The 72089-nt window shown below is 32.0% G+C and overlaps 1 pseudogene; it reads left to right on the top strand.

The window, feature by feature from the left end:
• Nucleotides 1–12101: 12101 nt before the first annotated feature.
• Nucleotides 12102–47949, top strand: LOC142330371 (protein Smaug homolog 1-like; annotated as a pseudogene).
• Nucleotides 47950–72089: the final 24140 nt, after the last annotated feature.

Raw genomic sequence — 72089 nt, 5'->3', positions numbered from 1 at the left:
ACATGAGATATCTTAGAAACTAACAGAGATACAGTTTTTGGACCTATTTTTTCGATTTCCCAACTGCTCAAAAACAATAAGAAACAATTGAATTTGCCCCTTAATTGACCTTCCCAGAATTTCAGAAAACCTTAATTTACCCGGAGGAACTGAAACTCGGGCGAAATATTTCACTCTGTATAACTCGCTAACGAAGCCTTTTTTTCGGACCTATATTTATATGAACTTTTTTCTTATTTTAAACCTCTAGAATGAATTGTAAAATTATTGCCCAGTCCTTCTGAATCACTCTGTATATATATATATATATATATATATATATATATATATTCACGCTATTTTTGGCGTTTTACATGGGATATCATAGAAATTAAGAGAGATGCAGTTCTGGGACCTATTTTTTTCGATGTCCCAGCCCAAAAAGTATAAGAAATAATTGAATTTGTGCCTTAATTGAACTACCCAGAATTTCAGTAAACCTTAATTTACCCGGAAGGAACTGAAACTTTTTTCTTATTTTTACCCTCTACAATGAGTTGTCAAAGTATTGCCCTATCCTTCTGAATCATTCTGTACATATATATATATATATATATATACAAGAGGTGCGTCAATAAAGTAATGAGACTGATGTGAAAAAAAATCTTGCTTACCGTTTTAGTCATGTTTAGTGTTGTCTCCTTCAAAGTAGTTCACCTCTGATTGCACACACTTATTCCAGCGCTTCTCCCATTGATGGTAACATTTCTGGAACTCATCTTCTGTAATATCCTCCAACACCCTCGTCACAGCTTTTTGGATATCTTGTGTTGTTTGAAAATGGTGTCCCTTGACCGCCATTTTGATTCTTGGAATTAGAAATAAGTCGCACGGAGCGATATCTGGTAAATAAGGTGGCTGTGGTAGTACTGAAATTTGTTTCCAAGTTAAAAATTGCTGTACTGACAGAGCAGTATGGGATGGCGCATTATCGAGATGCAGAATCCAATTATCAGCAAAGTTGGCACGGACACGAAGAACTCGTTTTCCAAGTCTTTCTAAAATTTCTTTGTAGAAATATCGGTTAACTGTTTGTCCAGGAGGCACCCGCTCTTTAGGAACAATTCCCTTGGAATCGAAGAAGCACACAAGCGTGCATTTCACTTCTGACTTTGACATGCGAGCATTTTTTGGTCTGACCTTTGAGCACCGTTGCGAACTTTGGCGTTTTGTCTCTGGATCGTATTGAAAAAACCAACTTTCATCACACGGCTCAACAAATCTGGATTGATTTCGTTTGCTCTAACAGATCGGCTGCCACATTTTTCCGTGTTTCTCGCTGTTGTGTGAGATTTTTGGGGACAATTTTTGCACAAATCTTTCTCGTACCAAGATCTTCAGTTAATATTAGACGAACCGTTCTCTATCGATGTTGAGTTCTTCTACAATCATTTTAACGGATAATCTTCGATCAGATCGTACGATTTCACGCACCCTGGTCAAGTTGACATCTGTCCGTGAGGTTGATGGTCGTCCACTTCGGTCTTCATCTTCAACATTGGTTCTGCCTTCACTAAAAATTTTATGCCACCGTAAAACTTGAGCTCTTGACATAACCTCCTCTCCAAAAGCCTTCTGAAGCTTACCGTAAGTTGTCGTCGCGTTTTCACCCAATTTAACGCAAAAAGAAATGGCATACCGTTGCGCAATATTTTGCGGTTTCATTTCTGTGACGAGACACACAAACACGTGTTCACTTTTTTTCTTTTTTTTTTCTACTCTCCCCGACCGGATATCCAATTAAGTATACTCAGTCGGGGAGAGTGTCCTTTTACTCTCAAAGGAGGCGTCCCCCACCCGCCGGCTATACGTCCGGCACGGCAGGTTGGCCTCCCCGGTCTCGGATCTTTTGTTTTACATTGCCTGCCTCTAATCCCCCGCTTTAAAGCCAAGGTCCGTCTATGCCGTCCCCCAGCGCCTCAGCAGGGAACCGGGACTCGGTCTTTACGCCTTTGGCCTCTAATCGACAGCGCCGACCCCACAAAGAGCCTAGGCTCCCGCAGGGACGATCCCGCCGACCGGGACTTGGTCTTTTATTTTAACCCAAACTCAAACTCCCCTGGAGTTCACCCCCTTCTCAGGTACCCGCACACCAAGGCGTACAGGCCCTCCATGGAATGACTGTCCGCCCTACCCTACTGTTTAAAAACAGTTCTTCTACCGTTCTTCTGTCTTCATCCTCTTTGGCCCGCAGGACCTCCCCGGCGAACCTGCGGAACCATTCCCGGTTCTCATTGTTGTACCCCGACCAGTTTATGAGATTTTCTGATGTAAGACCATTAATTACTATTTGACCTCCGTTAACGGCCCATCTTGGACATATGAACAACGTATGTTCGGCATCGTCGTTCTCTGGACAATAGATGCACTGCGGGGTGGCTCTCTTCCCGATCCTATACAGATACTGACCGAAAGAGCCGTGCCCCGACAGTAATTGTGTCATGTAAAAATTGACATCTCCGAGTCTATTGTTATTCCAGGTTTTAATATTAGGGATTAGGCGTCTGGTCCATTCTCGCACTCTGGACCCTGCCCGCTCTTCTTGCCATTCTTGTTCTATAATCCCTTCCATCTCTTCTTTCAACATACCGCTGTGTTTGAGGGTTCTGGCTTTTATCTGAAGGTCTATGGGTAGGACCCCGGTCAGTACGCACAGCGCGTAATACGATACCGTACAGTAACTAGCAGCTACACGCAGCAATGCCAGTCAATGGACACTTCTCAACTTCTTTTTATTTCGCTGTATGTTCATTGCCGCCCCCCATATGGGAGCCGCATACAGTACCGCCGAAGTGATAGCCGCGGTTATCAATCTTCGAATACCCATTTTAGGTGTGCCGTGGTTTTGAAATAATCCTTTGTTCACTTATTAAAGCACAAACTCACGACCGAGCAGTTGCATTAATATGCCGCTTGGACTAGAAGTAGCTTATAGTTTCATTACTTTATTGTCGCACCTGGTGTGTATATATATATATATATATATATATATATATATATATTCACGCTATTTTTGGCGTTTTACATGGGATATCTTAGAAACTAACAGAGATAAAGTTCTGGGACCTATTTTTTTCGTTTTCCCAGCTCAAAAACAATAAGAAACAATTGAATTTGCCCCTTAATTGACCTTCCCAGAATTTCAAAAAGCCTTAATTTACCCGGAGGAACTAAAACTCGGGCGAAATCTTTCACCCTGTATAACTCACTAACGAATCGTTTTTTTCGAACCTATATTTATATGACCTTTTTTCTTATTTTTAGCCTCTAGAATGAGTTGTCAAAGTATTGCGCTATCCTTCTGAATCACTCTGTACATATATATATATATATATATATATATATATTCACGCTATTATTATATAAAATCTAAATTTCAGTGCTTGGTTTTGCGTCCATGAAAACTACTACATATTACGCTACAATTGTAATTATAGAAGGTAAGAAATATTAACCTAAAAGTTAAATGTATAAATCAATATTTTCTATTATTATATACACTAACCTCTAAAAGTTCAAAATCAGATGGATTTGAAGTTTTTCCTTGCCCATTGCCCATATCTTTGACAATTTGACATGCTTTTTCACTGACTTCATGCATTACATTAAAAATATGATTAACAATTGCAGGATTATTAGATTTCAATTTAACGACTTTATTCACCAATTCTGCCGTATTCCTTAAAACACCTGTAATACGAATAAATAAAAATTAGAATGTATTTAAAATTATTGAATGCGTAGTGCGATGTCGCACCGTCATGTTGTAGCCGGCAGTGTCTGTCTTCCTCTTCCAAGACTGCGATGAACCGAAATAAAATATCCTGATATCGTTCTCCATTAATGGTGTACTCGAAAAAAATAGGACCGATTATTTTATTCCGCGATATCGCGCACCACACGCCCGACTTCTGCGGGTGTAATTGTTTTTCATGATAAACGCGGAGATTTTCAGCGCTCCAAATTCTACTGTTTTGGCTGTACGTAGCCGTTCAAATGAAACCGTGCTTCATCTGTGAAAAATAACGAATCCATAACGTTAACTCCCTCGCGCAGAAATCGAGGGAACCGTTGACAATATTGTAGCCGTTTTTCTTTGTCGGGCTCGAGAAGTCGATGAACCGTTTGAATGCGATAAGGTCGTAATTGTAATCGTTTGATCGCCCGATGAACAGTCGATTTAGACAAATTAATTTCAGCAGACAAACGTCTGATCGATTTATTTGGCGAGGCGAGTAATCGATCTTTGATTTCAGCGACTGTATTCAACACCGACGCAGATCTTTTGTGTTCCTTGTTATTAATAGAACCGGTTTCTCTAAATTGTGCGACTAACCTTAATACTGATGTTTTGTTAGGAGCCGGTTTATCTGGGTACTTATGGCGAAACAAATCTTGCACTGCAACCGCTGATTTCGTACTGAAGTACGACTCGACAATGAAAACACGTTCATCTACCGAAAACACCATCTTGTTTCTAGCGATACACTGAACGTTATGATTGCATTGTTGTTACTATCGGTAATGTTCTACTGCGTCACCGCGATGTTCAGATGTTGGACGAGTCCATTTCAGTAACGAGTAAGGGAGTAAGCTTGACTTTTGAATTTCATGGATGAGTGATTGATGGGTTGCGTTTTATATGGGACACCCTGTATGTATAATGGCCTCTTGATTATAGTTACAATACGACTCTACTTAGCGGTAAATATTTTACTCGTGAATCCCTTTCTTTTTCCTGTTTATCCTGTGGGAATTATCGTTCGAATAATACTTCAGAGGATGATATATATGAGTGTAAATGAAGTTTAGTCTTGTACAGTTAATTTAAACAACACCAGGTTAGCCTAGTGGTAAACGCGTCTTCCCAATTCAGCTGATTTGGAAGTCGAGAGTTCTAGCGTTCAAGTCCTAGTAAAGCCAGTTATTTCTACACGGATTTGAATATCAGATCGTGGATACCGGTGTTCATTGGTGGTTGGGTTTTTCAATTAACCACACATTTCAGGAATGGTCGAAATGAGACTGTACAAGACTACACTTCATTTACACTCATATATATCATCCTCTGAATTATTATCTAAACGGTAGTTACCGGAGGCTAAACAGGAAAAAGAAAGTTAATTGAAACAAAAAAAAAAAAAAAAAAAAAAAAAATACTTAAGATTTGAACGCTGGACCACAAGATTTTAAAAATTAACTGAAACGGGAAGACGCGTTCACCCGGTAAGAATTCGTGAAACCCTAATCGAACATAATATGAATACAATACTGACACTAGGTCACAAATGATTTTCGAAGACTGTACATATAATCCAGTTGATTTCATAAATGGGATTTTATTTAAAAAATTCTCAAAGATTAAAGTGCATTTTTTTTGTCTTCAGTCATTTGACTGGTTTGATGCAGTTCTTCCCCCGACGGGGAGTCTTATTCTTTAAGACTTTGGGGGTTGGCGTCCCCACGGGCCTAGCCTCCGCAGCTTTTCTTCCCACTACACAATGAGCTGCGGAACACTTTACATTTTACACATATACTACACCAAGAACACTACATAAATTACAACATACACACATACACAATTACACAACAACAACCTACACTGATATTTCTTACATTTACACTCGGTGGTGTTGCGAGATCTTACGAAACGCAACCGTAACCCAAGGTGGGAACAAATCGTGCCGATGGGTGAATGGCTCTACGTAGTGAGTCTCGAACGATGTCCTCTGGGCACCAGGGCGAACCCAGTTGTATTTAGCTCTAGCTCCAGTACGCGTGCGCTCTGCTGGAGTGGTCCATTTTTCGCCGATACTCGTGGGACCAAAATTTCAGTTCCAATAACAAACACAATGATGGTTGGTGGTCCATCTGAAAAAACCACCAATTCAAGTCTTGCGAAGAGACCTCGATCAGCTGCGTCTGAGAGGATAAAAGTCCTACAAAAGAGAATTTCTTAGAATCAAAATATAAAAATATTAGATTCGTTGTTCTCAGAAATAGTCAGGAAGGTGGCTCCCTTCAATAGGTCTCACCGTTTTTAATAAAGAAAACCTTAACAGGTGCAAGTGGCTCCCCGAAGAATATCAGGAAATTACGCGACGGATCGATTCTGGTTGAAACATTCAACGATGAACAGAGTCGATCTATCTTACGTCTCCGTAATATGGGAGGTATAAATATAAGTGCAGAATGCCACAAAACATTAAATACGAGCCGGGGTGTAATTTTTTGTAGAGACCTTTCAGATATAGATATCTCGGAAATAGTTGATGAGCTTTGCCACCAAGATGTTGTTGAAGTGAAACGTATAATGAAACGGCAGAACGGAACAGAAGAACCGACACCGTCTCTTATATTAACATTCAATCTCCCTGTTCCACCAGAAAAGATTAAAGTGGGTTACCTCTCGGTTCGGGTACGACCATTCATACCCAACCCACGGCGATGTTTCAGATGCCAAGGTTTTGGTCATACTACAACATCTTGTACAAAAACCGAGATCTGTGCTCGATGTTCTAAAGAAGGTCACAATGACACTAACTGCGAAGAAAGTGAAAAATGCGCAAACTGCAGTGGTCCACATACAGCCCGCTCCCGAGATTGCCCAACTTTTAAAGAAGAAAAGGCAATTCTCAAAATCTGTACGGAGCAAAAAATATATTTTCCGGCTGCACGTAGAGAACATAAAAAGATAAACAACTCACGGAACCTGGTTAAACCAGACGTATCTTTTGCCACCGCTACAACTAAACAAATTCCTACAAATGCTAATAATCAGCAGTGCGGATCCTGCAATGAGCTTAAAAAACTTGTTCAGATGCTATCTGATCAAGTAGCTTCACTTACAGCCACTATCTCAGAGCAGACAAAAATGAATAAAAAGTCCTCCGTCGCAGCTAGTGAATCAAACAGTATGATACATACGAAAGTTCCTATTCCCATAATCGTACCGCCACGAAAAGCGACTATCACAGCTGGCAGTAAGCCACCTAATAAGCTCCCCATAAAGGGAACCCACATAACTATCTCTTCTGGGATGTCAACTACAGCATCCCATTCAAATAAATCTCCTCCACCATCACCTCATATACTGGAGGATATGGTTGAAGAACCACCCGACCCTAGGGCATCGGAGTTCTTTAAAATAAAAAATACAAAAAAGAAAAAACGAATCACGTACAACTAATTTTTATATAGTTTCCGACATTTATTTTTTTATTTGTTTTTTACACTTATGAACATTATTCAGTGGAATGTTAGAGGTATTCGGTCCCGCATTGAAGATATTAGAGTACTGGCGCACACACATGATCCACTAATCACGTGTTTCCAGGAAACTCACCTTCTACAACATGACCGAATAACACTTAGAGGATACTTCTGCGAGAGATACGACTGCCTAGTAGACAGAAGGGAGAGTGGTGGAGTAGCGATTTTCATGAAGAATGGGGTGTCAGCTACAAGAATTCAACTAACCACTGTCATTCCTGCTATTGCAGTAAAGGTCACTATTCCCTTCAAATTGCATATCTGCAATCTGTATCTCTCACCGAACACTGTGTTCAGTGCTTTAGATGTCTCAAATCTCCTCACACAAATACCATCTCCATCGTTAATAGTAGGAGACGTCAATGCCCATCATATTTCCTGGGGCTCAACCTTCTGCTCCACTCGAGGAAATATGATAAACAGATTGAGACAAGATTTTGACCTATGCCTACTGAATAATGGATCACACACATTTATGTCCTTATCAACTGGTGCTGCATCTAACCTTGATCTTTCCATATGCTCACCGAATGTACTCCCTCATTTTAATTGGTCGGTTTGTGATGACTTTCACGGCAGTGATCATAGACCAATTATTATTAGTTTCGGTGTAGACTGCGAGATTAAAAGAAGGCCACGGAGATGGATTGTTGAAAAGGCAGATTGGAACGGATACCATAAAGCATTCCAATCTCAATATGACGATGGAGCGAACATCCTCGACCAATATTCTTCTTTTACGTCCATGATACTTAAGAATGCCAACAGATATATCCCACAAACAGCGGGTAATCCTAGACGTCCTTTCGTTCCATGGTGGAACGATGAATGCAAAAATGCTATTAGGAACCGACGGCAGGCACTACGTAAATTTAATCGTAGGCCTACAACAGAACATCTTAATTTATACCGCAGGGCTAGAGCGGTGTGCCGTCGAGTATTCTTGGATGCTAAGAGGAATTCATGGACGAAATACGTGAGCACTATCTCACGCACTACTTCCACGTCTACTGTATGGAAGAAAATTCGTGCAATCTTCGGATCACCGAAACAATCTATTCTTGGTCTTATTGATGAAGGAGAACTCCTTTCATCATCCTCGGAAGTGGCAAATAGTCTAGCAAAATCTTTCCGCTCGGTGTCTCTCACCTCATCATATAATAACGATTTTCAACGGTACAAGATACAAATGGAGGTGTTGTCGTTAAACATTGGTGATTCGGTTGGTGAATTAAACACTCCATTCGTATTTAAAGAATTGTTACATGCACTTAAAAATTCACGGGACACTTCCCCAGGACCGGACAACATTCGCCTTTCCATGCTTTCACACCTTCCTAATTCGGCACTACAACAACTTTTGAATATTTTCAACGGTTTATTCTCCGAACAAGTCTTCCCACCCGGCTGGTCAGAAGCATTTATTATACCAGTACTAAAACCTGGTAAAGACCAGACGAACCCCTCAAGCTATCGCCCTATTTCATTAACAAGCGTTTTGTGTAAAATAATGGAGAGAATGGTAAATCGCAGACTTACATGGTACTTGGAGAAACATGGCTTTCTATCTCCAGAACAGTGTGGTTTTCGACAAGGACGATCTTTCATTGACCATTTAGTGTCACTAGAAACAGCCATACAAAACGCTTTCCTCAATCGGCAACACCTCGTCGCTATCTTCTTTGATATAAAAAAGGCGTATGACACAGCCTGGCGACGTGGTATTCTTAACACTCTCAAAAAATGGGGAATCAAGGGCAATATGCTTGCTTTTATCCGGGGATTCTTAAATCACCGAACGGCTCGTGTTCGTGTGGATGATTCGCTCTCAGATAGTGTCATCTTGGAGAATGAAGTGCCCCAAGGTAGTGTATTAAGTGCCACCTTATTTTCTGTAGCCATAAACGATATTACCAAATGTGTTCAGGCTCCTGTCTCATGCTCTCTATTTGCTGACGACTTTGCTATCTACATTGCAAGCCGTTCGGCACCTACAGCAGAGAGACTACTGCAGAACACTATATATCACCTTGAAGCTTGGTCCAGGATTACTGGTTTCACATTTTCATCCGAAAAAACAAAATGTGTAGTTTTTTCTCGGCTACGAAACCCTTCTATTCCGCAAATTTTTCTGAACGGTGAGACTATTACTATCTCTAATTACGTTAAGTTTTTAGGTTTAATTTTTGATAGTCGTCTTACTTGGGTCAATCATTTAAAAGAATTGAAAACAAAATGTTCCAAAATTTTAGATATGATGCGAGTCCTTACTAACACCAACTGGGGAGCCGATAGATCATGTATGATACGTTTTTACTATTCCTTTGTTCGCTCCCGTTTAGATTACGGTTGTGTGGCCTACTCATCAGCTCGTCAAACCGTGCTTAAAATACTGGATAGTGTACATCATGCTTTCCTTCGGCTTGCCACAGGCGCGTTTAGATCAAGTCCTGTCGCAAGCTTACTTGTAGACTCTGGTGAACCATCACTTTGGGATAGACGAGACCAGCTTTTATTATCGTATTTTGCTCGTCTCAGAGGACAGCCAAATCACCCGGCTCTTGAGTCAGTCTTTAAAAATCCTAATCTAGGAAAGTATGAGGATCATCCACGTCGTACTGCACCTGTAGGTGTCCGTACCTGGCGTCTGCTGCAGCATATAAATGTTGACACACCGTCATTCTTTCCTATGTACCCTTGCTCATATCCTCCATGGAGAATAAACCTCATAAATTTTAATTTTGACCTGACTACATGTAATAAAGAATCAACACCATCTATCGTTTTTCAGCAGATGTTTCAGTGTGTTCTCTCCAAGACGAAACCAGATGCGGTTGTATACACTGATGGATCGAAACAAAACGATACGGTTGGGTGTGCTTTTGTTGTCAATGAGAGAACTTATATGTTTGGTCTCCCCAGTATTACGAGTGTGTTTACCGCTGAACTATATGCTATAAATAAGGCTCTAAACATCATTAACCCTAAATATAGAAAAATTCTTATTTGCAGTGACTCGTGTAGTGCTCTCCAAGCCTTAAAGAACTTTTATTCCAAACATCCTATCGTCATTGAAATTTACAACGCAATCGCTGAGTTGAATAATCGCAACACAGAATTAAGTTTTTGCTGGGTCCCTAGCCACGTAGGGATTCCAGGTAATGAACATGCAGATTCCGCTGCCAAAGAAGCATGTAACCAGCCTCCTTTCACCGCCCGAGTTGCTACTTCTGATTTCATTAACTATGTAAAACAATTATTAAGAACAAGGTGGCAAGGTGATTGGACAGCTACTGTTGATAATAAACTCCGTCAGATTAAAGATTCTGTGTTACCATGGAACTCCTCATACAGAAAACCCCGGCGTGAGGAAGTAGTTCTCTGTCGATTGCGGATAGGACACACGAGAGTCACACACGAGTACCTGTTTACAAGAGGACAACCACCTCTATGCGCAAGATGCAACTGCCGCGTGACTGTGCGCCACATACTCGTGGACTGCATATGTTATGCTGCATTGCGTCGTAAATTTAAAATTCCTAGTAACATCCGAGGTATCTTGCGTGACGATAAGGAGGTTTTAAACCGCATGTTTATATTTTTACGTAGTATAGGGTTAATGCAAAAAATTTAATAAGTATGTATTCTTTCGTAATTGTATGTATTGTCCTATGTATTGTTTTTGTTATCCGAGTAGGGAGCCTTTTACACTCCCTATCGGATTTTTTTGTTTTTTTTGTATGTTTTTTAAATTCGTCTGTGATATTAGTTATAAGATTTTTGTGATATTAGTTTTAAGTTTTTATCTCCTTTTTTAGTTTTAAGTTTTATTTATTTTTAATGTGATAGTTTTTAACATAGTTTTAAGTTTTATTTATTTTTAATGTGATAGTTTTTAACAGAGTTTTAAGTTACATATTAGTGTTTTTGTTATCCGAGAATGGGCTTTTTACACCCACTCCGGATTTTGTTTCTGTGATAGTAGTTTTAAGTTTTAATTTTATCTAAAAACCTAAAATTATTTTTATTTATTTATTTATTTATCTATTTATTTATTTTCCGGGCGATGATAACGTTCAACCGTTTTTCGCCCTTAAAAAAAAAAAAAAAAAAAAAAAAAAGAACCCTCACACGCTCAACGTTTTCGTCAGATTTTGAAATTGAAGGTCTCCCAGAGCGAGGTTGATCTTCAACGTGTTCTCGGCCTTCCAAAAATGATTTGTGCGGCGGAAAACTTGCGCTCTTGATAAGCAATGTTCCCCATAGGTCTGTTTCAACTTTTCGAAGGTCACACTCGTGGACTCCCTAAGTTTAACACAAAACTTAATTGCACAACGTTGTTCTAAATTTCGATGCTCAATTTTCGTAACACACAACTTCACTGATGGCGCTGTCAAAAATAATATTTTGGCTGAACGGAGTTGAAACTCGTATTGAGTATGTGGAAGGGATGAACAAACCGGTCTGGTACAGACCGGTAGACACAGCTTTGCCAGATCGTTCGCAGTGTTACCAATCTCATTACTTTTCTCACATAAGTCGTAAGTGCGACATGCCGCAAGATCCTAAATACAGGGTGTCCCATATAAAACGCAACCCAACCTTATATCGGTAGGTATTGAAATAATAAAAAGGCATATGCAAATGTTAATGTAATTTTTATTATTACCATCCATTATCTTACATTTAGAGTAAATGTTGGAATTCATCTTCTTGAATACAAGCTTCAGTTCTTTTTACAGCGTTTCTGTACCAGTCGGGGAGTAATTTTTTGCCGCCACTTTCTGGAGATGGATACAAATGAAATTGCTGATGAACTTCGTAACCAGGAAGTTGTGGAGGTGAAAAGAATAAAGAAACGGCAGAACGGAGTGGAAGAACCTACATTAACTTCTTTCAATCTTCCGGTACCACCAGTGAAGATTTAAACGGGTTGGTTACGTGTCTGTTCGGATGCGTCCATACATCCCCAACCCACGACGATGTTTTCAATGCCAAAGGTACGTCCAAAACACAACTTCTTGTTCGAAATCTGCAATTTTATTTGTTTGTTTTTTAATATTTTACAAAGTTTTAATTTTGTTTTTAATATTTTAGTTTAGATTTTCACTTTATTCTTAGTATGTTAGTTTGTTTTAAATTTTTAGCTGAATTTTTTTGGTTTTTAATTTTGTTTTTATATTTTGTTTTTAAATTTTATCTTTGTTTTCCGGGCGATGATAATATGTAATGTTTTTCGCCCAGAAAAAAAAAGTATATTCAGTAATAACATCGGATCACTAACATGATTAAAAAGCGAATTTCGCTTTGTGTACAAGCTCGTACATAATACAAGCCAAATTACAAGCTCATAGTTAGTACATGGTCTTCATAGTCTCTTTTTCATTCTTACAGAAATACTTATTGTATTATTCATACATAATACATTGTCTTATTGTCGGGAATTAAGATTAAAATTTTGATTAAACTAAAAAAACTTATCAGTTATGTCATTCATAACGTAACTGATCTGTTAGAACTTTTACCGATCAGTTAGAATATTCGCATTAAAATGGACTTAAAAAAAAACCCTAATTTGTAGAAGAAAAAATTTTGGATATATTTTTGCTTCGTAATTCCTAAATCATGGATTTTATTTCGAAAAAAGCTGTTGTAAATAAATAAGTTAACTTCCTCGTGTTTTTTTTTTATACGTACCATTCATTACGTTTAGTTGAAAAACGTGACAATTTCATTCAGTAATTCATTCATATTTGATAGGTTTGATTTGTGCGTAAATATTAAGATGTCAGTCAATAAGAATGTATAAAAAAATCTCGAGTACTTTTTTATTACTTTCTTGTACGAAGTAAAGGAAGTATTATGATCGCAAAAAAATGTCGCTTATCAGATTTCAACGGAAATATCCATTTTGACCATCCATGAATCCATTTTGACTAGTTTCGATGTGTGACGTCTGTACATATGTGTTCGCATAATTAAAAAAACGATTAGCCGTAGGATGTTGAAATTTTGGATTTAGGACTGTTGTAACATCTGGTTGTGGACCTCCCCTTTTGATTGGAATCGATTGAACCAAAAGCGTTCGAAAAAGCCCAAAATCCAAAACAGTTTGGATTTTGGACTTTTTTTTAACTGTAATAATAAGCCCTCATTGAGAGACATCAACGGTATATCATAAGTGGTACTTATTTTCATCGGTTCCAGAGTTATAGCCAAATTAAATTTTAATTAATAAAATATTTGGATCTTACAAGGAGAAGGCACATCGGTTCGAATCTTTGTTTTTTTAAAATTTAAATTTATTGATTTATTAATAATTATAACGAGTGATTGTAAAAAAAAATTACGATAAACAATAATTCAGTAATAACAATTAAAAAAATATCGGAAGTTATTAATGAAATAAAATTTTTTATGTACTTTTCATTTTAAAAAAAATGTGTATATGTAATTACAAGGAAGGTATACAAGGAAGTCATGTAGTGTTCACATCAGATTTTTTAATTACAAATTTTATAAATTTTTTTTTTGTCTTCAGTCATTTGACTGGTTTGATGCAGCTCTACAAGATTCCCTATCTAGTGCTAGTCGTTTCATTTCAGTATACCCTCTACATCCTACATCCCTAACAATTTGTTTTACATATTCCAAACGTAGCCTGCCTACACAATTTTTTCCTTCTACCTGTCCTTCCAATATTAAAGCGACTATTCCAGGATGCCTTAGTATGTGACCTATAAGTCTGTCTCTTCTTTTAACTATATTTTTCCAAATGTTTTTTTCTTCATTAATCTTCTGCAACACCTCTTCATTTGTCACTTTATCCACCCATCTGATTTTTAACATTCTCCTATAGCACCGCATTTCAAAAGTTTCTAATCTTTTCTTCTCAGATACTCCGATCGTCCAAGTTTCACTTCCATATAAAGCGACGCTCCAAACATACACTTTCAAAAATCTTTTCCTGACATTTAAATTAATTTTTGATGTAAACAAATTATATTTCTTACTGAAGGCTCGTTTCGCTTGTGTTATTCGGCATTTTATATCGCTCCTGCTTCATCCATCCTTAGTATAAATAAATATTATAAATAATATTTATAAATAAATATTGTAAAATTAACATTTTGTATTACCATTTATATTAAAGCCCGTATTTTTAGTTTTATTTTGAGCTTCTTTGTCTTGGATTAACTTCAACGTAAATGCTAAGTCTTTTTCAAAGTCAGTTTTTTCTCGTAGTTTTCCTTTTTTTCTATTATTCTTTTCCTTTAACATTGTAGTCGTATACTCGTTTTAAAACATTCATAATATTTTCTCAAACATTATATTTATTTTATCTTTTTTTTTTTTTAAGAAAGGTTTTATTTATTGTCAAGTAATGGTTTTTAGTTTTCGGCTAAAAGTACCTGTTTTTATGACATATACCCGAGTCCTATATCGGGTCGAACTGGGGAATTATTTTTTCTCATGTTCCCACGGTATTTAATAAAGTTGAAAAATATTTATAGAAAGTCGATCGGTAACTGGATGTTACGATAGAAGGGATTTTTCTTGTTGGTGCGTATCTAGTCTCCTACACTATTGATGACCGGCAAGGGGTATTTATGAATGTTAGTCGTACAAAGGTGTGTCCTTTCGTATTGTTAGTTATTGAGATTACAGCAAAACGTTAAAATTATAATAATAGAAATAAAATGTTGACAGACAACTGATTTATCCATAACGGGTATTTTGTTATTTTCATAACCTATCTGTATAGTTTAACTGAATATTATTTAAAACTTTTGTCGGCATCGGACTCCCCTGTTTTCGTTATAATGGAACAATATTCAATTTCAAATTGTTCATTTCTTAGAATAATAAGTGTTTTGTTGAAAGTTCCTAGCTTCGTAGAAGTATTGAGCTGCTTCCTCGTACCGTAAAATTGCATATATCTTTATAAAAAAAAAAAATATTTTTTTTCCTGTTTTTCTACCTATATATTAAATAAATCTTCTCCAAGTTTTGAAAGAAAGACAACGTTTTTTCCTGTACTCGATTAAATATTGAACTGAAAACTATTTTTATGAGAACGTTCCTTAGTAACCATCCCAACCCCACTTTCCTACTGACCGGGATAGCTCTGGGACACAACGTCCTAGAACAATCCAGCCAAACTCATTATCTTTAATTTTTAAAAAAATTCAAAATTAAATTAAATGTAACAAATACAGGCCTTGAAATCGATTCCGGCGCCCTTTCCTTAAGAGAGGACGATCCCTTAAACAAAAGATTTCAGCCCACTCTAGGCTGAAAGGGAGCGCGTTACGGAAGATAGGCTTATTAGCTCATCGTTCCGCCGGGTCCCTGCAGCTAACACTTTCCATCGGATAGGAACGCAATCCAAACTGCACCAAACAAATCAACGCCCATCTCCTATTAATAATCCGTCAGTGTAGTCCGTATACTGCGAAAAGTAGGAGGGTATTGAACTCTCCGACATCCTTGCGTTCCGTTCCATTATGAAAACGGTCGAATTAAATTTTAAAATGTTCAGATAAACGCGTGAATCACAAGAATGAGTATTACATTTTACGTTAGAGTTTTTAATCTGTTTTTATGTTTAGGGCTTGTTGATGTAAAATTTCCTACCGGTTTTATCGGTTTTGACTGAAAGTTAATTAAATATTAGAATAACATCCTTAAGATCCTTATAATTCCTTGTAACAATAATCTATTTAATAACGTCGATAAAGAAAAAAAAAAGAAAAGAATCTTCAGATCTTCTAGGTAGATCGTATAGTATTTATTTAAAAAAAATTCTTTGAGTTATATTTGAAAGAAAATTATCAGAAAAAATTAATTATACCGGTATACAAAAGGAATCCTCAAAATCGGTCCGGTGAATCTGACCAAAAATTCATTTTTCAATTGAAAATTTCGATCGTTTGAAGTCTGTCAAATTAAAAATAAAATAAAAAACTGTTGACAACTTGCTGACATTTATTTTGGTGCAGAATTACAAATCGAATTTAAAGAAGGATTTTTGGACGATGAGAATATGTTAAACAATGAGTTTTTTAAAATATCATTTAATCTAACATTATCTAAAAATTCCTTATTAATTTATTCGAGTTTTCAGTGGAAATACTTTGAATACCTAAAGAAAAAATAAGTAAACAGGGCCCGGGCGTGTTTGTCATAATTAGGGACTGATTTACGGCACAAAAATAAAAAAAAATTACGTAGTTAAATATTACTTATTTCGCTTTATTTACCTTCGGTCCGCATTTTGTGTTTTACTTCCTTGTACGAAGTGAAGGAAAATGTTTTGTGTGGTCGCGAAAAATTTCGGTTTCCAGATTTTAACTAGTCTCGGCCTGAAGTCTGTACGTACGTATGTATGTGTGTATGTATACATACGTACTCGCGTAACTGAAAAACGATTAGCCGTAGAACGTTGAAATTTTGGATTTAGGACTGTTGTAACATCTACTTGTGCACCTCCCCTTTTGATTGCGATCGACTAAACCGAAAAAGCCCAAAATCCAAAACGATTTGAATTTTGAACTTTTTCTTAACCGCAGTAATAAGCCTTCATCGAGAGCTTTTCAATGATATATCGTAAGCGGTAAAAATTTTCATCGGTACCAGAGTTATAGCCAAATAAAATTTTAATTAATGAATTATTTGGATCTTACATCGGTTCGAATCGGACTTCATCTCCTTTTTTTCTTAACTTTTTTTTCTTTTAAGTTAAATATATTGATTTATTAATTTATTAACCTCTCATTGTAAAAAAACATTTACGATGAATAAATAAAAAAAATAATAAAAAAATATCAGAAGTTATTAACGAACTTTTCATTTTTTTAAAAATGGGTATATGTCATTTAAAAGGCGTACAAGGAAGTTATGCGGTGTCTACATCAGATTTTTTTAAGCGTTTAAATCGTATTCACTGGTATTTATATCCACGGAGGATGATTTGTTATCAGAATTTTTGTTATCTTTCCCTAAATGATTGGTTTATCCGTTTACAGATGACTTTTCACAATAAAGTATTTCATTTTCCTGAATTTGTAACAAAATTATTTAAAAGTTTTAGTTAACCAGTGAGCGGCATTGTTTCATTTCTTATTTTTTGGTCGATTGTTGGAAAAATATTATTTTCCCTTTAATTGAAAAATTGCGATTTTCTATAATTTTAAATTTAACTAATATTCATTTATCGATAATGTTGTTGAATTAACTTTTTTTTCATACTTAACTTTTGTTAACGAAAATGTTATTCTGATAAAAATAAGGTTTAAACCGTCCAGACAGTTTTAAAAAGATACTTTTTTTTGCTATATTATGTGAAATTATATTTTTTTTAAATCTAAAATATCGTCCCTAGATAAGTCGGTGTGGTCACATTCTTTCTTATAGTTTTTGACCTGCCAGGGTAAAATCATTGTGTTTGTTGTCTACTTTCCTTAACATATATATATATATATATATATATATATATATATGAGAATAACTGTTTATACGTACACAGATGGCGAGCTACATACTAGTCTATTAATTTAAAGATAATAAATAACTCTGTATATAGCTACATTAAAAATCTATTGGCCCTGTTTTACTTCTCGGTTATTTTTTTATTAACAAATGCAGTTTTATTTCATTACTGAAATTTGCCTTCGAAATTATGAAGAAAAAGTAAAGAAAATTAAATAATCGATGGTTGAAGCCTTTGCTTGTTGGAAATTCATAATAACAATTAGAAAGTAAAAACAGATATCTTTTTGATTTTCAAAAAACGTATTTAAAAATGAAAGCTGTTTCGATACGCAGTACCTTCTTCAAATTTTAAGAAATCTTAAAATGAATTAATTATAAAAAAAACTTACTTGCTTTTTACGGTTACTTTTTGACTTAACGTCTTACGCCCTTGTTGAATGCGGGTAAGAAGAATTCTAAAAATTTATTTATACCAAAATCGGGGGGGATTTGAACCTACGGTTTTTCCAGTTGTATTACATTTAAAAAAAATTGTTGTTTCGTCAAGAACGGCTACCTTTTACAAATAAAATAAATATGGTATTTTCATTTTAAAAGTACCATCGGGGAATTCTTTTATCGAATACCGGCACCGCTGATTATTCGCTTAAATATCCGATTTATCTCTTTTTAACGATATAAGAATACTATTTGATTAAATGTCTCCGACGAAAAAGATTAGATAAGAATAAATTTCCTTATCTCAGTAAAGTAGATTCAGCTCGATATCCGTTTCAAATGTATTGTAGCAGGTTATTTGGATCGGTTCTGTGCGTTTATATTGAGAGCAGTTTAATTTCGGTATCGAGGTTTAACATGAATATTTGGAATTTGCCTACTAACGAACACGAAACCGATCGGTTCCTCCAACCGCGTGGCATTCTAACTGGAACCAGGACATGTCGCGATGGACACGCAGCGCGATTTTACGAAACCGATGGTATTGTACGGCTTAGCGACAAACGTATTTGCCGGTCGAAAGTAAATGTGCATGTCGGTGCTCGACTGAAAAATTTGAACCTCATCTTCGTGATCGACATAGGTTTTCTATATAACTGGGCGTTTCAATTATCAAGCGATGCTTGATGTCATCTTGGATCGGCTGTCGGCCCGAATACAGTAGTCGATCGGAATAATTTCATTACAGAAGTTATTTCAATACAGTCAAACGATATTGAATAACACAGACGACCTGAAATCGGAGGAAATTGTATGTTCCTCAGAATCCATTAGGCGCAAAAATCATACCGGTCGCGTCTACCCGCAACAGTGGGTTTTCAGCGGCATTTGTCATGAAAACTGCGTGTGTTTCTCGTGAAAGTTGCTTATAAATCGCTTCAAACCCTGTTGAATGGTATTAAAGTTAACATCGGGAGCATATTTTACTCGGATTCCTGGCGTGCGTACCAAACTGACGTACTGGAAACGGAACGGTTCCGCCATTACACTGAATCATCGGTACTATTTCGTTAATACTACCGATGATATTCAAACCGTTGAACGTATGTGGGGATCTCTGAAATGGCGGAATAAAAAGGCGTCACGTTGAACTGTACTTCGCCGAATTCTTATGGCGATCGTAGCTTTCGGCAAGTAAAATTTCCGTGACTTTTAAGTTGAAATAATTCAGTAGCTTGTAAATTAACAACGAATAAAGAAATTAGTTAGAAAAAGCCACTGATATGAAGCGAACAAGCGTTGGCGCCGGCATTCGATAAAAGTACCTCTTTCTTTAGTATTTTTTTGAAGATAAATTTCAGTAATGAAATGAAATTATGTAAGTTAAACAAAAAGCGAACCGGATGTTAAATTAGATTTTATGAAACTAGTTATTAAATTTTTTCTAAGATCAGTAAAAGTAGCTTAAACTCACTTGTCCGTCTACGTGCGTCCGCCCCTTTACTATCTGTTACTTTCTTATGAAAGCAAGCGATTGGATGTAGGCGTATATTTTTTTTGTTTAGTTAAATATAATATTATCAGAGTCGATGACTATTAATAATGCCGTTGTAAAATAATAAAAAAACGTGTGGTAATTTATTATAATTCCGTATTTATACTGATTATTCATTTTTACTTCCTTTTACATTGTAATCGCGAAAAAAATCGGTTTTTTAGATTTCAACTGAAATATCCATTTTGACCATCCCTGAATCCATTTTAACTAGTTTCGGCGTGACGTCTGTACAGTATGAATCTCGGATAACTTAAAAAACTATTAGCCGTAGAATGCTGTAATTTTGGATTTAGGACTGTTGTAACATCTAGTTGTACACCTCCCCTTTTGATTACAATCGACTGGACCAAAAGTATCCCGAAAAGACCAAAATCCAAAAAATTGGATTTTTGAGTTATTCTTAACTGCAGTAATAAGCTCTCATTAAGGCCTTTTTAACGATACATCATAAGCGGTACTTATTTTCATCGGGTCCAGAGTTTTAGCCAAATAAAATTTTAATTAAATAATATTTGGATCTTACAAGGGGAAGGCCCATTGTTCGAATTCGACTTCATTTCTTTTTTTTTAATTTAAATAAATCGATTTAATTACCAATTTTTTTTTATAATTATTAACCTGTGATTGTAAAAAGATTTTTTTTAAATAAATGATAATTCAATAACAATGAAAATTAAAAAAATATGAAAAAAAATCAGAAGTTATTAATAAAATAACATTTTTTCTACTTTTAAAAATGCGTATATGTAATTTAATAGGCATACAAGGAAGTCATGCGGTGTCCAAATCATTTTTTTTTTACTCGAGGTGTTGCTGATAATGTCGTCAGTACGCTATTACATCAACAATTTCATTAACTTTTTATTAACTCGTTTAAAATTTTTGTAATTATTCACATAAACTCATTGTTTTTCATAAATGAAAAATACCAATCCTGCAACGGAATTCGAATGTAGAATTCCTGAAGAAAAACACAAGACACTACAACCCCGTTATGTTATTTTGTTAAGTATTTTTGCGTTAATATTATATGTTTAATAACCGTTTCGTTTGATCTTGACGATCAAAATTATTTTTAATTAAATTTGTGTAGTTTTTACTGTAAAATTACAACGCGTAGAATTGTAAGGTGTTAAGTTCTAATTAATCAAAAGAGTGTTTCAACTTTTTTTTACATTAAGGATACCCCTCACCAACGGTAATAGATATTCCGTAAATATTTTGTAAAGATATTTGGTGCAGATTTTATCGCCTTCAATATTTTTATTTTAACATTTTCATCTCAATATTTTCGTATGAAATTGAGTTTCTTAGTTTTGGTATTTTTTTTTAAATTTAATTTTGTTCATTTAGTTACTCGAATCGATGCAAATTATAACGATCTTAAATGTTTAATCGTGTATGGAATTCGTCAAATTTTACAGAGCACTATCACATATTTGCCGCAATCTATTTATCTCTGTTTATTCAATCAAAACAATGCTCTCGCCACTCGCAGTGCCCGTACCGTGACGTTGATAATTTAGTCGACTATTCGTATTTATCAATATATTTGCGATGAAGTATTAAATCAGATTGTTCTGAGACTGCCCAATTTTCTGATGAAATACAATCGTAACTGTAATTCTTGATGAAGAAGAGGATAAAAGCAGTAAGAAAAGAAAAAAGGGTACATGATGTACGGTTTAAAAGAAAAACCAAAGAAGAGTATGCTACGACTTATAAAGAACTTACTGTTAACGAAGATAAATTTTACGAATACTTAAAACGCCACATACATTAAATTTATTTTTAATTAAAATAGAAACGTTTGAAAAAAAGAACATACCCTCTGGAAACGAATGTTTTAAAAAAATAATTATGCTACCAGGTCTGCATTACGGAATTGAAAACCGAAAGATATCGTTGCCAACTAATTTTATTTTTACGTCTAAATAGCTGTGTACGATTTTGTCACGGGCCAATTTGAACATGTCGATAACAAAACAGGATAACGATATTTTTTAATGACTGTCACCGGTGGAATTTCATTGTACTATAACACTGAGATGCTGTACTCTAATTTTGATGTTTGGACTATTTTTAGTACCGCGGCAAGACATCGTAGGTAACAGTAAACCAGTCGCTGATCCAACAATAATTTTTTCTCCTGTTTAGCCTCCGGGAATCACCGTCATGTATTACTACAGAGGATGAATGAGGATGATATGTATGTGTGTAAGTGAAGTGTAGTCTTGTACAGTATCTGGTTGACCGTTTCTGAGATGTGTGGTTAATTGAAACCCGACCACCAAAGAACACCGGTATCCACGATCTAGTATTCAAATCCATATAAAAGTGACTGCTTTTACTAGGATTTGAAAGTTGAAACTATCGACTTCGAAATCAGCTGATTTACGAAGACGCGTTCATCACTAGACCAACCCGGTAGGTTTGATCTAACAATCTGTCCTCATCCTGCGTTTCAAGTGAGCTTTCTAAACTTTGATTACTAATTTAATACGTAAATCTGTATGTACGTATATATATATAAAAGAACATGTCGCGAGTGATTCGTAATCAACGCCCAGATAAAACTACTAAAGATAAATTGAAAATTTTGATTCACGTTCCTTTTACGGTGTAAGCGTACACCTTAAGAAAGGATTTTTTGAAATTCCGAGTCTGAGGGAATAAAATGGAGTTACAATGAAATTACTGTTTTTTGAGTTTCTCTGTAACAATGAGTTTATGTAATTAATTACAAAAAAATAGTCCTGACCGTGACGGGAAAGGCAAGTAATCATATAGTGCGGGCATAGCCGCGACGGGATGCTAAAATATATATATATTTATTTTTTAAAAATAAATCCCCCGCATAATATTTTATAAAGAAGTGTGTTTGTATATATATATTTATACAAGAAACCGTACTACATTAAGAAAGAAATTGTTTGTTTTTAAATAGTTAATCAGTATCATGACACTAGTCTGATAATATTAAAATCAGTTCTATTGAAACTTCCTGTAGGATTACTTCATTTACATTTCTCCATACCTAAACTTATCGAGGTTCAGGCTGAAAAGCTTAAAGTTGATAAATCTACTTTACCGATTAAGGTAGACACCTAAGTAGAAAATAATTGTGAAAAGCTTTAAGCGTACATAAAGGAACAGTATCTAAAAAAGAGTTGTATAAGAAAAAAGTTGTTGAATAACACCCGGAACAGGAAAAAATAACTTTAAATAACGTCCAGAGGAAACTACCCTTAAGTAAAAAATGAGAAAGAACTCTTAAGAAGTGTAATATCAAGAAGTATTTGTAAAATAATTGAAGATAATCTAATAAGCTAGTAAGAGAAAACAGAAATGGTAGAACCATAACAGTATGAGTGGGGTGTGTGGAGGGTTCCCATTCTGGAAATTGTTTTTTCTTTTGGAACTGTATAAAAAATTGACTGCTTCGTTTGATATTTTTAATTTGTATTTAAAACTATTTACCTAAAAAAAACTGGTGTTCTTTGGCGGTTGGGTTTTCAATTAATCACACATTTCAATCTCAGGAACGGTCGAACTGAGACTGTACAAGACTTCACTTCATTTACACTCGTACATATCATCTTCATTCTTCATCTGAAGTAATACCTGACGGTAATTCCCGGAGGCTAAACAGGAAAAAGAAAGAAAGAGAGAGGAGAACATCATTAGTTGTAGTAGTACTTTTGTGTCGGTGAAACGGATCATTTAAAAAAAATGATGACCGGTTTATTCAAGCATTCATTTTATTCTTTAATATACAAACAGATCTTTACCCAAAAGCATTTAAATTATGTTATAACCATCCAATTTCTTAAAAATAATATCATTCGGGTGACCGTTTTCTGTGTGCAAGTTTATTTCATTACTTAATCATCACTTGACAGCGTTTCTAAAGGAATTCAACTAATTTCTAGCCGGATTCAGTGTTTCAACTTCTGAAAACTAAACTTTACAAACACCTCTATGGAAAGAAATAATTCTGGCTAATGCTAATCTACGTTGGTTTTCGGTAAACTTTTTATCGTTTGCCTTTGGACACCGTATAAGTTAACATATGAGGATGTAGCAAAAATAATTCCTCCACAGTCAATAGTGTGGTCTTGGATGACCACCGAAACTGTATTAAGATATTAAAATAACTAGATTATATTTGCCTCTTGTGCAACCTTTCGCTATCGATTAAAATTGATAATTCAGTTTTTTTTATTTTATTTTAATTGTATCGATTCAATTTAATTGTGGAACATAATTTGTTAAATTCAGTACAAAAGCAAGGTCTCGGATTCTTCTACAAGTAAATAGATGTTGATGATTTTTAATTAGCGTTTTGTTTATTGTTTTTTTTTTCATACAGGCAGTATTTTTTGCAGGTCAAAGTTAATGTTTTTATAAAAATAAAAAAAGGATTATGTTAAAAATTTAAAACGTGTATAAATCAACTTAAAAAATGAAAAACCGCTATAAAAAAATAATATTTATTAAAAAATAATAGTCAAACCTTGTTAAATTTAAATTTCAGAGTTAGCCCCAAGTTTAAAGTTAACAAATTGATATTGATACTCGTTTCTAATTTGATGTAGACTTCAAAATTTAAAAAAATCTGAAAAATATTATTATCTAATTTTTATTATTTCTTAATTTAATTTTCCCTAAAATTCATTTGAAGGCGGTCAATTTTTTTATCAAATGGTTCGTGAAAAAAAAAAAAACTTGTTTTGATTGTCATTTGTAATTGTTCTGAATGATGATACGTGGTTGGTGGTGGATATTTCGGTGTGATTTAGAATACCGGGAAAATTATTTTACATTCATCCCTTCCCTCATTTTACTAGTGGCAGTATGTGCGATTTGATGGAGTGGGGAGAATTTAAGAGAAAAAATTAGTTTACGATATTGCCGAGCATAATTCTTTACGGATCGGGTGACAGTTGCATTTTCTGATTCGCGTAGTTTTAAGAGATTTTTTGCTGACCGTTTCGTGTTAATCATAACTGTATTTGATACTTCTTTCTGTTACCAGTAAGTTATTATTTTTTTTATATTCTGCATGTAGGTGTGCTTTACTTTTTCATGATTTTACTTTGTGGTTGGGGGAGCTTGTTAAAAGCATTACAGTTTTAAATTTAGAAAATTTCTTGTTGATTAAATGGAAAAGTTATTTTTTTCAGATATTTTTATTGAATTTAAAAATATAAATTAAGCCCCGAAAGAATATTACATTAAAAAAAGTTTGCGCTATTGTATTATTTATTCTTTTATTTCTAGTTTTAACTTATCCTACAAATTAAACTTTTTGTTATGAAGAGCAGTTAGTCGTAATGTTGAAACTGCGGAGAATTTTTTTTTAAAGAAAAGCTTTTCTCTGCAATTTTCAGTGAACAGAATATTGTTAAATTTAATAGAAATTTAACACTGGTTTGGGTTGTACAGTATATAAATACTAGAAAATTGAAAAACTTAATTGTTTGTAGAAATTTAATTAATTTATCTCTGACGTATCGGAGCATAACTATATAAACAGACTATTCAGGAAAAATCAAGGACTTACTTTTCTTGCATAATTTTTATTAATTTTTTTTTGACATGCCAAGCAATAATATAAATTAAATCAGTCTTGTTAATATGGTTGTTAGGTTATGTTAATTATAAAATATCTGGTTCTGTTAAATTCTGTTTTTACATATACATATAAATTTAATAAGGTACAGTAAGTAGTATTTTAAATAAAACATCTAATTTCAGTGAACAACAAATGAACTTTGTTGGTTAATCAAGTGGAGGATTAATTTGGAACTATATTCTGGTTTTTTTTGGGGGGGGCAGGGGCGAAAAACGTTTCTTCGTTATCATTCCCCGAAAAAAAATAAAATAAACAAAATACAAAACATACACTAAAAATTTAAAAACAAAATTAAAACTTAAATTAAAATATGAAATACAAAAACAAAATAAAAAACTTAAACTAAAACATTAAATACAGATAACAGAAAAAATAAAAATTTTAAATGAAATTGATAACGGTATAAAAATAAAATAAAACAACACTACTAAAACGTACCTAAAATACAAACACTTCAAAGAAATAAAAACACCCAGCCCAAAATTTCTTTGTCATTGCCCAGGATTTGATGAATGTCCTGGGCAATTTAAATTTGCATGTAAGGCCGCGTAACACACACAATCCACAAGGATGTGGCACACAGTCAAGTGGCAGTTGCATCGTACGCATATTGGTGCATTTACTGCTGACAACAGTTACCTGTGTGTAGCTCTTTTATGACCTATCCGCAATCGGCAGAGGACCAGTTCCTCATGACAAATTTTCCTGTGCGTGGAATCCCATGGCAACACAGAACCTTTAATGTGTCCGATTTTATCTATTGTAGCTGTTCAGTCATCCTGCCACTTTGCACAAAGAGCGAGTTTTACATAACTAATAAAGTCTGATGCAGTAACATGGGTAGTGAAGAATGGTTGACTACATGCGTCTTTAGTAGCGGAATCTGCATGTTCATTACCCGAAATCCCTACACGGCTAGGGATCCAGTAGAAACTCGCTTTTGCATTGCGATGGTTCAACTTGTCAATTGCATTGTAAATTTCGGTGGCGGATATCTGGAGTAAAAATTTTGTAAGGCTTGGAGAGGACTACATGAGTTGCTACAAATAAGGATATGACCGTACTTATGGTAATGATATTCAAAGCTTTATTTATAGCATAAAATCAGTAAAAATCAATAATATCAGTAAAAATGCAACATACATGACAGATTGGCACCCAAATTGGTATTACTAAGGACTCGCAGCATATCTAAAAGTCTGAAACATCTCATTCTTAATTCTTTGATGTGTTTGACCCACATAAGGTGGCTATCAAAAAATAAACCTAAAAATGTGACATCAGAAGAGATAGCTCTCTACCAAGAAAGACTTGAGGAAAAAAGGGGTCCTGCAAGCGAGAAAAGACTACATATTTTGTTTTCTGTGGCTGTTGATCGACAAGCAAAATCGATCTGTATCAAAATCAATTCATATTCTGTATATTTAACATTTTATGCAAACTTGCTATTTTAAAATATAATTTTCATAATGTGTGTCAACTTTCTTTATCTTACTTGATTTTTTTTTCTTCAGTGTCCATAAAAGAGACCAACACACAGTACTTGTGTCCTACTGACGCAGTACTGAACTACGCTGAAGGCACTATGTTTCAGGCACAGCTAAACACTACGGTCACACGGTTAGACCAGTGGAATAAGATCGGTCAGACTGTTGCACTGTTTAAATTGTTGACTAAGCGTGCCCCAATACAAGCTAGGTTTGCCTCTATCGCTATTGATTACAGTCTCGCTGATAGTACGGAATTAGCTTTACAAGAACAAGAAGCTAATAATCCAGGTAATTATTTCGTCACATATTTTCTTAAAAAAATTTTTAATTTTTATTCTGTTTTTACAATATTTGTTATTATTTTGTGTCATGGGTTTTCTGTAGCTTCTCTAAAACTTGTATACAAGTTTGAAAATGTGATAAGTTAAATCTGAAAATCTGTACGGTTGTAAGTATTTAGAGAACTAAATATAAAGTTCGCTATAAAATGTGTAATTATATGTAACTATAAAATGAGTAATTATATTATAGAGAGTTTAAATCTCCAAAAAATTATTTTTCTAAGCTGATTAATTGTAATTTGATGAGCTATGATTTGAAACAGTTAAGTTTCAAATTTGGAATAATGTACCTTATTGGAACCAATTCATAAAAGAATATGATACTTGGCTTCGCTAGAAAGATATTTTTAGTCATAAAAAATCTTTCATGTAAAAATTATTTTGGGAGCTTTATAGCTGTTTATAAACATTTCTTTATCTTAATCCATTTTCCCCCAACAAAAGACTGACCATAAAATGTGATGTTCTTGGATATTTTTAATATTTTGCAAGGTTTTATAATCTTATCATGAGGAATTAAGTTGTTGTGCTTTTCTATTCTTGAAACATTTTGTTTTCAAATCCTGTTAAATGTTTCTAAAGTAATTGAGTGTAATATTAGAGTGTAGTAATTGAGTGTAGTATTGTAATGTAGAGATTAACATCTCTACGGTAAGTTCATAAGGTTGGCAACCTTATGTTAAAACTTCCTTTTGGTACGATTGTTTGCCATATTGTATAACTTCTATTCATTCAGTTTGTTATATTTTATGTAGTGGTAGTGTAATCAAAATCAGCACTCTGCAGTGTTCACGAGTGGTTCTCATGCTTTACATCACTAGCTGTTATTCACTGATAGAGCTATGGTATTTCTTTTGGTTTTTAAAATTAACTGGAAGAGCTGCTGAGAATGGTTAAATGTGGATAAGTTTAAGAATAGGTTAAATGTGAATACTGTTAACTGCATTCTGTACTTAGGAACAGAATGCTACTGTAAGCTGTCACATTTTTTAATTGAAATGTTTTATCTATTCGTGCTACAAAAGGGCAAGATTTTGCATAATATTATAGAATTTAATTTTATTGTACGGTCCTAATTTACATTTGCTTTTTTTAGATTATAGCTTTATAAAAATCTGATTGAATATCTCTATATTTTTGTAAGTTGCTGTGTTAATAATATTAAATGTTAACAATAAACTGCATTGTTATATGCATTATATGTTAACCATATATTATAAAATCATTTATAATATTAATTTAATAGGTTTTGTGAGTGGATTGTTGTCTGATAGTAAAGAAGTGGCAATGACACAGTTGTTACTTCATCTGCCGCTTTTGTGACCTGGCAACCAAGAAGCAAAACATCGTTATTTGGCTGTTGTACCGATTATGCTAAACTATTAAATGGAAACTGGATGTTTTGTTGAAGAGGCTCGACAGCTATTAGTCTATGTACTGATACATCCTGCTTTAAAGGATAATAGGAGGTAACAATAAAAAAATATTTTATAGGTATTGTTTTTGTATGTTTACTTTGTATTGTTACTATGATTATTGCAGAACTGATTTCAGATAGGCTGATTAAAAAAACATTATCTACATGTTTATTGATATATATATATTATTTTATAGATGTAAAAAACTGATTTTTAATAAAAATGTTTAGAAATTGTGGTCATGCCTTTCACAGAGATGTAATGCCTGTAGTTTAACATCTGACTTTTATGTAGTCTTAATTTTATTAATAATACTTGTCTGATGTCTGGCAAATGTTAATAAAGAAATAAAAAAAATTATTTTTGATTCTGTATATGTGGTGGTTTAGATATTCTTCTCTTATTACATTATATAAGTGTATTGTTTTATGATATTAACAAAGTGTTACTATCTAATTGCCATTTAACAAACAATGTTTTTTTGCTATTGAAAATTCCTTCAACATTCAAAGTAACCGTTATTGGCTCTCTAGACTGCTAAAATTTGACACACTTACCTTAATTCATTCATAATAAAAAAAATTAAGACATTTCTGTTTGAGGAAAGCTCACAAAAAACTGTCATTATGAAAATAGATTCTTTAAAATCAAACTAATCTGCATAACAAAATGTTGAGCGTTTGCTAACAGATGCATTTTTGTTTAATAAAGATTAATGATAAATTGTGAATGTAAAAAATTGTTGAAGGACATGGAAAGTGGGATGGGATTTTAAGTTTTCAGGCTAAATAGTCTTAGGTGCTTGATGGCTAAGTATCGGTTCCCTAATAAAAAAAAAAAAAAAAAAAAAAAAAAAAGATTTATGGTGTAACTTTCATCCAATTTTGCTTTCATTCACTATATCAAAGCCGCAATTTATATTTCTTCAAAATTGGATCTAATTTTGTACTAAAGTTTGAAGTCTGATTCATTAGCTAAATCCTTTTTATTAGTATTGGCAGACTAATTTGTACTTGGAAAATGGTTATCGATTTTTTCCTTTTCTTTTGGTGGTAGCCCTTTTCACATTTTTTTTATTTTATTTTTTCTTGATGACCAATTTTTTTGCTAGAAGCCTCTGTTTTTATAAATTATTCATTTTGTAGGGAATCTCTTTATAACATTTTACTGTATTTTAATTTTCTACATGTACTGCCGCATTCAAATTTGTTTTTTATATCACCACTGTCATTTATTTCAGAATTATGTTATTGATTTTAATTAATTTGAAATATAGCAATGTGCTGTGTGAGCACAATGCTTCATATTTTCATATAATAAATAACTTTTAAATACAAGTAAAGAAATGTTAAATAGTTGAGATAAACTGAAAAAAAATTTTACTTAAAATCTCAAACTAAATGGTCGTAAGTATCAAGTCAGCAGACTACTTGAAGTAATATTTATACAAATAGATAAATAAATGAAAAGATAAAGAAATAATTATTAAAACAAATTGAAAATAAGTTAAAGCTATATATTCTTATGTACTATTCCTTATTACTTCATTTCATGTAATTTAATATTTTTACTTATATGTATGCCAATTCCCTATTGCCCATTGATGACAATTTATAGCAATCAAAATGAACATCTTTTTTATATTTTTTAAAATTTATTTTTTCTATTACTAATGTAAGTAGTAATGTAAGTTGCAGTCTGTTAAACTTGTGAACAATAAGTAACCCTATGGCCCAATGAGATGATGACATGTAAATAAGGTACAGTCTTGTAAAGACTCAGGTCAACAATTCTGAAGATATTTGGTTAGGCTAATTGAACCACAACCACCACAGTACATCTGTACCCACACTCTAGTATTCAAATTCATATAAAAGTTGCATACCTTTACTATAGATTTTAAATAAAAATTTTTAAACTCTTTTTGTTTCTAATTTATTTAAAATAACACTTCTTGATCACCCTATATAATATAAGTAATAGGCAATATAAGTACAGGGTATTTTTTTAGTCCTGTTACCCAATTGTTAATGTCTGGTAATTTTTTTCTAAGAAAGGGAAATTTTGTTTTGAGACACAAAGTTGGTAGCACTACTCAACCGGTATAGATATGGCAGTATGAGTTGATTCTCCTTGAGCTGTGTAAACCTTTATGCCATTTCTGGTCGTGTTACGAACAGAATGTCTTTTACCATAGAACAATGAGTTTTCATTCTTGAATAATATTTTGCTACGAAATCGTATGAGAGTGTAAAAGAATCATTTCAAATTGAATTTGTCAGTGTTCCTCCTCCAGAAAAAATGTCAATTTCTAGGCCAGCAAACAGATTTCGAGAGACAGGTAGTGTTTACGACAGAAAACTTAGCGGTCGACCAACTCGCTTGACAGATGACGTTTTACAGAATGTGAAAACAAGATTGCTCAATTCTCCTTGGAAAAGTTTACGAAAACTTTCCACACAAGTCGGTTTATCATATTCTAGTGTTCAGAAAGCCGCTAAAAAATTGAAATTGTATCCATATCGCGTACGATTAGTCCAAGAGCTTCAGCCTCCAGGTTTAAACAAGCGATTACAATATTGCCGTAGGTTTAGGTCTCTCATAAATGATAACGAAATCAAATTTTTAAACACAGTGTTCTTTAGCGATGAAGCTTGGATCCATCTCGATGGTTATGTGAACAGTCAAAACTGTCGAATTTGAGCGGTTGAAAATCCTAACGCTTTACAAGACAAATCTTTGCATCCTGAAAAAATTGGTGTGTGGTGTGCGATATCACATCATCGTATAGTCGGATCCATATTCTTTGAACAGACAGTAAATGGTGTACGGGAATATTGTGCACCAATTTGTGTCCTGGTGGAACCTCAAGAACGGTATTGCAGCAAGACGGAGCTACATGACACGTCTCAAGAAACCACGTGGATTTTCTGCAAGAGTTCTTTGATGATCGAATAATAAGCAAGGGCTTATGGCCTCCAAGGTCCCCAGACCTCACATCTCCTGACTACTTTTTGTGGGGCTATATTAGTCCGAGGCCTTCAAAAACAATCCTCACACTATTGGTGAATTTTAAGTCAATATTACAGACTTCACGAATATTTCCATTGCAACTCTTAAAAAGGTTTCTGCTAATATGCTGAAAAGAGTCCGTGCGTGTTTAACCGCAAGGGGTGGGCATTTTGAGCATATTCTTTAATAATTATGTAAGTAACAAATACATTTTTTATTCCACCTAAATTTCCCTTTCTTAAATTATATTTAAAATTGGGTAACAGGACTAAAAAATCGCTCTGTAGTAATATTGGTTGGTTTATCAAATCTTTATTGATAGTTCAAAAAGTAGTAGAAAAACAATATAGAGAACAAACTTGCAGAAATTTGTTTATATTAAGTAATTTTGCACGATTTTTTTTATGTTTTGTAGTGTACTTTTTTGCTATTTCTCTTAATTTTACTTTTTCTGCTTTATTTATTAACTTGTTTTTGTATTAATGCTTGGTAAATTAATTTTCTATTCTAATTTATATTTTTGTTGTTTCAGAACTTTTGAGCCATGGTATAATTCTGTAGGTGAAAAAATAATGAATGGTTCAAAACATACAAGTGAGTTTTTTTATAAATTTATTTGTAAAAATAAATTCACAGAAAAAATGACTAGCACTACATTTACATAAATTGTTAGTGTTGTTTAAATGAGACTTTTTTTATTCAGTAATTTAAGCAGAGGAAGAATAAAGAAAAGTTACTCCTGCCTCTCAAACCGTAATATAATCGGAAATGTAGTTTACGTTATTCTTATTATTACTTACTTCCATGAATTATATATGTTAATTTTTATACCAAATATTAATTTATCAACCTTTATATCATTTTTCACTGAATGCAGCAATATCTATTACAACAATTAAACCATTAACTAAAAAGAGACCCATCTGGTGGTTTATTATAATAAATATTGTGATGTAATTTTGTATAATATCTTAATACATTTACGATGTAATTAAAAGAACAAGGGTTAATGGCTTCTTTTGATCTTTGTTTTATGTACTTTATATTATCATTTTATAATTATACATTGGATAAATTCTTCTTCTTTAGCATTTAATATAGGGATTATAACAAAATGTTTATTATAATATTGTAAATAATGTTTAGCTATAATTCCGTTAAGGTTACTTAACCAATATGACCATTCTCTTTATTACATTGTTTATTATTCTCTGTCATATCTCTGTATAATTAATATTAATGAACTCGCTTTACTGCAATTTTTATTAAAAAAACATTCATTACCAAGACACTTGGTCATTGTTTAAACCCACTAGTTTTGTATTTTTATCATTCATTTTAAAATTAATCCAATTCTTTGTTAAATTGTTTATTTAATTGCTAAGAAAGACTATTTAACTACTAAGGAAGAATAGGCTGATGCAAATTAATTTTTTTTAATAAGAAATAAATCCCATTACCGGAAAAATGTTTATGTAAACTTAGGATTTACTTACAGAATTTTCTGGTTAAAAGACAGAGGTGAAATTCTAGAATTTTGGTATGAAATTTGTTCAGTTTGTGCGTTTTGTAATGAGAAAAGATTAGCTTATCTTCCTTTTTAGTATTTACCTAGGAATCTCATTTACTTAAAAATTGTTTAGAAAATATCCTGTAAAGAAAAGAATAGGTCTGTGAATTTGAATGTCTTGAAAACTATTTATTTAATGATCAGGTGTATAGCTTTGAAGATCAGAAAAAAAACAAAAAAATCTTTGTCTGAAGATTAAACACTAACATACTGTAGTATGTTAAATGAAAGGTTTTTTAAGATTAGAATTTAGATGTTCAATCAACCTTTGTAAAATTCAGTAATATTTTTATGAATTTTCAAGAAAGTAAAAACATAGGCAACCATGTATGTATTACACCCTTGCATGTAACTTTGATAACCAAAAAAAAAGTGGTCTTTTATTAATAGTGATACAAAAACTTTTTTATTTCTTTGCCAGGAAACAGTTATGAGAGACATGCATTATAAATGCATGATTGTTCAAGCAAATAATTTTTATCAGTAAAGCTAGTGAAACAGTAATTTTTGTATTAGCATAGAAAATCTCAAAAAAATTTTCTATCTTACTAAAGGTTGAAGAAATTGTACAACTTCATTCACAAAGTAAATACTTTGTTTGACTACTTTAATATGAAATCGATATGTTTATTTATGTTTTCAAAGATTTTCTGAACAATAACAAAAAAGTAAATTAATAATTTAAATTAAGTTAACTTAAATGTATCACAAAATTTAAATTAAATTAAAAAAGAACTAAAATCTATTTATTGTAGTTAACCTTTATTATGCTTTTATTTTAATGTTATGTTTTAATAAACAAGGTAGGCCACAAAGTTCCCAGAATTGTTTATTTTTCAAAAACTGCTTATTTTTAGAGTATACTTTCAAAGTAGTTTCCTTTGGCAGCTATATTCTTTTGTAAATGTACATAATATTTTGAAAACGTTTGTGGAACCCATGTTGAGATATTGTCAGGTTGGCTGTCATATCATCACTGTTCTTGTATCTTTTCCCATTTCAGCTTTTTTCATTGAGTAATACTCAGCTACCAAATCAGTGTGGTCAATGCTCCAGAATTGTTAAATTATGTTGTGTCAGGTACTCTTTGACATAACCCACCAGATTGGTCTAGTGGTGAACGCGTCTTCCCAAATCAGCTGATTTGGAAGTTGAGAGTTCCAGCGTTCAAGTCCTATTAAAGTCAGTTATTTTTACACAGATTTGAATACTAGATCTTGGATACCGATCTTGGTTGGGTTTCAATTAAACACATATCTCAGGAATGGTCGAACTGAGACTATACAAGACTACACTTCATTTACACTCATACATATCATCCTCATTCATCCTCTGAAGTATTATCTGAACGGTAATTACCAGAGGCTAAACAGGAAAAAGAAAGGTACTCTTTGACAAAGCATGGATTGATGTTCTAGTTCATTGTCTTGCAAAACAATCCAATTTTTTGGTTCCTGTTTTTCTGGATGTTTTCTTTGCATTGAATTTCGTAAACGATGAAAGATATAGAAATTTTTTTTGTTCACTCTCTGCCCATCAGAAATTAATTCATAGTGAACAGTAGACAATATTTTTGGAACTATGTATTGACAAACACTATGCATGTTCAGTTTATTATGAAGAATATTGCGATAATTTCCAACTGATATGCTAATATTGACAATATTAGTGACAGTTTTCCTTCTGTCACTCCAAACAATATTTTTAACACTATATTTTCTTCATTTATTGAGATGACTGCCCATTATGAATGTTGTCCTCAAAATGTTATGAATGTTGCCCTGTAAACTGCTGTTTTTTAAATTGTGGATTCTCCATATACTTGTTCAAGCAACTTGTAACTTTAGAAATCAGTCTCTGTAAATTTTAAATTAAAACTAAAATTTTATATTGTATGCTGTTTAATTGCTACGGCATTAATTGCTCTTTACAGCATAAATGATGTGAAATAAACAGTTTTAGTATTGTTTATGAAACAAGAAAATTTGATTTGGCTCTTATTTTGTGACATTAGGAGTATTACACACATAAAAACCAAATTTTTTTTTATATTATGGATTTTAAACCATATTAGGAACTTTTTGAATCTATTTTATGTAATCTACAAATAAAAATTCTAAACAAATATACAAACAAGTATATTTGTTATCAAGTAATAAATATACTTGATATAAATACATAACATAAGCACTTTTTTAATGCATGTGATTAACAAGCATTGAAATGTTAGAATGCTGACAGCCATGCTGTTATTATGGCACCCAATAGTATGAAAAGTTTTTATTTCTGTTGTAGCACATAATCTTAATTGGATTATATGTTTATTTACATATATTCTACACATGAATATGTTTCTTTGTAACAAAAATTAAGATCGTGTTGAAAACTGAAAACTAAATCAAACTTTTTTTTGTAATTTTTCAGATTGTGGTGTAATGGGTAGTAGCAGTAATATTGGTAGTAGTGCTACTGGTGGTGGAAATTGTAATCTTGGTACACCTGGTGGAGGTTCACCTGGTATTTGTAATTTGGGCAATAGTTCATGCAAATTGCAATCCCACCTAAATTCACAAGAAAAAAATAGGCAACATTGTAATAATTTTCTAACTACTCCATTTGGTGTGACACCTTCAAATGAATTGTGTACTTCTCAGGTTAGTTAAATTTAAAAAATTTTTTATGGTTTTCTTTAATTAATTGTGTAATAAACTAATGAAAACCTTTATTTATATAAAATGAAAATATTAATGTTTATTACCTTAAGCTTAAGTAGTATTGATGATAATGTTGTTTTAAGTTGTTATCGATTAGGTGACCAGTTCCTTTCAACTCCACGGCAAATAATGTTGGATTGTGATTTGTTATTGAACAAATTTATGTACAAATAACACTTTCTCAGTGAGTAAAATACAATTTGTATCATTTGTAGGGGCATGAATTAAGAACATATTTCTTTAATCTTAGGATCTCTAATGAAATAAAAGTATATTTTGTAAATTTGATTTATCTTATGAAATGTAAGATTGATTTTTTTTAAACTTATTAGTTTTGTTTCTAAATGAATATTTTTTTTTTTAAACAGTAGCATTAAATACCACCAGGTTGATCTAGCGGTGAACACGTCTTCTCAAATCAGCTGATTTGGAAGTCGAGAGTTACAGCGTTCACGTCCTACTAAAGTCAGTTATTTTTACATGGATTTGAATACTATATTGTGGATACGATACTGGTGTTCTTTGGTGGTTGGGTTTCAATTAACCACACATCTCAGGAATGGTGAAACTGAGACTGTACAAGACTACATTTCATTTACACTTGTACATGTCATCCTCTGAAAGTATTATCTGAAAGGTAATTACCAGAGGCTAAACATGAAAAAGAAAAGTAGAATTAAATAAATGAATAACATTTAAAGTATAAAAAATTGACTCCATCGAGCTGGCTCTCGAACTTGATCCCCAGATTCTGTACCTGGTGTGTTAAGTCTTGCAGCTACACCAGTCTGCCACTGTACAAGTGAAATTTGTTCTACGTAAGTTTTGAAATTACATTAGTTTACTTAGTGCTGACCAACATTGATTAGAATCATTGAATTAAAAATAAATGAAAAAATATATATTTAAATAAAATTATAAATATTTTTAATTAAATTGGGCGTGTAAGTCACGCATCAGAAACAACCCACAGTTATAGGATTTTAACTGCATGATGGGAAAGTCCTGCTACTGTATATTCAGCTTTTTTAATACTGTTATTAAAACAGCTGCTTTTGTTTACGAGCTCTCATCTTCTTATATCTTTCAGTTTGTTGATTGTAAACCTTTCTTGATATATAGAACCTTAATATTAATATAAAATAATCAGCATTGGTAGAAAAATTATTATAGAATATCACACTGTTAATTGGTACATTTTATCATTTTAGTTTATTAAAGTTTGATTGACTAAAATAAATTCATTTTAGGTAGAAGTTAATTCATTTTTAGCAGTACTCTGCTGTAGATTTACTTTATACCTTTCTTTTAAAATTTTAATACATTTTTTTTCTATAGTCTTTTTTTGATGTTTAAAATTTTTGTATGCTTAATAGTATGTCTACAGTTTAACACAAATGTGTGCTTGCATACTTGTATGTATGACTAAGAAGCCTTTTAATTTAAGTGTGATAATTACTTGTGTTTATTTTGTTTGTAAATGAAATAACTTCTATTAATTTGTAGAATCATGCTTATTTAAATTTGATGAATAACATGAAAACACATGATTAGCTACTTAATCACATATGAAGATATTCATTCTAGGTTCAGATTTTTAATATCCTCAGTATAATGCAACTTTTCCAACTCTGTAAAAAAAACTGATAACATTAGCTGTGATCTTCCTCTGAAATGAATTTTTGTCTAGCAAGCAATTTATTGGGAAGAGAAAGTAATTGCTGAGAGCCAAATCTAGTGAATACGGCTCATGTGAATGCACTTCAAAGCATAGGTCATAGAGCTTTGCAACAACAACCAGACACGTATGTGCTGGCGCATCATCGTGGTGAAAGAGCACTTTCTTTTTGGTCACATGTGAATGTTTAGCCTGAATATCACCTTTTAATTGATCCAGTAGAGAAGTGTAATACTTTACATGATCCTGTCTTTTTGGAGGTAGTCTATAAGCACCACACTAAAGAAAGCTAAAATACTGTAGCCATGGTTTTATCTATAGATGGAACTGTTTTCATTCTTGACTTTGATTTATTTAGTATAGAATTGTTTACTGTTACTGTGATTTACGTAGTAGAATATTGTTATTGTTGACTGTTGTTACAGTAGGACATCACTCAGTTGTAAGCAATTAGCATTTTTTTGAGTGGACATCATTACTTATCACAAAATAAAGACTGGTTTTATAAATATATATATATATATGTTTATATATTTTTTTATGAACCTAGTTTTATTGTATAGTTTTGATTAATACCTTTTTAAGTAATTTTGCAGATTGTATAAAGTATCTTGTTTTTATGAAGTATTAAATGGTATATTATTTATTCTATGTTAGATTTACAAATTGTGATACTGCTAAATTAATGTTGTAACAGGTGGGGAAGTAATGGTTTAAGGATCATCCATATTGCTTTTAGTCTGTTACTTACAATAAGAAGCCACACATAGAAACCAGTCTCTTAATAATTTGATCTTAATTTATCTGATCAGAAATAAGTCAGTAAAATTTTCAGAATTTTTATTTGGAAAGTTGCATTAAAAATAAATTCACTTTAAAGGAAATCTATTTTATGAAATCTTTTTTTATGTATGTGTTTTGACACTATACAACAACAAAGAAATATTTATCTCTCCTAAAAGTTAGTGATATTTTTTTCTATTATTGAGTAACAAATGCTTGTTAATTTGTAACAACCAACAAAGTGTTAACTGGATTGATAAAAAAATCTACATATACTGCCAGTGAGATCTCATTTATACCATTTAAAAAACAAAATATGTGTTTAGCATTGACTTGCTGCAGACCAGTTAAAAAATACTGAACATTCCATATATAATTTGTTGTATTAAAAAAATATACTTTTAAAAAGCAATCTATAATTTGCTTTTTGAATGCCTGAGTATGGAGCTGTAGTGAAATTCATGTATCTTTGGAAGGCGAATAATTAATATTAATATTAGCAGCATAGCCTATAGTGCATCCTCTGTGAAAATATTCTGCTATAGGCTGCTCACAGCTTATCTTGGAACTAGTCACCTTTAGAGACCTACTAGAAAAATAGTCTGTGGCCTCAGTTCTGCTGTTAGGTATTTTATCTCTATTTCACACTCTTCAATTACAAAGTTGCTTTGCCTTACACATTTCAGATATTGTGAAAACATCAGGTTATATATAGGATGCTTTATGTAGTTGTATCAAGGACAAAAAGTTTATTTTTCCCTTTCTGGCTTTTCATGATTAAGAGCTGCAAAGTTTTATAGCTTCTATTAGTATTAGAAACATTAAAAAAAATTAATTACAAACAGGTGTTTTTTTTTATGATAGCGCTTTCCTTCTTTTTAGTATTTTGCTTATATCTATTCCATTGTTAATTTTACTATCAGAATATCTAATTTTTTAATTTTTTCTTGTACATAATTATGTTTTATCTATATGATTTACGTACCTTCTTCTTTGAAAAAATTTCTTTGTTTTATTTTTATTAATTATATAAAAGTTAATTTCTTCAATAAGTACTTCTCAGTAAGAGTTTGTCATTTTATATTTCTTACTCATTTTTAGTTTATAACATTGGATTATTAATGTCTGTTTAAATGTATCTTTCAATTCCTTTGTTTTTTTACAAATTGTAAAACAAATTTACGACAACTCACTCCCGTTTGCTATTTGTACTTGCCTTTCTTAATTTATGTTCATCATAGAATGTTTGCTTTATGTTAAATTTATAACACGTTCACTATTATGAATGTGACTTTTATAGTTATTAGTTTATTGTTATAGTTATTTATTTATTGTATTTCAGAATGACATGTCAGTTGTTAGAGACAAAAGTTGCAGGTTTTCCTTATCTAACCAAAGTGGTAGTCCTCAGTTATCACCACAGTCACAGATAACTACTGGTAGTAATTCTGAAGCACAGCTTGATGATCTTAAATTACCCCATGGTTATAATTCACCTGGAATGAAAGGTATAAAAGTTTTTTACATTTACTGTAATATATGTATAAAATACAAATCAATTATATATTACAGAATCTTGTATAATCTAATGGAAGAAATCATACTTTTTCAAAGCTTTACTGAGTACTTCTTTATTTTATTGTAGATGTGAAAGGTATACAGTTAGTTTCTTATAATCTTCAGATTTTTAAAATAATATTATAATTTGGAAGTTTATAAATTGAAGTTTTCAGTACAATTACTGATAATGTCAGTTTCCATTTCTCTCAAATATTAATTAGCATTTTCATTACATCAGGTAAATATTATATATAATAAATTATTAATTTAGTATTGCAGAGGAGATCTGTAAAGCATTTTCTTTAGGAATGAACATTGAACTGAAAAAAACATCAATAATTCATCTTTTGTATATAAGTAATATATTTAATATTAGTAAATATTATAAGTTTCATAAATATATTTGCAGTAAAACAGAAAAAACAGTAATATGTGAATAAAACCCTCCCAATAGAGAGATATTTTTTAATTAATGGGTCATCTTCAGTTTGTTGTTCTATTATTTTGTTATATTTTAAGTTCATAATTATTTTCATAAAAACCATAAAATATAAATTTAACAAGTATCTACCTGATTATAAAAATTATTCACTTTTAAATTAAGAATTTTACTAATAGAATGATTTACTATTAATTATTTTTCTTGCAATTCACTTGTGCACAGTGCATAAAATCAAAATAGTTACAATGAAATTTCAGTAGTCATTTTTGATTTTTATAAAAATAAAAACAAACTAATAGAATAAACTGAAAGTGTCTGATATTCAAGTCTGTACTCCCACAGAAAAATCAGGAATTTGACTATGGAAAAACAAATTCTTGGATAAGATTTTTATTTTCTGAAGGTGTAAAACTGGCCGAAGTTCATTAGTTTATAATTAAAAAAGTATGGTAAAAGTGTATTAACCAATACACTTAAAAGTGTATTAACCAATACACTTAAAAGTGTATTAACCAATGCACTATTATATTATAAATTATACTCGTTATTTAATAGCCACACCTCGTATAATAGAAGACAGGATGAAATAAATATGTGATTATATTCCAATCCATATTTGTATATAAAACCTCCATATAAGACTATAATTAAATACTTTATTTTAGTGTTCACTAAACCCAGACCAATGAACAGGTGCATGTTTGGTAACTACTTGGCTTCAGGTAAATACAAATACATAATATGTATTTGTATTTTTTGTATACATTTATTGAACTGGTAAAAGCCAAAAAAAGAAGAATTTTTACAATACTAAGTAATTAAGGTTTTAAAATTTTTAAATAGATTTATAATAATAAAATGAGCTTGTAAAAATTACCAATGTAATTACTTAATACTACAGATTAGCCAAGTCAAGTATCCTTATGGATATCAATTGCTATGATGATAGCTTGATTAAATAATTAATTACTGCAATATAACAATATCCATTGAAACAAATTGTGAAACGATCATAAACTTACATGTGGTGTGGTGTTTGCTGCATATTTACAGCTAAAAGTGCCGTTTGTACAGTAGGCAAATTTAATTTTCTTAAAAATGTTGCAGTTTGTTAAAATAATGCAAAGGTTACATTTATTCCCTTGCATAGGTAAAATACATTATGATTATATACCAAGATTATTCACTACACCTCCCAATTGCTAACACTTTTTACTAGTGTGGAAATTAATTTTATTTTTTTTTATAAAAGCTCTGTATTTTGTTCTAATTTTTCTTTTTTAAAAAAAGCTAATTTTTTTCAAAGCAAACTCTTCTGTCATCTCTCTTGAAAACATAAAATAAAAAGTCTTATTTTGACGTATTGTCTTTAAGAATAAGATTTGTTGAAATAGCAATTATCAATTATTTTTTGTCTGATTTGAATTAATATAATCCGAACTTATTGTTTGCTGTATAGATTTATCAGCACTACTGTGATTTTACTCTGTACATACTGTTTGGAAACAAATCTATATATACTACATTTTTATTATATTTAATAGATGTTCAGGCATGGCTGAAATCGCTGAGGTTGCACAAATATTCAAAACTGTTTTCACAATTAACATATGAACAGATGTTATCTTTGAGTGAAGAAACATTTGATTCTGTATTACAACAAATTGATGCTGGTCCAGTAACGCAAGGTGCTCGACGTAAAGTGATACGCTCTATTGCCAAACTACGTGAACTATGTCAATTAGAACAGGTCAGTATGTCTTAGTTTTTCTTTTTCATGAAATTTGTAAATTAAAAAAAAAAGTATTTGATTAATAGTTCATTCTTTGATTTATTCAATCACAAATTGTGTAGTCACTTATATTACAACTTGACAAATATTAAATAAATAATAAAAAAAAAAATTGTTAAAAATTACAGGAATTAATTAATTTCAGACTTTGTTTGAATCCATCTCTGATGGATTTTTTAATGTTGGTCTTAGACCCAAGTTGTTTAAAAAATGTTTTATGAAATTTTTCCAATCTCTATAGCAGAGTGGTACCTCCTTGCCCTTTCATCCAGAGGTCCTAGGTTTGAGTCAGGCTTGGCGTTTTACATATGCTGTACATTTCCATTTTCATATTCCTGTTCACAAGCATTCTTTTGCAAGCATCTGGAGTAAACTGATTTGTCAGGCAAAAAAAAAAAAAAAAAAATGAAAATTATTATGTGAACATTAATTTTATTAAAAATGTATTTTTGTTATGAGTACAGTAAATAAGTAAATTAATCAGAAATGCTTGTTCAGTCTAGTGATAGCTGATAGCCCTTTTTGTAATGCCAAACCTAAATGATTTAAAAAAAAAAATGAACTGCTCTTTGGAACCTTATGTACTTAACATATTTTGCTGTTGTTATTAAGGGAGAGTAGGTCTGCTGCCAGCTCAACTTCCAAATAATAACTAATTATTTTCTAATTAGGTAATACTGGTAGTATTTATTTTAAATTTAGAAAGAAAGAACTTTTGAAGCTTTGATTAACTAGTAATTAATTTTTTTCCTATTGCAAATAAAACACAATTGATGAATTTATTATTGTTGTTCATAATATTTATGATTAGTACATTATCTCTTATTTATATTAGGATGTAACAAATGGTGGAAATCTTTTGAATGCCATGGATATGCTGAAAGCAGTGTTGGTCACTCCAATTAAGCCAGCAACCAGTGATGATGATACCAGTAGCTCTAGTGGTGGTAATAGACAGCAGACAGCTCTTGATGATATACCAGCTCAATTTACTAAAGTATTAGGAAAAGGTACCTGTAAATTATTTTTCATTGAATAATATTACTTCACAATTTCAATTGTCATGATATGTTAATATAATTAATAATATATGCTTTAGTTTTACAGTGCTATTGATAAAACATCTAATTAACATGTCATTGATATTTCTAGATTCTGTGGGCTATACGGATCTGTTTCCAAATTTCTATGCTTGATAATTTTTCAGCTATTCTCACTCAGTTCGCTGTACAGGGTGAGGTGCAGCAAATTATGAATGTGTTTTTACAATGTAACATTCAGAAAAATCCATGACTAGTATTTTATAATTAAATCAAAGCAAAAATGGGAATGTATTGGTTTATTTATATCTGTGTTTTCAAAATTTATTTTGAAAAAGCAAGATTGGTTTTTTATGTGTAGTATGCTATTTTTACTTGTATACTTTATAAGGATCAAAAAATTATTTAATACAAATTATTTTTATTTTTATATCAAGGCAGTATTGTTTTTTCATATTATTATTATTTAAAGCTATTGCATTTTCCATTTGCTTGAGCAGAACATTTTTGTGTACTTTTTTGTTGGGTGGGCTGGGTGGATAAACTTCCATTTCTTCATGCATTATAATGAAATATATTTTTATGAAAAAGGTGGTTCTTTGTGTATTCAAAGAAACAATAAAAAACTCAAGTAAATAAAAATTAATTAAGTAAATAAAATATGTAATCAAAATAAATCAAATAAAAATTGATATATTGAAATTTATTATATTATTGTTATTTTAAGGAGCAAAGAATACAGATTGAAGTAGATAATACATTCGTATTTGTAAATATAATAATCCAAAGATACTTTTATTGTAATTACTCTGGTGTAAGAATATGCTGGCAGCAAGTGTGGTTATCATATTACTTAAATATTGTTTTATAGTTGGTGCAAAAGTTTTGTAAGATGCAAGCGTACAATTTTGGAACAAGAGATATACTGATGCTGTAAATATGTTAAGATTTACCTAACTCATTTCATGAAGGAAATGGTCAGCTTATGCTTTGCTTTTTGTGTTATTTTCTTTATAAAAAATATGTTAGATTAAAAGAAACAAAAAATTAATTATTAATATAGTATAATTACATAAATTTTTTTTTGTCTGATGATTTATATAATCAAATTTTTTTTTTCATTTTTATTATAGTCTGTATGCAGTTAATTGCTAGCGATAGAGCAGATGAAGAAGCTTTATCTTGTTTCATTTCAATTCTTGATAAAACTTACCATCATGATTGTTTCACATCTCAACAAAAAAGAAAAGTATCATCATGGAGATTACAATTCAAACAGCAGCTAAGACAAATGTAAACTTATAATTTGTTTACCATTTAGTTGTTAAATTTATTAATAAAATTTTATAAAACTATTGCTTACTGCATTAAATCTTGTTTACTTCATTTTAATATTATTGCAACTGCAATTTATTATTTTTGAACAGTATACATTTTATATGTTACTATGTGATCACAACTTAAGGAGTTCTGTAAAACAGAAAGATAGACAGAATTAAAAATTTTTTAGTGTTCTCAGTGATTGGAAATTAAAAACAAATAACTAGAAGGAGGACTGCTTCTTATTAGGAAGTTCTTATAAAAAAAAATGTATCACAATAAAATTATCAGAAGTAAATTATAATTCTTTTTTCATATTTTATGATTCCATAGGATCACTTTATTCAGTCTATTATCGAAGTCTCTGTGAAGGGACTGTTTGGGATTTTCAGTCCTCCCAGTACTTCTCATATGTTCTTCTCTGTGCCCTTTTTGGTGTTGAAAATGTTTGTGTTTTAAGTTTCGTGATTGTGAGCAAGTGTTTTTGTCTTTGATTTTTCGTTTAATTTTATCTTGTTTGTAGTGTAAGGTAATTTTTCCTTTGGATCTTCCGTTATTTCTCTAAACCATCTGCATCCTATTTTGGTGTTTTTCGAGTTTAATTCGTACAACACCAGTTGTTTCAAAAGTCTTCAATCTTGTATCCTCATTGGATTCAAAGAATCCTAATCTCCTCATATGCATGCTATCAGGGATGGGTTCTAACTCTTTGTTCATGACTTTGTTGGGCAGAGTCCATCACTGCCCATCTTTCTGTTACTCTTTGTTGATGCAGCTTCTTCCAATTCTTATTTCGAGTTTCTGGAGTCTGTCTGTCTTAGATTGTTCATTCAGGTGGAAAATTGTTTCATCTGCATATAATAACTTTCACATATTATAACTGTATTTATACTAGTTTTTTTTATAAACAAGTATATTAAAAGAAACCAAAAATTATTATAAATATAGTGTAATTATATACATTAATTTTGTCTGATGAATTTATATAATGAATAATATTTTTTTTTCATTTTTATTGTAGTCTGTACACAGTTAATGATTTGTAGTAGAGGAGATGAAGAAGCTTCATCAATATTATAGATGAAGCTGTATTTAACTGTATTTTAGTGTCTTATTTTTCCATTTATGGGTAAATATTTTTTACTGTAGGTGTACCAGGTTAATTTTTGTGCTTTAATTTATTTTTATTTTTGGTTTGTTTATTCTTGTTCGGACTTAGGTTTTTTCGTTTAGTTGTTATTATTTTTTTCAAGTATTTAAAATGGATTACTATTTTACATTATTACTGTTTATGTTTACTTCTTCTAATTGTGATGGTTTTTGGGGCATAGTCTCTTTCTTTAATTTGAGGCCAGTTTTATTTGCAATATTTTGAAGTTCTAATATTTGGGTTTTACCTTCATCCATGTCGTTTGCTAGCAGTGTCAAATCATCGGCGAAACCAAAGCAGTTAGTTTTGATTTTTTGGCTTTATTTATTTTTATTTTTGGGGGAATTTTTTTAGCCATTTCCTCATCATTTCCAGAATGCAGTTGAATAGAAGCGGTAAGAGTCCATCGTCTTGCTGCAGTCCTGTTTTAATTTTAAATGGTTCCAAGAGTTTGCCTCTGAATTTCACTTTACACTTAGTATTTGTGAGGGTCAGTTTTATAATTTTTATTAATTTGGTATGTAGTCAGAGGTATCTTGGTATTTTAAATAGGAATTCTCAGAGTATGCACTCATATCCTTTCTTGAAGTTCGCAAACGTTATTACCATGTCTCTGCTTTTCCTTCTGTTGGCTTATGATCTGATCTGGACAAGCTCCTCCAGGATCTGAAACCTCCCTGGTATTTTCCTAGTTCTTTCTCAAAAAGGTAAACCGATCCTTTTAAGGATGATTCATGAAAGAATTTTGTTGTTGTGTCTAGGTGTGAGATTTCTATCATACCTAGTTGTTGAATCTGTTTTGTCCCTTTTTTTGTGTAGCGGGTGGATGAGTGCTGTCGACCAGTGTTCTGGAAGTTCTTCTTAAGTTGTTTATGAAGGGTGTTTTTTTTCTAGTTTTCCTTCATGTTTCCAGATCTCTACAAAGGCTTGATCTTCTCCCACTGCTTTGTAATTCTTCAGTCAGTGCTTGGTAAACTTAATTTACTGTGGGAGGGTTGGTGCTTTCCAGTGGTGTTGTTATTGGGGTGCTGGAGTTGAAGTTTAGGAGTTCTGTCAGTTCTTTGCAATTTAGGAGTGTTGAAATATTTAGTGAGCAAAACATTATTCAGTTAATTCTATGCAGTATGCTGCTTATTGTGATTAGTATCTTTGTATTTATGTACGCTTCTATAAGTTATTTACAAATGTTCATTCTTCAGTTGTAAATAATTTTTTTTTCTTTTAATTTTGAGGTGTTTTTTTTTCAGGAAGATTTTTGGTTTGGTTTAAAATTATAATATTTTCTGAGAAGATTTATATTTTAAATTAGTCAAATTTCTTGAATATTTTCAGTTTTGACGTTATCTTAAATCATTCTTAAATTAAATTTCTAAAAATTTTGTTGAAGTAGTCTTTTTGACTTAAAGAATTTGGTTTTTAAAATTCTTTTGGGGAAATATTAATGGAGTTACAGTTCTAGGTTCAATTTTTTTTTTACTGTAAATCCTAATTTTATCCATAATTTTTGTCCCAAGAATTTCACTGTAGCCTCATTTTGTCATTGAAGCAGGAGTCTGAGCAAACCTTCTGGCTGGCTGGGGTAAATAAAAAAGCATTTATTTTATATGAATCGTTTTTTTATTTTCATCAGTAGAATATACACTCGTATTTTGGATTTCATTCCTTTGTGAACTACCTTGATGTTTTGTAAGGAAATTTGTTACTTGTTAAACCTGAATGAGTTTGTTAAATGTTTATTTTTTAATATCGTATTGTTATTTTTAAAAACGTTATAGTGAACTATCTGTAATTTTCTTTTTATATTAGGAGGCCAGATCCATTAAGATACCTTCCGCAAAATGTATTTCTTCAACCATCTCTTCCAATAAGAGCCACGATACCAGGTTCAAGGTTTCCGCAGTGTGTCGTGTCACCTACTGGTCCTTGTCCAAGACAAGTACAATTTCATAGAAATGCCAGTAGCTCATTGACCACTAGTACCGGCAATAATTCTGGAATAAGTATTACGGCTGGTTCCACTGGAACTAATGCTAGCGGTATATCAACACATCATGTACAGCATGGTCCTGTGGTGGCTAATGTTTCCAGTAGTGTTGTCGGTAGTGGAATATCATCTAATAATGCTGCTTCTGTATTTCATGCTAAGAGACCTAGCCTTCAAGATCACCATTTACTTGAAGTAAGTCAAATATTTTTTTAATTTTAGACATTTTTTTCTTTAATACAATTACAATTCTATTTACAATTTATATTAATTTAGATTAAAAAAGAATGAATTTAAATTTAATTTTAATAAAAATTACAAATTAAAAAAAGTAATTTAAATAAAATTGTCATGACAAACTAAGATTGTTTTTGTATTCAGCTGTGAATGCATAAGTTGGCATATGTCAGTTTGTAGTTAATGTTGTTGTTTATGCCAACAAAATTGTATAATTGTTTTATAAACTTGTTTTATATATATATATAAATCTGAATAGATATGTGTTATTTCAATATTTTGTACTTTGTGATTTATTTAATAGAACTATGTATAATGTAACAGTAGAGAGGAATAATGTGGTTCTTAAAAACAGATTTATTTCATTAAAATATTTATACGTACCAGGTCTGTAAATAAAGTAATGAGTCTTATTTTTTTTTCTAAGCTAAAATGGCAAAATTATTAGTAAATATTTGGTTATATGAACTGGTAATTTATATTAGGTATTAATAATAAACAAAATGTTTCTTGAAATGAGTTTTTGTTGTGCGTTAACAAAAATGAGCGATACTGATTGGAATGGTGTTATAGAGGAAGTTGAAGAGGATGAAATGGGAGAAACAATATTGAGATCTGAATTTAAGAGAACATTAAAAGATTTGAATGGCAGAAAGGCTCCTGGAATAGACAGAATACCTGTAGAATTACTGCGCAGTGCAGGTGTGGAAGCGATTGATAGATTATACAAAGTGGTTTGTAATATTTATGAAAAAGGGGAATTTCCGTCAAACTTCAAAAAAAGTGTTATAGTCATCATACCAAAGAAAACAGGGGCAGATAAATGTGAAGAATACAGAACAATTAGTTTAACACATTCCCTTTTCCCATATTTTCCTCTTTCTCTTTTCCACAATCTTCTACCTTTATCCCCCTTTTCTTCCCTTCATTTCCCTTATTTCCCTTTCCCTCTTTCTCCTTTCCATTTCTTTTTTCCGTTTTCCCCTTTTTCTTTTTACATTTTCCCCTTCTTCCCTTTTATATTTGTCGATTTTTCCTTTTCTCCCTTTTACGATTTTTCCCTTTTTCTCTTCTTCCCAGCGCGTAAATCGGTCCAGTAGTTTTTAATATATAGCGGACATACATATTGGAAACATTGAAATGGAATCGTAAAATATTTAGTATAGCATGCGTTGCTTTTACGTCCAACAAATAGCGCTGTTTTCAAAAAAAAAAAATAGCATGTTTTTTCTGTCACAGGTGTGACATCTTAGGTATATATATATAGAGGTATATAAAAACACGCGCGCATTCGAATGCAACGTTGTGTCAAAATTTCAAAGCAATCGGTGAAGAACTTTCGGAGATTTAAGATTTTGAAGAAACGAACATTTACATTTTTATTTATATACATAATATTTTTTGTTTATTTAATTCAATGATTCTGACTAAAGCGCGCGCACCTAATTTCATTCGCTTAGAGAAAAGAAAAGAAAAGTCACTTGACGGGAAAGTAAAATAAAAATATATAATAATTTTTTTGAACCAGGTAAACTTTAAAATAAAAGCTTTTGTTAATTTCTAGATAAAAAAACTTCAACTTTTGTAAAAGAAAAATATTTTTTGCAGTGTCCTAGTGAAGATTTGAAATTTTATTTTGGTCAAAACACCTCAACTTATAACAAATTTAACACCAATAACCAAACCAAAACAAATTTACACCAATTTTTGGAAAAATTTAATACATTCTTTTCTCCTGAAGGTATATGTTTACCAAGTTTGAAGAAAATCGGTCACTGGTTCAGAGTTAAAGTACAGGACAACATACATTCCTAAATTCGTACTAACGTCCGTCTGAAAAAAATAAACTTGGAAAGAACATTTTTTTCGCAAATTATTTACAAAAACGTTTTAAAAAAAACGTTTTAACTCACAAACGAAGCATTTTAAGACATATCTTTTTATAAACTTTTTCGTTTATTTTCACGAGTATAATAGATTATTAAAGTCCCGGAGGAACTTCACGATTCATTCTGTATATATATATAAACGTGTGGTTTCCGAGAGTGTCCACGGTTGCAGATCCGACACGTTCTCACTTATACCATATAACTACGATATCAATAATAACACCCTTGCCAAAAAAACCGCTGGTGCCATGAACCCAAGACACCTCCTCGCCACCCTTCCATCCTTACAAGAAAGGAAGAAAGAAAAAAAAAGAAGAAAGATCACAAGAAAACAGTCTGCCTCACGCCCGTCTAGTTCTTTCCAGAACTAACAGATCTTTTATAAGGTTATCAAGAAGGTATGAGTGACAGACACGACAACCAAACACCAAATTCCTTACCGACCATCCCAAACCTACTTTCCCGCTGACCGGGATAGCTCTGGGACACAACGTTCCAGAACTTACCCGCCCAAACTCATTTTCTTTAATTAAAATTAAATTATAACAAGTACAGGCCCACAAAATCTCCTCCGGCTCCCTTTCCTTAAGGGGACGATCCCTTAAACAAAGGATTTTAGTTCATTCTCGGTTGAAAGGGAGGGCGTCACGGAAGATATGCTCATTAGTACATCGTTCCGCCGGGCCCCTACCGTTTAAATCCTCCATTGGATCGGAACGCAGTCCAAATTTCACAAAAAAACAAATCGACGCCATCTCCTATTTATATAACCCGCCAGTATAGTAGAATCACTCAGTAGCAAAGGACGCAAGTCCGTATACTGCGAAAAGTAGGAGGGTATTACACCTTCCGACATCCTTGCGTTCCGTTCTGTTCCGAGAGTATTACTCTTTCACGCATAAACTATTCAACTATTTCAAGGTATAATTTTTATACCTTGAAAGAACATAGTGATATTGTCGTTACGAAATATTTCATCGTTTCAAGATGTTGACCGTTTTAATGGCTTGCAGTCTTGGATAACAACCGGATTATGTTTTTTCAGATACTCCATTTCACTATGGCCAAACCGTTGCTAGAATCGATCTAATGAGGAATGTTTTCCCAGTTCCTCCTGGCGCATCCAAGAAGAAGGTCCTCCCCAACTCCGTCATTTATCATTTGCACTATGCGATCATAAATGCCCACGCGTTAATTTGGGAATGTTTGATCGGACATATGACTGAAGATCACCGATGTTGTAACTCTGTTCACGGCGTAAATCCACATCAAATGAAGCAATCTCAGCTCCGGTGAGTGCTGGCATTCCCGATCGACTAAGAACTTTATTTGAATTAGCTAAGCGCTTGTCTTCAATATTTATCGATGCTTCGTTGTAAATGCCTTCTGTAAATTCCACGGTCATATTGGCATTTTCTAGGCGTACTCTATGCAAAATATCCTCAGTAATATGCGATCGATATCTTTCCCGAAACTCTTTGGGAGATGAAGGGAAGCAAGCGGTCAATATAATTGCGAATAATGCGCGAATTTGGTTTAGATGTGCAGTGTTGCACGCGTCATTAATACATTTATCCCACTGTTGGTAGTTTTCTAATAAATTCAGAGCTTGGTGAAAGGCGCAGCTCAATCACGACACGATCACACAAAAGTACCTCGATTAAAGTAAATATTTAATTCAGACAAAAGTGAATATTTAACCTAACAAAGTATTTTTTGGTCATTATGTAGGGATATTATTTTCTGTGTATTTGGTTATTTCGACTTTTTTTGTTTGCATAGTCTTAAGTCTATCTGGGCTATAAGTCATCCTTCTTGGTGGCTTTTCTTTTTGTTTTTTTTTTTTTATATAAATAGAGATGTTTTAGCTGTTAAATATTATTCAACGAAATTTGTTACTTAATCAGTTGTGATTTTGTTTACATTGGCAACGGCCATACGGGCTCTTTGTGATTGGTCGTTGTGTTTGACAGCTGCCATCTTACATTGATCTGATTTATTAGCCTCTTATTTATTAAAAAACTGTACATATTAAAAATAGATAGATAGATTTATTAAAAATAGATGAAAACAATCTTTGATGCGGGTTATATATCGTGCTAAAATTTTTTTTTATCGTGTTTTTAAAAAATAAAATACAGATGTTTTAGCTGTTAAATATAATTTAAAGAAATTTGGTCGTTGTGTTTGACAGCGGCCATCTTGCATTGATCTGATTGGTTTTCCTTTGATTACATTTCCAAATTAAAAATAGATAGATAGATTTATTAAAAATAGATAAAAACAATCTTTGATGCAGGTTATATATTGTGCTAAAATTTGAGCTCAATCGGTGCAGAACATTTTGAGTTTTTGAAGACGTACACAAACGAACTTAACATTTTTATGTATATATAAATAATAATAATTATAAATAAACTATAATTATAAATAATATATAATTAAATAGAAAATTAATTTAAAAGTTAAAAAAGTTGTAGCATAATTTTTGAGTATGAAATAATTATAATTAGCAAAGCTCAAAAAACAAAAAAAACATGTTATGTGTAGTTTATGAATAATTTCATAATATTTGCAAAAACAGACATAAATTTTGAGATAATTGTAGAAATTAAAATAAAGTCGTTTTGGTTTTATCTGGTATGGAATACAAAGATAATGTAAATATAAGTGGTATTTTTTTAACACTACAGATAAAATTTTAATTATATATGTAGATAGACCTCTTTAAAACAAAAAGAAAAAAATCTGATGTGGACAACGCATGGCTTCCTTGTACGCCTATTAAATTACATATACACATTTTTTTTTTAAATGAAAAGTACATAAAATTTTATTTCATTAAAAATTTCAGATATTTTTTCATATTTCTTCCTTCCTTGTACGAAGTAAAGGAAGTATTCTGATCGTGAAAAATTTCAGTTTTCAGATTTTAACAGAAATATTCATTTTGAATATCCCTGGATCCATTTTGACAAGTTTCTGCGTGACTTCTGTACGTACTTATTTACGTATCTCGCATAACTCAAAAACGATTTGCCATAGGATGTTGAAATTTTGGATTTAGGACTGTTGTAACATCTAGATATGTATCTCCCCTTTTGGTTGCACTCAACTGAACCAAAAGTGCCCAAAAAACACCCAAAATCCAAAACAAAAATGGATTTTGAACTTTTTGTTAACTGTGGTAATAAGTCCTCATTGTGAGCCTTTCAAAGATGTATCACAAGAGGTACTTATTTTCATCGGTTCCGGAGTATAGCCAAATAAAATTGTAATTAATAAAATGTTTGGTCTTACAGGGGAAGGCATATTATCGGTTCAAATCTGACTATCTTATTTTTTTTTAACTGAATTTTTTTATATTTAAAAAAATAAATAAATATATTGATTTATTAATAATTATTACCCTTGGATTTTGGTCTGTATTTATTAATTTTTTTTACTTTTAAGGCCGCAAAGGACCACTTTAGTCAGAATAAATCGTCTTTTTTGCCGATCTTTTGGCCTTTAAGTTCTTAGCTTTTACTTTCTCCTAATATTTAGTCATTCTTAACGATCTTGCTTTACGATCCTCTTCTGAATAAACCCTTTTTGTATAATTAAAAGTTCTTACTTTAAAGTCGGTATTCGGATCTTTAATAACAAATTTTAATTTTTCGGATTTATTAAGTAAATCTTCGTAAGTCAAATTTAATTCTCGCATGTCTTTTATCCATAGCGGCGGATTTTTTAAAGACCAAAATCGATCGATAATTCTCTTAGTAATCCTATCCTGCGGTAATCTTAACGAGTGTGCGCATAAAGAAATTCGCTTCTTTTTCATCGTATCGATTAAGGATTCCAAGTTTTCGTACAGAAATTTATTAGGCGATAATCTCTACCGATTTTCGTGTTTATATTTTTCATTTATTCGGGTTCTAAGAATCCTGCGTTCAACTTTAAGCAAAGGTTCAGTCGTATTTTCTGATTTAATCTAAATAAAGTTTCGTTCGCGTAAGTAATTACCGGTTTAACCACAGTTTTGTAACGTCTTATTTTAGTGTTAATCGAGAGCGATTTTTTGTTGTAAGTAATCTCGGTTACTTGTAGCACTTTAAATAATTTATTAAGTCTTTCGGTCCGGTTTGGTTTTTCGTTACGATTACAAGTAATGATCTCTCCAAGATATTGAAATCTTTCTACAAGTTCTACTTTGTTTCCATTAATATTCACAGAATTAATAACTAAAGGATCTATAACCATCATTTTAGTCTTTTCGTAAGAAATTTTAAGTCCAATTTTATTCGCAAGTTCTTCTATACTTGTTGTTTGTATTCTGGCTTCTGCGATACTATCAGCTAATAAAGCTAAGTCGTCTGCAAATCCTAGGCGATTTAAATTTAAGTTATCTCTTTTGTATCCTATGTGTATATTTTTTGGATTAATTTTAAACCGGTCGCGCATCAAAAATTCTAAAGCACGATTAAATAATAAAGGCGAATGTCCGTCGCCTTGTCTCAGTCCGGATTTTATGTAAAAAGGTTCGGAAAATTCGCCACGAAACTTCACTTTAGATTTTGTATTTGTCAATGTTAAACCGATCATATATTATTACATATGTGTATATGTAATAGATCAGGTGAAACACCTGATTATTTAATATAAATTTAGAATCGTATTATTTTTGGATTTTCTAATTTAATTTCTGTTTAACTTTATTTAATTATTCTGGAATTTCATTTTTTTGTTGTTTTATTTAACCTCTGGGTCCATCGTTAGGCATGCTTCAGAGCATAAGATAAATGATCTGTAGCGTGTGTGAAAATGCGCCATGCCTGACCCGGATTCGAACCCGGGACCTCCGGATGAAAGGTCGAGACGCTACCACTTGTGCCACCGAGGTCGGCATTTTATCTACATTAAAGTTAACTACAGAGTGACAGAAAAATAGTCCTACAAGGAAGTCATGACTTCCTTGTACGCCTTATACAAATGTATTTTTTTAATTAAAAAATTATTTTTTGGTTTATTTAAATACGCAATGATAATTTTACCGTAAAACTTCATTATAATTCAGCCTTCCCATCGCCAAAAAGGAAATATTTGGTAACTTTTTCACGTATCATTATTTTTCTGTATAATAATAAATAATCAATGCCAGGAAAGTATAACAATTTTTTTGGCAGTATTTTTTTATTTTATAATTAATTATGTATTCCGCGAATTTGCTCTGATGAAGGATTAAAGGTGGTTTCCCTTAACTAATCCAGGTAAGGGCCATTCCTCTCTGCTTGTGGGAGTATTTTTTGATAATAATAAAAGTAAATATAATATTACTTTTTTTTTGGTAAGAAAATTAATTATAAAATTAATAAAAATCAATAAATAAATATAAAAAAATGCAAGGTAATTCATTTTAATTAAGGAAAATACAAATTGTTAATAAAAACTAAATTTTTAACTATATTGGATTTTAAAACGGTTTAAATATTTATTTATTTTTTTATATTTCATACTGAGAATATATATAAATATAAATAGAACTAGTACCATTTATAGATTTTATTTCATTCGCTTTGTTTTACCGATTATAAAATGGAAATATCTCTCCTTATATATCTTGTACATATATATACACAAATGATGGAAGGTCGATCGATCTATAATCGGGTTAATATATCTATAAATAAATTTATATAAATATACATTCTAAGTTTTTTCTTTACTTTTTTAAATTTATTTTGATACGGTTTTCTTATTTTTTTTATAATAAAAATTCCCTATACTTAAATTACATTACTTAATTATTTGTTCCTTTTATTTAAATTTTAATAGAATCAGAAGATCTTACCTTTTAAGGAATTATTTTTTAAGCCGTTTTTATTTTTTTAAATCATTTATTTTTTTCAAAAGTGTTGATGATTTAATCAAATATATTATTTAATTATTAATTAAAAAAATAATAAATTTACATAATCGTTTACTTTCTCAGCTATGTACGAATACTTAATAAAAGAAAAAAGCTGACAAACGGCTGTATGTCGTTCCCGTCATGAGGCTTAAACACGTATATACATACAACTTAATTTAGCACGTCAATGCTACACTAACCCTCCTTGTGGTGATAGAAGGTACTATTAACGTCGTATACCCACTTAGCCACTAGTTTTTTTTTTTGAGGTAGAGGTGCGATTTTGCAAATATTGTTTTTTAATCGTTGACAAATGTGCCTAAGAAAACTAAGACCTTAATTAGGTGAAATATCGTGATACGGAGGGTGACCTTGCTTTACAGCCTCACCTCCTTGATTTTTCAAGTTGAAAATTTAATGGCATCAATTCCCCATCAAATTTGGTCTTAATCGGTCCAGTATTTCTGGAGATATAAAATGATTTAGAGTGTGAACATCCGGAAAATTTCCATCTGGATTTTTTGGATTCCTTAGATATCCGGTGAAAACTACATATGATGACCAAATTGGACCGATTACAATGCTATACAAGTAAATGGGAAAGTATAGGGGATTTAATCCGGAATAGAAGATTACAGTTTTATGAAAATTCAAATTGGGGGAAAATTCAATTGTTTCTTATGGTTTTTGAGCTAGGAAATCGAAAAAAATAGATCCCAGAACTGTATCTTGCTTAGTTTCTAAGATATTTCATGTAAAACTACAAAAATAGGGTAAAAAACACATTTTTTTACGTTTGACGTACAATAGCGTTGTTAAATTGGCAATAAATCATACATTTTTTAAACGTAAATTGTAGAGAATTTAATTATAAGAAGATTGATGTAAATAATGTCAACAGAAAAGAAATATAATTTTAAACACGTCGACTCTTATTAACAACAAAACAGATTAATTTTTAACAGATTGAAAAAACTTTTTCGTAATGTACAGTAGAAAATAACTGGAGGAAGAAAGAATACTTACTGTTTTTTATGATAATGATAAAATGCTGCTTACAAGTAGTATTTCATGCGGTTTAATAACTTTCAAAAATGCCACCGTTGTGTTCAATGTACTTTTCAACGCGTTGTACTAGATTTGTGTGGCCAGTTTAACGGTATCTTTGCGTTCCTTGATTATAGCTGCTGCGTTGAGAATGCGAGCGATCACTTCATCGCGTGTGTCTACTTTTTGCTTGTAAACCTCATTTTTCAACCGTCCCCACAAACAATAATCCAACGGAGTGAGGTCTGGAGATCTCGGTGGCCGATTAACCGGCCCTCCACGTCCTATCCATTTACCAGCAAACTTTTCATCAAGTCATTGCCTTACTTCATTAGTGAAATATGTAGGAGCTCCATTAAGTTGGTAATACATTTCGATTCGTTTTGCTAAGGGGATATTTTCCAGCAATATAATAAATTCATTACTTAAAAATTTTTACGATAAGAATTCGACGTAATACTGCAAACACGATTGATCAGTGAAAGGTTATTTAACACATTACCGCAATTAACTGACAACAGTGAGTAGTATTTAAACAAATTGTGATAAAAAAAATCAGTGCTGCCAACTTGTTTTCCGTAGGTCTAAAATTATTGTACCTCCTAGACAAATCCGTTTTTTTTTGTAACATTTTCTTCTAAGTTTTCGTGGGTTTTGTTGTTAATAAAAGTCGACGTGTTTAAAATTTTATTTGTTTTCTGTTGACATTATTTACATTATCTTCTTATAGTTAAATTCTTTACAATTTATGTTTAAAAATTGAATGATTTATTGCCAATTTAACAACGTTATTGTACGTCAAACGTAAAAAAAATGTGTTTTTTGACCATATTTTTGGCGTTTTAATGAAGAAATTAAAAGAGATACAGTTCTGGGACCTATTTTTTTTCGATTTCCCAGCTCAAAAACCATAAGAAACAATTGAATTTTCCCCTTAATTGACCTTCCCAGAATTTCAGAAAGCCTTTATTTACCCGGAGGAACTGAAACTCGGGCGAAATCTTTCACCCTGTATAACTCGCTAACGAAGCGTTTTCGGACCTATGTTTATATGAACTTTTTTTCTTATTTTTAGCCTCTACAATGAGTTATCAAAGTATTGCCCTATCCTTCTGAATCACTCTGTAGAAATAGATCTAAAAACGTTAAACATTTCTAAGGATCTGTGAAAAGAAAGAGATAAATTTAAAAAAGTGATTCGAGAATTCCAGAGAGAAGAAAACGACGGGTATAAACCTGAATAAATGAACGGAAGAAAGGCGACAACAACCGAGTAAAAGAATGAAAATCTTTTGGGAAAAGAAAAAGAAATCAAAACTATGCAAACATGGTCAGTAATAATCGGAACGAAAAGAAAAGAAATTAATAATTATACGTAAAAATAATTATATACGAGTGTATTACAATTCTTGGCTAGGCCGGGTCAGTTTTTTTTGTCAGTAATCGTTTCTTTTTTTTGATCAAACGCTTTTTTTTTTTTAAATTTTGTCCGTTGATTTCTGAATATTCATCATTGATGCTATTTAATTTCTAATATAACGGGTCAAAGAGGTGTGAGGTATTAAAATTAAAAAAAATACAGTTAAAATAAATAAAAAAACCAAATAGTAAAAGCGAATTAAACTTAAATCACCACTTATATATCCAAGACTATAAAACATCGCATGGGTCCTGTATCTTAAAATTTTATTCAAAGAGTAGAATAAATTTTTTATATAATTCATTTTTTTTTTACATCCAGGACCACCGTTAGTTATTGCTTTGGAGCATGAGATAAATGACAAATTTCGCGTGTGAGGAAAAGTCATGCCTGACCGGGATTCGAACCCGTTACCTCCGGATGAAAGGCCGAGACGATACCACTCTTATAATACTTTAATTCTCTATATAATTCTTTAGTTGCACATTTGTATATTTTAATGTTCCATTTTATTTTTATTTCCTTGTACGCAGTAAAGGAAGTATTGCGATCGCGAAAAAGTACGATTTCCAAATTTCAACGGAAATATCCATTTTTACCAACCCTGAATCTATTTTGACTAGTTTCGGCGTGACGGCTGTATGTTGGTACGTATCTCTCGTAACTCAAAAACGATTAACCGGAAGGATGATGAAATTTTGGATTTAGGACTGTTATAACATCGATTTATGTACCTCCCCTTTTGATTGCAATTAACTGGATCAAAAGTGTCCAAAAAAACCCAAATTAAAAAAAAAATTTTCAATTTTGACTCTTTGTTAACTGACGTAATAAGCTCTCATCGAGAGCTTTTCAACGATATATCATAAGTGGTATTTATTTTCATCGGTTCCAGAGTTATAGCCAAATAAAATTTTAATTAATGAAATATTTACTCTTACAAGGGGAGAGCACATAAGTTCGAATCAGACTTCATCTCCTTTTTTTTTTTTTAATTTAATTTAAATATATTGATTTATTAATAATTACTAACCTACGGTTGTAAAAAAAAATTACGACGAATAATAGTTCAATAACAAAAAAAGAAAAAGAAAAAATATCAGAAGTTTTTAAGGAAATCTAATTTTATGTACTTTTTATTTTTAAAAAAATGTGTATTTAATAGGCGTACAAGGAAGTCATGTGTTGTCCACATCAGATATTTTTTTTATAACTTTTCCGTTATGCAATTTTTTTTATATTATTTTTTCTTACCATTGTATCTTTTTATTATTATTATTATTATTAAAATGTACTCAAAGTGCTGTATTTTATCTGGAAGATACTGGGTTCGAATCTCAATTACGGTTTACATTTTTTACACTCTGCTAAAATTCATCATATAGAAGTATAAAGTATAAAGTATAACTGTTTATAGAAGTATAAATACACAATTTTTTAATTCAAAGAAAAATAGGATATCAAAAATAAATATTAAAAAAAAATGAAAAATTCAGGTGGTCGTCTTTTTTTAATTTAAGTAATACATTATTTATTAATAAAACATCAAGGATAAAAGCGGTGGAATAATATAAAATCTAAAAAAGGAAACCGGAAGAGTTCTTAATATAACTGAAAAGTAATCCACAGAAACGAGGGAAGGAGTGATTCAGAAAGATGTGTATATAAATATATAAAGACCTGTATGGAATGTAAAATATTTACTTTGAAATAATAAAGAAAAAAATTTAATTTATATATATATATATATATATATATATATATATAAATTATTATTATATATATATATATATACACAAACAAACACACACACACACATGCGCGTACAATTTTTTCTTTAATCAAGCTGCCGCTTACTGGGCCTCAATAATACAAAAAGGAGGATTTCTTCTACGACTAACAACTTATCATCAAAACTGGTTTGTAATGTAGCTCACCAAACAAAAGTCCGTTATCAAATGTGTATGTCCTACAAATACTCATAGTGTAAGGGGCTTACTATATATATATATATATATATATATATATATATATATATATTTAAAATAAACGGTAGCCTACAAAAACTACTAGACTACGTAGTCTTACTTCAACTATCAATAAGTTAACTATGTTGACCATTCCTTTTTTTTTTTAATAAATAACCTAAAAAGACTTTTAAAAAATATTAATTTCAACACTTTTCGTAACAATAACCAATAAACCTGTAACGATCGCTCAAATTTCAATATTTTGAACAAAAACCTTTAAGTTGGCGGGTTTTTTTCTTTTTTTGTAATATTGCTAATCTCCGTGGTGGAGTGGTAGCATCTCGGCCTTTCATCCGGGTTCGAATCCCGATCAAGCTTGACATTTTTCATTCGCTATAATATATACATTTTATATTCCCATGTATAAGCTTAGAGGTTATAAGATGAATTTTTTTTTTTTTTAGTCTTCACTCATTTGACTGGTTTGATGCAGTTCTCCAAGATTCCCTATCTAGTGCTAGTCATTTCATTTCAGTATACCTCCTCCTATACATCCTACATCTCTAACAATTTGTTTTACATATTCCAAAAGTTGCCTGCCTGCACAATTTTTCCCTTCTACCTGTCCTTCCAACATTAAAGCGACTATTCCAGGATGCCTTAATATGTGGCCTATAAGTCTGTCTCTTCTTTTAGCTATATTTTTCCAAACGCTTCTTTCTTCATCTATTTACCGCAACACCTCATCATTTGTCACTTTATCCACCCGTCTGATTTTTAACATTCTCCTATAGCACCGCATTTCAAAAACGTTTAATCTTTTCTTTTCAGGTACTCCGATCGTCCAAGTTTCACTTCTATATGAAGCTCCAAACATATACTTTCAAAAATGTTTTGCTTACGTTTAAATTAATTTTTGATGTAAGCAAATTATGTTTCTGACTGAAGGCTCGTTTCGCCTGTAATATTCGGCATTATATATCGCTTTGCCCATCTTTAGTAATTCTAATTCCTAAAAATAAAAGTTTTCTACCTACATAATCTTTTCTATTCCTATTTTTATATTCAGTGGTTCATTTACATTATTTCTACTACATTTCATTACTTTCGTTTTGTTCTTGTTTATTTTCACGCGGTAATTCTTGCGTAGGACTTCATCCATGCCGTTCATTGTTTCTTCTAAATCTTATTTACTCTCGGCTAGAATTACTATATTATCAGAAAATCGTAGCATCTTTATCTTTTCACCTTGCACTGTTACTCCGGATCTAAATTGTTCTTTAACATCATTAACTGCTAGTTCTATATAAAGATTAAAAAGTAACGGGGATAGGGAACATCCTTGTCGGACTCCCTTTCTTATTACGGCTTCTTTCTTATGTACTTCAATTATTACTGTTGCTGTTTGGTTCCTGTAAATGTTAGTAGTTGTTCATCTATCTTTGTACTTGAACACTTTATTCCAGTCTACGTTATCGAATGCCTTTTCCAGGTCTATAAACGCCAAGTATGTTGGTTTGTTTTTCTTTAATCTTCCTTCTACTATTAATCTGAGGCCTAAAATTGCTTCCCTTGTCCCAATACTTTTCCTGAAACCAAATTAGTCTTCTCCTAACACTTCTTCCACTCTCCTCTCAATTCTACTGTACAGAATTCTAGTTAAGATTTTTGATGCGTGGCTAGTTAAGCTAATTGTTCTGTATTCTTCACATTTATCTGCTCCTGCTTTCTTTGGTATCGTGACTATAACACTCTTTTTGAAGTCTGATGTAACTTCCCTTTTTTCGTAAATGGTGAATTAATAAAAATAAAAAAAAACCTTATATAAGTGTGTTACTTGGTGTAAAGATTACAGTTTGTATGCATAAACTTAAGGCGCTTGTGTAGCACATTGAGGACAGTCGGTCTTGGCAGAGCAAGCCATGTGACGCTGAACATTCTCCTCTGATGTTTGTGATGGGGCACCACTGTCCCCATCTCTTATAACTTCATCTCTTTTTTTATTTTTATTTTTTTACAACTGTATTTTCACCGCCACCGGAAACAGACTCGCAACCAAGCATAAACTCAGCTCCAAGGGGGTTGCAATCGCCTCAAGCTACCTCGGTAGAAACAAAGTTCCATCCAGGTAGCCGGGAAGCCGTATTTATTTGGGGCCATGCCTCTAAATGAAGGGACCCCATTGGAGACTCCGGTCTTTACGCCCTGCCTCTAATAAGGAATCCCAAAAGGGATCCCCCACCGGGACTACGGTCTTATATTCTCTCTCCGAAGGCCCTGTGAAGGAGGCCAATCATTGATGGTGGGAGCCTCCCACCCCTCCTGGTCGGGTCTGGCTCCACAGACACCCAACAGCGCTAAGCAGATGTCGCATCTTATGGCGCAGGTGAAGTCTTACATTCCCGGCCCCTGGGTGTATGCCGGGGAGAAGCTTAGAAAATTCTAAGTGAAATGTAATGAATTTAATTTATAACTTCGAATAGTTGATTGGTTTACCCAAGAAATTAATAAAGTTAATATGTCTTGTTATTATGTTTAATTCTATCCAATTAAGAGGAAAATAAATCTAAATAAATTACATTTAAATTAATATTCATATATATATATATATATATATATATATATTTAAAACTATACGGCAATCTCTTCGGAGCTGATTGTGTAGTAAAAATGGGAAAAAAGTTTCATATAAACATAGGAAAAACGCTTCGTTAACGAAAGATTTCAGTTTCCCCAGTGAAATGAAGACTTCTTGAAATTCTGGGAAAGTAAATTAAGAAGCAAATTTAATTGTTTCTTATGGTTTCTGAACAAAAATATTTTAAAAAATGGGTCCCAGAACTGTATATTCATTAGTTTTGAAGATTTCTAACAAAACAAATTGGGGGTAAAACATCACGTTTTTGCGTTTAACGTAAGAAAACTTCGTTAAATTGTTAAGTTGAATTTTTTTCAATTAGAATTATATATATATACAGTATTCTATATAAAGAAAATTATGAAGCTAATTGGGACAAATTTAATACATCGGGATTTTGGCACATTTTCATTTTTAATGACCCCTCTGTAACTTAAAAAACATAATTTTAGCACTAAAAAACTTTTGAAGAATGTATATAAGTATATATAGACTTGTTTTTTTACTTGATATTTACAAATTGGATGGATTGATTAAGATGAAGTATGTCATGATTATAGGGAATATTTACGATTCCGTCTCTCAAAATTTTACACAAGTGGTAGATTTTCGTATAATTTAATTGCATTTAATTATCTAAGATATTTTTTCTTGATGTTTTCACTTAAAAACTCTTATAAAAGGTTGAGAGCAAAACAAAACCGGTTTTTTCATAATTTCCGGACTCGTGTCACATTTTTGTATCAATTAGTTGATACCATTACTTTGGTATATCGAGCATACGGGTTCAGGGTTAGAGAATAAAACTAAATTTTATCGTTTTGGTTTATATCTTTTGATTGGATTTTTATAAAGTTTGGAACGGTGACTTAATACGTTAAATTTAGGATACAACTGGTCAAGGGTTGGATAACATGCGGGTTTCATACCTCAAAAGTTTAATTTTGAATTAAAGTTTAATAATTTTATTTTTTAGATAATTCTTTTTACTTGTATTAGAGTTCCACTTTTTTTTCTTCTTTAATAATTGTCTTTTGAGGCCAAAGTTCTCGGTAGCTAAAAAACGTTTGACAAAGTTTTTTCCTTGTATTTATAATAATCAAGTTTTATTTACTACAATCAATATTAAAAATTAATATTTATTTATTAAATATATATACGTAAACGACCTTAAGACATTAAGAAATAGTTTAATTTCAACAAGACTGTACTGAACCTGATATAATGAAGGCCTACTGGACAAGTTATGTGATAGATAATATAAAAAATTATACATTTTTTTAATACATATATTTATTAAAATATGCAACAAAACAATCACGTGTTTTATGTATATAAAGTATTTTAAATAATAATAATAATAATATATATAAATGTTATATAAATAAGACGTAAAAACAGATTAATTTTAATTTATATATGTGTGTAATATAAATAATTAATTTGTTTACAAAAATTTTAAAATTAAATGTCAAAAGAAAAAACATTGTTAAATTTCCAGAATTTTATTAACGAATCCTAATTATACAGAATGTTTCTAAAATGGTGGGCTGGCTATACTTTTTCGGATTCTATTTGTAAAACTAAACAAAAAATATACTTAGGAAAAATGACAATTTCTCCTTTGTTCTCACCCAGTCCGGCATTCTATAACTTATAAAATTTATAACTTTTATGATAGTAATGAAAATATTGCTTCTTATTTTGTGTTTTGAATATAATATTAGGGGTCAAAACTACTTAAAATGTAATAACCGTTTAAGCGATAAAAAGAAATTGTTTAATAATGAAAATTGAAAGAGTTAGAGCCAAAAAATAAAAATGTAGAGGTGGGGGAATATATTTATAAGTTAAGCTTAACAAATTTTCTTGTAAAGTTTCCTCTAAATCTAACACCTTTTTTAATAAAGGCTATAAAAAAATCTGATGTGGACACCACATGACTTCCTTGTACGCCTATTAAATTATATACACACATTTTTTTTTTAAATTAAAAAAAAACATAAAATTTTATTTCATTAATAATTTCTGATATTTTTTCATAATGATATTAATGAGGAGAGTGGAAGAAGTGTTAGGAGAAGACCAATTTGGTTTCAGGAAAAGTATAGAAACAAGAGAAGCAATTTTAGGCCTCAGATTAATAGTAGAAGGAAGATTAAAGAAAAACAAAACCGACATACTTGGCGTCTATAGACCTAGAAAAGGCATTCGATTACGTAGACTGGAATAAAATGTTCAGCATTTTAAAAAAATTAGGGTTCAAATACAGAGATAGAAGAACAATTGCTAACATGTACAGGAACCAAACAGCAACAGTAATAATTGAAGAACATAAGAAAGAAGCCGTAATAAGAAAGGGAGTCCGACAAGGATGTTCGTTACTTTTTAATCTTTACATGGAACTAGCAGTTAATAATGTTAAAGAACAATTTAGATTCGGAGTAACAGTACAAGGTGAAAAGATAAAGATGCTACGATTTGCCGATGATATAGTAATTCGCCCACAGTACTTCTGTCAACAGTTTCACTACCGCAAATCACTTTTAAACGATGAAAAATATTCATAGGATTCACATTTTCTGCTGTTAAAAGTTCGATAACTGCGCGCTGTTTTAACCTTGTTGACATATTGGCCGTACTCGACTCCATTTTAACCGATTCTGAAAACAAACCGGTAAACGGATTTCAACGCATTATTGCAGGTTTGTAGAGGGGGATTTTAGCTGTCATGAGCTGCCACGCCCGACTCGATAGTACCTATTGTCTCCGTGTAGCCACGCTAGTGTGCAAAATTTATCAGCCGAGCCTCGTAACCTTTTACATTCACCTTTCGATGATCGGTACTTCAGTAGTTTGTTACAGTTAATTTTTAACGATCGGACCTCCTATGTAACGAACACGCATACATTGTCCTGCCTTTTTTCCAAGATTTCATCATCGTTTACTTTACCTTTTATATCCTTGCTTCGTTCTATTTTTTCCCTTGCCTCTCTGTTTCCCTAAAAATCTAGTTTCATTTATTAATTTTTTAAAGATTGTCTGACAAAATTATTTCTTTGGAAATCTTTAATAATTTTAGATATTTTTTTTAATTTATTTGAAACAGGTTATTTTGGTAAGGTATCAATTTGCCTTGTGTATACATATATATATATTTTAGTGTAGAATGTAATTTACATAAAACCGGTTATGCGATTTATATTTCATGAAAAAAATTTAATTAAAAAATTGTCATAAATTTATTACTTTAAAAAAAATTATCATAAAAAATGTAATAAATGCACATGTGATAAGAAAAACAAGCATAAAACTGAAGATAATGTTTTATGTAAATAAAGTAATAAAACCAACAATTTTTTTCGCAATTTATCTTACGTATCATAAATACAGTCATATATAACTAATGTTCTATCTACGTCTTAATATAAAAAAAGATAATGTTTAGAACGAAATTCTTAAATAAAATTACATTATGTTAAAATAATCCAAATTCTTTGATTCATATGATTGAGAAGATCATATAACCAAAAATATCTCATGAGGACAACACATGACTTATTTGTACGCCTATTAACGTTTCACATTTTTTTTTAAATGAAAAGTACATAACATTTTATTTCATTTAAAATTTGTGATATTTTTTGTTGTTGTTATTATTGAATTATTTATCGTAAAACTTTATTTACAGTCGGAAATTAATAATTATTAATAAATTAATATATTTATATTAAAAAAAAAATAAAAAGTTAAAAAAAAGGAGATGATCTCTGATTCGAACCGATGTGCCTTCTCCAAATATTTCATTAATTAAAATTTTACTTGGCTATAACTCTGGAACCAATGAAAATAAGTACCACTTATGATATATCGTTGAAAAGCTCTCAATGTGGGCTTATTATTACAGTTAAGAAAAAGTCCAAAATTCAAAAAGTTTGGATTTTGGGCTTTTTTGGATACTTCTGGCTCAGTTGATTGCAATCAAAACGGGAGGTGCGCAACTAGATGTTACAGCAGTCCTAAATCCAAAATTTCAACATCCTACGCCTAATTGTTTTTGAGTTATACGAGATACATACGTACGAACGTATTTTTGCTTTGCTTGGCATTTCTCCCGCCAGTACCCCATTCCGTCGCTCTAAAGAATAAGACTGAATGTCTGTACCACAAATGGCTACTGAGCCTCGAACCAGTGTCATAACTAGCCTAGAGCTAGTGTCCTAGAGTTAACATAAGCAGTGTTCTAGAGCTAACCTAAAAGCGTGAGCGGAATAAGCGCGATACCATACACCATTCAATTGCGTGTCCCACCGCCCACTTTTTATATATCACTAAAACAGGCAGGCGCACCCCATCGACTATTAAAACATATATGACTATCAATAATTAAATTTATCCAGTCGATGACAGCAATTCACTGCCACGCCTAGACCGCTGAATGCCAGCAAGTACCTGTCCACCATTAAAGCGCTTGGAGTCTTAATTTGGCTGGTAGTCAGCCATATCTCTCGGTTAGCTTCCTACAGTAGCGCGATAGGAGTCTTTTCCTTACGGAAACTACTGATGTCGGTTGAACAAAGCAACCGCATCAAGGAACTCCCACACGGTCCGACAATGCGGCTCTAGCCACATTGACTCGCCGCTTGTGAGCGGCCAATTTTCTTCTTTATCTCTAAGTTGCAGGATGGCCTGAGTTCTGGCTCCCCCAAGAGCTGGGCAGTCGAACATCTTGTGTTCGTTTGATTGGATCTTCTCCCAGACGCACAGCTCATCAGCTGCCAGGTGGAATCGAAAAAAATATTGGTTTAAATTTACACGGTTAGCGAATACTCGGGGCTCCCGTTGCCCTTAAAAACGAAGGAGAGGCCCCTCTAGATCCTGTATAAATCTATCCAACGATCTTCACTATGTACGAACAGACGTAATGCCGAAACTAGTCAAAATGGATTCAGGAATGGTCAAAATTAATATTTCCATTGAATTCTGTAAAAAACGAAATTTTTCGCAATCACAACTCTTCTTTTACTTCGTTCGAGGAAGTAAAAAGTGTATTTTTCGACAAAACATTTTTGCTTTTTACCCCGTTATTCTTAAAATCTAGGTGATATAGAAGTCTGGGATTATTCCATTTCTTAAGTTAACCACAAAATTTACCTCTCGATTTGTATCTCATGAATTTCACAGAGGCAGCAGAAAGGCTAAATATTTCGCGTTCTGAAACTCGTTAACGAACTGTATTCTGATCTATGTTAACGTGAACGTTTTTCTTATTTTTGGTTGTAAATCATTTCCTGAGAGATTTCCATGCGATTTAGAATTTTTCTGTATAACGAGTTTAGCGTAAGAAGATGCAAATTGATGAATACGATATAATATTAATAAAGATGGATAGAAAATTGTTAATACTGTTAAATAACAATGCTTTTGTTTTTACTTAGAACCACAAATAAAATAAATAAGGTCGCACACAATATGATAACAAAGCATACATAGATAAACATTCTAACTTAGGACTAAAAAAAGTAAACCAAACGTTGTTCCAACCACAGATATAAAGGATGTACTGAGTAATCCACATTATAACAGAAATGACCTTTGCAAAACCGCTTTACATAGTAACGGGATATGCATACAAAGATATTAACAACCGCAAGATCAAAATTTTATAAATAACATAAAAGTAATAATGATATCAGCAGAGGTGAAGTGTACGGAATATACAAACATATTTATTTTAATAAATATACAATGTAAAAAACGAAACTTATGTCATGATCTTACGGGTATTATTTTTATCTGAAACGAACATTTTGTTGAAATTCCCCAAAAAACTTACGAAAAGCTTTTGTAAAATTTATTTCCCTTCAATTAATTTCATCTTTGAATTTTTAAAAAAATTCGTTCAAAACGTATAAAATCATATAAAGGGTGTCCCATATAAAACGCAACCCAACCTTATGTTGGTAGGTATTGAAATAATAAAAAGGCATGTGTAAATGTAAATGTAATTTTTATTATTACCATCCCTTACCTTACATTTAGAGTAAATGTTGGAAGTGGCGGCCATCTTCTTGAATACGAGCTTCGATTCTTTTTACAGCGTTTCTTGCAACGTTTTTCAAAGTTTGTGGCCGGATATTTAATACAGCTTGTTCAATATTGATTTTCAATCGTTCAAGTGTTCGTTGTTTTGTTGCTGTAGGCTTTTTCTTTGAGGTAACCCCGTAGAAAAAAATCCGCCGCAGTCAAATCTGGAGATCTTGGTGGCCACAAGCTTTGACCGATAACACGATTACCAAAGAATTCCTCGACGAAATCAGAGGTTGAACCTGCGTAGTGCGATGTCGCACCGTCATGTTGTAACCAGCAGCGTCTGTCTTCCTCTTCCAAAAGTGCGATAAACTGAAATAAAATATCCTGATATCGTTCTGCATTAATGGTGTACTCGAAAAAAATAGGACCGATTATTTTCTTCCGCGATATCGCGCACCGCACGCCCGACTTCTGCGGGTGTAATTGTTTTTCGTGATAAACGTGGGGATTTTCAGTGCTCCAAATTCTATTGTTTTGGCGGTTTACGTAGCCATCCGAATGAAACCGTGCTTCATCTGTGAAAAATAACGAATCCATAACGTTAATTCCCTCGCGCAGAAATCGACGGAACCGTCGACAATATTGTAGCCGTTTTTCTTTGTCGGGCTCAAGAAGTCGATGAACCGTTCGAATGCGATAAGGTCGTAATTGTAATAGTTTGGTCGCCCGATGAACGGTCGATTAACAAATCGATAAGACAAACAAGTCGATAAGACAAATTAATTTCAGCAGACAAACGTCTGATCGATTTATTTGGCGAGGCGAGTAATCGGTCTTTGATTTCAGCGACTGTATCTGTATTCAACACCGACGCAGATCTTTTGTGTTCCTTGTTATTAACAGAACCGGTCTCTCTAAATTTTGCGACTGACCTTAATACTGATGTTTTGTTAGGAGCCGGTTTATCTGGGTACTTATGGCGAAACAAATCTTGTACTGCAACCGCTGATTTCGTACTGAAGTACGACTCGACAATGAAAACAAGTTCATCTAGCGAAAACACCATCTTGTCTCTAGCAATACACTGAACGTTATGATTGCATTGTTGTTACTATCGGTAGTGTTCTACTGCGTCGCCGCGATGTACAGATGTTGTACGAGTCCATTTCAGTAACGAGTAGTGGAGTAGTGGAGTATACTTTTGAAATTTCATGGATGAGTGATTGATGGGTTGCGTTTTATACGGGACACCCGTTATATATATATATATATATATGTGGTTTTTTCAAGCAAAGACTACTCAACCGATTCAGCTGAAATTCTGCATTAACACAGTTTTATATCTGGAAAGAACATAGGACTATTTATCATTACAAAATATTTTACCATCATGGTGGTCGTTTTAATAGCTTGTGGTAACTCTTGATTATGTTCTTTGCCGATATTCAACTTTATTATACTGAAAATGTTGTTCAAATCGAATTCGGAGAAGCGTTGCACTGTTTGAAATTAAATTCTCTACAAAAAAATCTTTCTTTGTCTTTTTCGTTATCTCTTGCGGTTGTAGAGAAAAGTATCTCTAAATGTGCGACGGTGTACGGCGCTGTGGCTCAACCATCACAGCCACTGTCATCGTTAATGTATATATAACCTGCTACATATGCCTCCGGTTATTTGACTAAAAAATTTAAAATAAAAAAAACCCAAAAAATGAAAAATCAGAAACAAACTGTTGTCACCTTCTCTTGGTATAACAAAAAGAGAAGATTGTGTTTAACTTTTCAAAAAAATATTTATGCATTACTTTCCTGGAGAATATATCAAGAAAAGATATATTAAAAGATTTTAATTCTTCTGTAAAACCGGACGAAATTCAACGGCAGATGTTAAACAGTATAAATTTTTATCGGTGGGTCGAACATTTTAAATCGAGAAGAATAATCATCGGCAATTTTTATCGTATCGAAAGACCGGTTGAAATTTGACTGACGACTAATGATTTTATTTGCGAGGATAGAATCGTAAAAATTTGGGAATTTATGAAATTTGTAGTTCGAATATAGGTGCTGTTTATTCCATTTTCTATGTTATCCTGAACTTACCTCAAATCACGATCGAGATGGGTACCGAGATAATCGTCTAAAACTCCCAAAGACGCCAATATTCACATTTTTACAGAATTTAATCGAAAACTTTTAACAAAAAAATCGCATTATGAATCTGAGATGAAACTCAGATTCATTAATTTGTGTTGAAATCAAAACATAATGTCTGGAATGGAAACACGCGAGTTCGCTTGCCTGGAAACAATTCATAACCTTAGCATCAGCCGGTAAAGTAATCCTATTAAGAGGCTTTTGGGACTATAAAAGTTGAATTTATTACGAATGTTTGAAAGAATAATGTACAGTCAACAGTGAATACTATCGTGTTATAAAACGTAGTGAAACCCGCTGAAAGGAAGAAAAGTCCTGGTTTCCTTTCAAAAGGCTTTATGATGCTTCTGCACGATAATGCTCGCCGTTCAAAAGACACGGGATGCTTTTCAAAACTCTGGTCAGAGGAATAAACCGTCACATAATCCCAAACCCGATCTCGCACCATCAATTTTTTTTTCTACGATCTTTCCGAATTTTTTTAAAATGCTGAACATTTTATTCCAGTCTACTTTATCGAATGCCTTTTCTAGGTCTATAAACGCCAAGTATGTCGGTTTGTTTTTCTTTAATCTTCCTTCTACTATTAATCTGAGGCCTAACATTGCTTCCCTTGTCCCTATACTTTTCCTGAAACCAAATCGGTCTTCTCCTAACACTTCCTCCAGTCTCCTCTCATTCTTCTGTATAGAATTCTAGTTAAGATTTTTGATGCACGACTAGTCAAACTAATTGATCTGTATTCTTCACATTTATCTGCCCCTGCTTTCTTTGGTATCATTACTATAACATTTTTTTTGAAGTCTAACGCAAATTCCCCTTTTTCATAAATATTACACACCAGCTTGTATAATCTATCAATCGCTTCCTCACCTGCACTGCGCAGTAATTCTACAGGTATTCCGTCTATTCCAGAAGCCTATCTGCCATTTAAATCTTTTAATGCTCTCTAAAATTCAGATCTCAGTATTGTTTCTCCCATTTCATCCTCCTCAACTTCCTCTTCTTTTAATATAACTCTTTAAATATATTTACCGGGAAAATAAAAATCAATGATATTCGAACCTGGTGTC

Source organism: Lycorma delicatula, chromosome 9 (genome assembly GCF_047948215.1).
Source record: "Lycorma delicatula isolate Av1 chromosome 9, ASM4794821v1, whole genome shotgun sequence".
Taxonomy (NCBI): domain Eukaryota; kingdom Metazoa; phylum Arthropoda; class Insecta; order Hemiptera; family Fulgoridae; genus Lycorma; species Lycorma delicatula.
This window is presented reverse-complemented; position numbering and strand designations above follow the sequence as displayed.